We start from the raw sequence: 71140 nt of genomic DNA, 5'->3' as shown, positions 1-71140 counted from the left end.
AATTATCTTGTCTCTAGTAAGTGTTTTACGACACTGAATGAGATCAAGAGGAATGAGACAAGTTCCGTAATTGGAAGTCCTAATTATGCTATGATGTGTATTAAGTTAGATATGAGCTTTGCCTTTAGCATAGAAGCTTGATATCATTTAAACCATGGCCAAGGACATTGGATTGGTAAAGAATATACTATATACTTTGAAAAAGACGAAACGGTATGCTCTAGTTTATCAGACATCCATGTTATGTCCTTTAGGTTAACATCGACTCGATTTATAATTGATCGCTGATCGAGTCATCCTCTGACTATGTGTTCACTTTAGGAGATGAATACATGAGACATGAAGGAGTGTTGATCAAATCATAGACTCCATCATGAAAATTACAAGTGTGTTTCATCGGAAACTACTAAGGTAGTTGTTCATCTCAGTAACTTCCTAATAGCTTTGACCGTGATTCTGAGTATGTGAATGAGTATTATATTTTGTTATAATTACTCTAGTCATATGTCTAACTCGAGGGAAACACGATCTGATAAAGCTAAGCAATCACATAGAGATGAAGTATGAAATTAATTAAGGATTAAGTACGCAGCAAGACGTTATGGTTTCCAGATATCATAGAGAACAACCTGGCAGAAGTTTTCACAAAATGCCTATATGGAAACATGTTTTACACATGAGGTGAAAAGTACGGTAGTTCGATGTATCATGCCCGAGACCTGCTTAGAGTATAAGTGGGAGAGTTTTGGGAGTGGTATACTCGAAAGCATGATTTTGAGTATAAGTGGGGAGATTGTTAGGATTGGTATACTGAAAAGCATATTTCGAGCATGTTGCACGGAGAATTGCTTGTATACAATAAACTCTACAATCCACTTTTAACCCAAGGCGAGAAGAATTAATTTTATCGCATTGGTGTTTGCTTATGTATTTATAAGACGTTTCTCAAACATTTAAATGTATAAGAAGCAAATAAGTCTAATTCTTCTGCATAGTAGACTGGTCGTGAACGACGTTCACAGAAAGTGACGCAGTCGGTCCTTTGTAGAAGAGAAATAGAATTTCACAACCTAGATAGGCTTTGGCTACCTATCGTGAAAGGTTACAGTGTCAGTCCGCACGTTTCCATACCTTTGGAAATAAACGACACTGGTGTGGTATAGCACTGAAGGATCTAACAGTTGAGATAAGTCTTTCTTGCAATTACTAAAAGACAAGGTCTCGGTTATTGTTATTTCTTAATCATTGTTGACATAACATTGACCATACGATATTGATTATGCACTACTTTGATTTATCAAATGCTGCGGATTTTTCGCAATCCAAGAATCCTGGTATCTTGGGTAGTGGTGATCAATGTCTAGAGGTGCTAGTATTGTTATTGCAATGAATCGTGTGCTGGGTGAGTCCAGTTTGATAATATCCTCAAGAGGTGTTCGAAAAAGGTTTTATTATTCAGAAACCCGGCCGGTTGGAATTTATTCCAGAATAATAAATAAAGATTTTGAACTAGACAACTCTTGGAAAAGATATTAATTAATTAAAGTCAAATAGCAGGCTTAAATTAATTAATGGATATTTATATCTTAAACATGAGAAATAATAAATTAAAGAGGTAAAGCCGGGATTACTCGTAATTTGGGATTGGACGGGCAGTCAATATTATTATACTATAGTGGATGATAATAATATTCTATTGGACTTATATTAAATTGGGGCTCAATTTAATTAGTAAAAGTCCAACAGGTTTGGCCCAAGTCCAACCTCCATGGATCCCTAATCTAACCCATCATAACTCTATATAAAAGCAGATTAGAAAGGAGATTAAATAAGATTTTTATCATTAATTTTCGTGCTCCCATGTGGGAGTGGATGAAAAATCAGTTTTTGAGAAAACTGATATTCTGTCTTCTTTCTAATCAAGCCATTTTCGATTCTGACAAGCTTTGCCCACCCAAAGGTCATTATCTGAGTTCGAGATACAGATTAGAAGATTCTTGGTTGAGTACGAAGAACATCACGTGGAGAAGGTGCAAGCAATCGTCGATTCTTTGGAGAATCAGATCGGTAATTCTAAACCATAGGAATTCATGTTTTAGGTTTTAATTCATTTTACATGAATTATGTGCGTTCTTAAATGCAATTCCGTGTTAACATGTAGTTAATTAATCCCATAATATGTCAAATAGATCCGTAGATCTGATTTATTTGTGAATGCATGACTTCCGCTATGCAAGGGGCTCCGAACCCCAGCAGGTAGTGCTTGGTCAAAGCATGACAGGAAGAGCTATGTGATCTTTTATGCCTTGAAGACCCTCAACCAGGCCCAGAAGAATTACGACACTACAGAGAAAGAATTGTTGGTTGTTGTGTACTCATTCGAGAAGTTTCCGACCATATCTGTTATGGTCGATGGTGATTGTATTCACATAGCTATTAAATATCTGTTAGTCAAAAAGGAGTCTAAGCCGAGACTGATTCCCTGGGTCCTGTTGCTTCAAGAGTTCGATTGGGAGGTCAGAGACAAGAAAGGTACAGAGAAGGTGGTTGATCACCTAAGCAGGATACTTCAAGGAGAAAATGAAGAAGATATACCGGATGCATTCCCAGAGGAACATTAATATTATGTGATGGAATCACCTAGACCTATTAGTTGGGTGGCAGTGTTAGCATTAACCAGCCCAGGAGATTTGGATAAAGGGAAGTGTAAGCTGAATGAAGAACCTTGGTTTGCAGACCTGGCAAACTACTTGGTCACGGGAGAGTTGCCGAGTACTCCATAAATTTCCCGGGCCCAGAGGATGAAACTTAAGAGTGAAGCCAGGTAATATTTTTGGAACGACCCTTACCTCTAGAGGATGGGGTCCGATAAAGTGATTAGAAGATACATCCCCGAGTGGGAACAAAAGGATGTCTTGAATCATTGCCATGCATTGGCATGTGCTGGTCATTTTGGGCCAAGAAAGACAGCGCAGAAGTTTTTAGACAGCGGGTTTTGATGCCAACAGAGCGGGGGGAATTCTGCGAGGGATGAAATGCCGCTGTTTCCAATTATTCTTTGTGAGATTTCGATGTGTGGGGAATGTACTTCATGGGTCCCTTTCTATCGTCATATGGGAACCCCTACATATTGGTTGTGGTGGACTATGTTTCCGAATGGATAGAGGCCAAGGCAACAAGTTCTTGCGAATCGAAGGAAGTAGCGAGGTTTCTGAAGGCCAATATATTCAACCGGTATGGTGTGCCCTGAGAAATCATCTCAGACCAAGGGACTCATTTCTACAACAGGACGATAGAAGCTTTGATGAGGAAATATGGTGTTCACCATCGTTTATCCACTCCTTACCACCCCCAGGCAAATGGTCAGGCAAAAATCTCGAACAGAGAAATCAGAGCAATTTTGGAGAAGACAATGAATCCATCGAAGAAGGATTGGAGTAAAAGACTTGACGATGCTTTATGGGCATACCGAACTGTGTTCAAAACTCCCATTGGAATGTTGCCTTACAGGCTCGTATTAAGCAAAATGTGCCACCTCCCTGTCGAGGTTGAGCACAAAGCTTATTGGGCAATCAAAGAGATAAACATGAAGCCCCAGGCCTGTGAGGTGGAGAGAACGCTCAACTGCAAGAGCTGGAGGAATTAAGGCTTGAGTCGTATGATGCCGCTATGTGGTACAAGGAGAAAACAATATTGTGGCACGACAACAACCTTCGGGTCAAGGAACTGCTAGTTGGTCAGAAAGTGCTCCTATTCCAATCAAGGCTTAAACTGATGCCTCGGAAACTAAAATCCAAGTGGATTGGACCCTACACTGGCCTTCGAGTGAATGGAGCCGTGCAAATTCAGGGAGTCGCTCCTAACTCTATTCCTTTTCTTGTTAATGGTCATAGTGTCATGGTATTTAGGGATAGTTCAGAGATGTGCGTGGTGGAAGAAAATTTCGCTACGTATACTCTCTACTATTGCCTAACTGGTCAGGCTGCTGGGTAATCTTCGGGAATCTGCTGGATCTGGTAGATTGTTAAGAAATTTTTAACTGTAAAACTGACCCAACATAGCCCTGAGATTAGCTCCGCAAAATTTGTAACAAGGTTTCAATCATATCAAAATACAACCTGGGTCAAAATGGTATCAGAGCCATTTTGTTGGCGGTAATGGATGTTATAAGATTGATGAATTTGACTGTCTTAATATTCAAAACTGAGATGATGAGATTATCCTTAGGATTAAACTTAATCAAAGGAACGTTGGAATTCAGGTTTGGTAAGCTTGTAAGACGGTTGGTAAGCCTTATGTCTAGGTGTTCCACGCATAGTGTTCCCCTGCGACCAGTTTCTTAGATCTTAACCAACTCCTAAACTCAATCCTTATCCCTCTGTTTGAATATGGCCAGTAAGTTTAGAAATCTTTTAGGATCCAAAACCAAAAATAAAATGTACAAGAATATTGTGCTAAGTAATGAGACTTATGCGGAGATTGATTATTCAAATTGGAGTATTCCTAAAGAAAAGATTGAAAATTATTACAATATAGGTCTTATGGATTTTAAGACTGCTTTTTCAATTAGAACCCATGAAGAAACTAGAAGCATTCTTGATGAATCTGAGAGCTTTTCTCTGCTTAGTAGAGAATCAATAAAAAATATATAAACAAGGCCATAGGTATGCCCACTTCGGTCTTGCCCAAGTTGCTGTCAAACCCTTAGTTCATATAGGAGTTGATACACCTATCTTCATTGCTCTAAGAGACAAAAGACTCAAAAGGTATCAGCCTTCTATTTTAGCTACGGTTCAAACAAACATTTGTAATGGACCTATATACTTTAATAGTTCTCCAAATTTCTCTGTGGACTTAACTGATCCCATGATTCTAGAATCTCTTGTTCTAGACATTCAAATACAAGGAGATGAATTTCATAACTGCAAAAATTTTGTTATTATGTTTAGAGCCTACCTTAGGCTTATGTCTTCAAACTTAAATCCAAAATTCAGCAAGATTCCTTTTACTAAAGGAGAAACTATTCTCTTACAAGTTGATGCTGAACAATACACAGCTTACACCCCTAAACGTCTCAAATGGGATGAAATTACTATCCCAAGTCAATTCATCATAAAAGAACCGCAAATTCCTAGGAACATTGAAAAAACAGAACCATCCCAAATTATTGAGGAACCTGATGGTACTGTAATTATCAAATTTGACAAGATAAATTCTTTCTCAAATCTCAGAAATAATAGGAGTTTTAATTATGAAAGTAGTAGAGCCTCCTGCTCTGACATACCAAGTACCTCACAAAGGAATTGGACTTTCAAAACCCCTATACCACAATCAAACCCTGTTGTAGAAGAAAATGTAGGTGACCCATACTCACCAACTAGAAGTACTATGGTTATTACTCTCGATAAAGAATTTAAACCTGATTGGGATTATTTAAATGAAGAATTAAACAATCCTGTTTACAAAGAAAAGGAAAAATGGTTTAATAAATTAGATTCAGAAATTAAAAACAAAATCAAAGATGAAGGGATGAAAGAAATGGAAAGAATAAAATCAAATTTTCTTTTCTATGACTTATTTCAATATTTCTCTCTTCAGAAGGATGGTTTGATTGTTTCAAGAAACCAACCATTGAAGTTAATACTAGCCTTATCAAAAAATGGTATTCTTCAAAAAATAATGAAAATTTTTCAGCAGTTCACCCTCCTCTTCAATCTTTAATAATTCAAACCTATAAAGGAGAAATTATTGCTGATCCTTTTTAAACATACTAATAAAACTGATGAAAAAACCCCTGTGGAAAAAGGAGACTTACGTGGTCTTATTCAGCAAAATAATTATTCAAACCAAATCCTTTTTACTATTGCAAATCAGTTAGATACTATTTTTGCAAAAGATACTCCACCTATAAAACAAAGTATTTTGTATGATACTTCTAAACCCTTTTTCAAAAGTAATGAGTCTATAGAAAGTAAAAACTTTACCTTTAATACAAAAACTGATAAACTACTTTCAAAAATTGTTAAAAATTTAGGTGAATCAAGTAATTCAAAAACTAATGTTATTCATGAAAATCATACTTCCAGCACTGAACAATCGAGTGATTCTTCCTCTGAAAAAGAAGATAATTTCATTGAAAAAGTTGAAGAAGTCTTTAAGGAATCAGAGTCTTCCCCTTTAAAGATAAACAAAATTTTCAAAGGGAAAAGATTTAATAGTAATAAACCTTATTATAATAGACCTTCACCAGCAGATATGTTGTTTGAAGAAAGAGGACAATTTCATAAATCCAGTTATGATGGAACCTCAATTACAGAATGGAATATTGATGGAAACCGGAGTATGAAATTCTTAATACTCTTCAAGAAATGGGAATGGCAAAAATGGCATATAGATATGCTGGAATTTCTGAAAAAGAAGCTTGTGTCCTTCTTGTTAATGGCTTTACGGGCCAACTTAAAAATTGGTGGGATAATGCTTTGAGTCTAGAAAGCAAAGAAGAAATACTTAATCATATCATTAATATTGAGGATCAGGATGGAGAAATACAAGAAGCGAGCGATGCTTGTGATTTTCTTGTTGTCACCATTTCAATGTATTTTGTGGGAAACCCTAGAGAAGAATACAATAGTACTTCTATTGTTCTAACAAATCTTAGATGTCCTTCCTTATCTGATTACAGATGGTATAAGGATGTTTTCTTAACTCATGTTCTTAAAAGAAATGATTGTAATCAAGCTTTCTGGAAAGAAAGATTCATTGCAGGATTACCCAAACTTTTTGGTGAAAGAATAATTCAAAAACTCAAAGATGATATTAATTCTGAAAATATCCCCTTTGAAAATATAACTTTCGGGCAGTTATTTGCTTTTGTCAAAAAAGAAGGGCTAGCCATCTGTATGGAAATAAAAATACAAAATAAATATAGAAAAGACAAACAAAAAGTGAAAAATGAATTAGGATGTTTTTCTGAAATGTTTGGAATTGAAAAAATTGAAGCCCCTTCTTCAAAAATCAAAAGGAAGTCCAGAAAATTCAAAAAAGATTCACAAAGGCAGAATAATCATAAGCCTTACCGAAATAGAGATAATTTTAGAAAAACAAAACCCATAAGAAAATTTAAACCAAATAATGATAGGAATGAAATAAAATGTGGTTATTGCAAGAAAACAGCTCATACTGAAGATCAATGTTGGAAGAAAAAGAAACGAAACATTAGATCTATTTCTAAGCAAATTAATAACCTCTTAAGAGAAAAAAATAATTCATCTAATTCAGAAAGTGAGTCAGAGATTGAAGAAATTCAAAATACCTCGGAAAGTAGTAATTATCATAGTAGTGTTGAAAATGAAAAAGATATTTGTAAAACTTGTATCAATGTCATTTGTAAAGAAAAGAAAGAGGCTATTCTTGATCTAGTCCAACAAATTCCGGAAAGTGAAGTTAGAGATGAATATCTTAATAAGTTAAAAGATTTAATCCTTGATGAACCTTCTACTTCTAAAAAGGTTAATATCAAAGAACAATTCAGTCTTAATAGTCTTTGGGATAAATATCCCTATCAAGGTATATCAAAACAAATAACTACTAGAGATCTACAGAGTGAAATTAATAATCTTAAGAAACAAATTAATAAAGAATTTTTTGAATTAAAAGAAAAGAATTTTGAATTAGAAACAAGGCTTTCTGTCATGGAACATAATACAGAAGTTAATAATTGGGAAAATCCTGACCAAAATTCTGAACCAGGAAATAATTCGGTAGGGGTTATCCAAGAAATTAATTATCAAAAATGGCATAATAACATAACACTTGTTGTTAACAACTTCAAAACCAATATGATGGCTCTAGTTGACTCAGGAGCTGACCATAATATTATTAGAGAAGGTGTTGTGCCTACCAAATTGTAACACCCATACCTTAAGTTTGAAATTTATTTTATGTAACGAAATAATTGATAAAATTATTTCGAAATGCTATGCTTCTCGATAAATGTGATATGGGAAAAATTATGGTTTGTGTGTGTGATGTGAAAAGGAATGTGTTTTTTTTTTTATTGTGAACGATGGGAGGCACGTTTAAGGTCTCGTTGAAAGGTCGATTATGAAATTGCTATTCTTTAGCAAGACGAATGAATTAAGTCGAAAGGAATGTATGTTTTATGGATAACGACGCGCGTAATTTGAGGAACGATTGAATGAATTTTATATTTGGAACAACACCAAATATAAGTTATGTACGATTTCTCGTACTTTAATTCTTGGTTATGAAGAACGAGATAACAAAATTTAATAAAGGCCCGTGAATTTTATTTAACGAAGGAAAATGCGAAAAAATATAAGAATGTCTGAAATTACTTTGGACTTTCTAAAATAAATTTGAAGTCCAATTAAAATAAGATAATTTGAATTCTAATCACTCTTTAAATCCATCAAGTGGTAGTTTTTAACTTGGGCTTGTAATTTATTTATTGGTTTTAACCCAATTGAAATTTAATTTATGGAAGCCCAAGTTTGGTTTTAAACTAGCTAAGCCCAAAAAGAGCCCCCCCCCCCACGTCGACGGTTTTACATCCCTTCCCCCATGACCGATCGGTTTTACTCCTCGTTGATCCACCTCTCCACTTTCCCCATCAATATCTACACCCCAAAGCCACTCCCCCCACTTACTCTTGTAACCTTTCACTTAGTAAAAAAAAAAAAGAGAAGAGAGAAGGAGAAGCGGCGAGAGAGAGAGTGCCGAGAGGGAGGAGGAAGCTTTGAGCCACTACCTTGTGTATTTCCTACCATTTTCAACCATCTTGGAGGTATAATCCATTCCTTGTTTAAAGCATGTGTTGTTCTAGTTTTTCATGCATATTACATCCTTGTTTCGTAGCTTTTCTTCCATAACCAAACTAAATAGGAACCAACTTAGAATCTTCCAAACGATCGCCGTACGTAGCCGAAGCTTAGAAAGAACTTAACTTTATAGTAATAGCACGTGTTTCGGGAAGTTTCGGGGTGGTTTCGGGCGTGTTCGGAGTGACGTGGTGGCTGTCCGGCGGCTGGACCTCTCGGCAATGGCAGGTGGGTGGCTGTCCGGCGGCAGGGTCTGCCTCCGCTCCAGGCGCGACGACCGACGGCGACGGAGCAGCAGTCGGCGACAGCGTCCGGCCTATCTGGTGTATTTACAAGGACATGACAAGAAGGAGAGGAAGGTTGAAGATGTGGCAGTGGTACCTGAGTTTCCCGACGTATTTCCCGATGCGTTGCCAGGCCCTCCGCCTGACCGACAGTTGGAGTTTACTATCGATCTGGAACCAGGAGCTGTACCAGTATCGAAAGCACCATATAGGATGGCACCGAAGGAGTTGGAAGAACTCAAAATCCAGCTACAAGAACTACTGGACTTGGGTTTTATCCGACCGAGTGTATCGCCGTGGGGAGCACCTGTGCTGTTTGTGAAGAAGAAAGACGGGACACTAAGAATGTGCATAGACTATCGGGAATTGAACAAGTTGACTCTCAAGAACAAGTATCCTCTGCCGAGAATAGACGACCTGTTCGATCAACTCAGGGGAGCAGGAGTATTTTCGAAGATGGATTTAAGGTCGGGATATCATCAATTGAGGGTACGAAGGGAGGACATACCCAAGACGGCTTTCCGAACGAGGTATGGGCATTATGAGTTTGTAGTTATGCTGTTTGGACTGACAAATGCACCGGCGGTATTTATGGACTTAATGAATCAAGTATTCCATCCATACTTGGACAAGTTTGTCCTGGTATTCATAGATGATGTGCTAGTTTACTCGAAGGATGAAAAGGAACATGAGGAGCATCTAAGGATCACGCTGGAAACACTCAGAACAGAGAAGTTATACGCCATGTTCAGTAAGTGTGAATTCTGGCTAAGGGAAGTGAATTTTCTGGGCATATTGTGACGGCCGAAGGGATTCGAGTTGACCCCGCAAAGGTGGAGGCCATACAACAGTGGAAGGCACCAAAGACCCCAAACGAGATTCGAAGTTTCCTTGGACTGGCAGGATACTACCGAAGATTTATTGAAGGATTTTCTAAAATCGCAAGACCAATGACTCAACAATTGAAGAAGGGGACCAAGGTCAATTGGACACCGGAGTGCGAGGCTAGCTTCCAGTTGTTGAAAGAGAAATTGACCACCGCACCTATTCTAGCCGTGCCGGAATAGGGAGTAGACTATGTGGTTTACACTGATGCATCGAAGGTTGGACTGGGGTGTGTTTTGGTGCAGAATGGTAAGGTGATTGCCTACGCTTCGCGGCAGTTGAGACCACACGAGTGTAATTACCCTACTCATGACTTAGAACTAGCGGTTGTTGTGCACGCATTGAAGATTTGGAGGCACCATCTCTATGGAGTTCGGTGTGAGATTTTTACCGACCACAAGACTCTGAAATACTTCTTTGAGCAGAAAGATTTGAACATGAGGCAACGCAGATGGCTCGAGCTAGTCAAGGATTATGATTGTGGTATTAACTATCATCGGGGTAAAGCAAACGTGGTGGCGGATGCTTTGAGCCGGAAAGCTCAACCGCAGTTGGCTACTTTTCTCACTCAGGAAGCGGAGTTGATTCGCGATTTTAGCAAGATGCAATTGGAGGTAGTAAGAGCTCCGGAGACCGTGAAGGGAAAGATTGCCACCTTGGTAATTGCATCCGATCTGCGGACAAGGATAATAGAAGGGCAACGGAATGATGAAAATTTGGAGAATATTCGACTGAAGGTGAGGAAGGGCGAACAAGAGAAGTTTCGAGAGGAGGCTGATAATGCTCTCACCTGTGAGGGGAGACTATGTGTGCCAAGCGACGAAGGACTTTGAAATGAAATTCTGACCGAGGCACACGAGACTCCATACACCGCTCATCCTGGAAGTACGAAGATGTACCAGGACTTGAAGGGATCATTCTGGTGGGATGGAATGAATAGGGACATAGCTTTGTTTGTGGACAGATGTTTGGCATGTCAACAAGTAAAAGCTTTACATCAACGACCCTATGGGAAGTTGCAACCGTTGGAGATTCCGGAGTGGAAATGGGAACATATCACTATGGATTTTGTGACAGGTTTACCAAAGACCCGGCAAGGAAATACGGCCATTTGGGTAATCATAGACCGCGCATTTTATACCTATCCCTATAACTCATGGATCCGACAAGCTAGCTCGGATTTATGTGAAAGAAATCATTCGGCTACATGGAGTGCCAGTAACAATCACGTCAGACCGGGATACGAGGTTTACTTCAAGGTTTTGGATAAGTCTGCAATGGGAGCTTGGTACACGACTGAATTTTAGTACTGCCTTCCATCCACAAACCGATGGACAGTCCGAGAGAACGATTCAAACTCTTGAGGACATGCTGAGAGCCGTGGTGCTCGACAGAGGAGAAAATTGGGAAGTAGTACTACCATTGATCGAGTTCGCCTATAACAATAGTTTCCAGGCGACAATGAATATGGCCCCGTATGAAGCATTGTATGGGAGGAAATGTAGATCACCACTTTACTGGGATGAGGTTGGTGAAAGAAGAATACTCGGCACAGATTCGGTCGAAGAAATGATAGAGATCGTGCGACAAATTCGACAAAGGATAAAGGAAGCTCAAGATCGACAGAAGTCGTATGCTGATGTCCGGCGTACCGATTTACAGTTCAATACGGGAGATAAGGTGTTTTCGAAGGTATCTCCGTCGAAAAGGATAACGAGGTTCGGTGTAAAGGGGAAGTTGAAGCCACGATACATAGGGCCTTATGAAATCCTTGAGAAGGTGGGACCCGTAGCGTATAGGTTGGCACTACCACCAAGTTTTGGGACTGTGCACAATGTTTTCCATGTGTCACAATTACGGAAGTACGTGTTCGATCTCAAACACATGGTTCATCAAGAGGAAATGATTTTAAATCCTGACTTGAGTTACGAGGAGAAGCCCGAAGCTATTCTGGATAGGAAAGTGCAAGAGTTGAGGAAAAAATCGATCGCGTCCGTGAAAGTACTTTGGAAACACCATGGCCACGAGGAGGCTACTTGGGAACTCGAGGATAAAATGAAAGAGAAATACCTGGAACTTTTTGTTTGAAATGAGCAAATTTCGGGATGAAATTTCTGTTAAGGTGGGTAGAATGTAACACCCGTACCTTAAGTTTGAAATTTATTTTATGTAACGGAATAATTGATAAAATTATTTCGAAATGCTATGCTTCTCGATAAATGTGATATGGGAAAAATTATGGTTTGTGTGTGATGTGAAAAGGAATGTGTTTTTTTTTAATTGTGAACGATGGGAGGCACGTTTAAGGTCTCGTTGAAAGGTCGATGATGAAATTGTTATTCTTTAGCAAGACGAATGAATTAAGTGGAAAGGAATGTATGTTTTATGGATAACGACGCGCGTAATTTGAGGAACGGTTGAATGAATTTAATATTTGGAACAACACCAAATATAAGTTATGTACGATTTCTCGTACTTTAATTCTTGGTTATGAAGAACAAGATAACAAAATTTAATAAAGGCCCGTGAATTTTATTTAACGAAGGAAAATGCGAAAAAATATAAAAATGTCTGAAATTACTTTGGACTTTCCAAAATAAATTTGAAGTCCAATTAAAATAAGATAATTTGAATTCTAATCACTCTTTAAATCCATCAAGTGGTAGTTTTTAACTTGGGCTTGTAATTTATTTATTGGTTTTAACCCAATTGAAATTTAATTATGGAAGCCCAAGTTTGGTTTTAAACTATCTAAGCCCAAAAAGAGCCCCCTCCCACGTCGACGGTTTTCCATCCCCTCCCCCATGACCGATCGGTTTTACTCCTCGTTGATCCACCTCTCCACTTTCCCCATCAATATCTACACCCCAAAGCCACCCCCCCCACTTACTCTTGTAACCTTTCACTTAGCAAAAAAAAAGAAGAGAATAGAGAAGGAGAAGCGGCGAGAGAGAGAGTGCCGAGAGGGAGGAGGAAGCTTTGAGCCACTACCTTGTGTATTTCCTACCATTTTCAACCATCTTGGAGGTATAATCCATTCCTTGTTTAAAGCATGTGTTGTTCTAGTTTTTCATGCATATTACATCCTTGTTTTGTAGCTTTTCTTCCATAACCAAACTAAATAGGAACCAACTTAGAATCTTCCAAACGATCGCCATACGTAGCCGAAGCTTAGAAAGAACTTAACTTTAGAGTAATAGCACGTGTTTCGGGAAGTTTCGGGGTGGTTTCGGGCGTGTTCGGAGTGGCGTGGTGGCTGTCCAGCGGCTGGACCTCTCGGCGATGGCAGGTGGGTGGCTGTCCGGCGGCTGGGTCTGCCTCCGCTCCAGGCGCGACGACCGACGGCGACGGAGCAGCAGTCGGCGACAGCTGCTGTGCCATCCGGCGACGGCAGCGACCGACGACGCCAACAGCAGCTGCACGGCTGTAAGGGACGATGGCGACGGGCTGGAAGCGTCGACTCCTCGACGACGGGGCAGTAGCGGCGACGTCTCTCGCCGGGGGCGACGGCAGCGTGCCTTCGTCGTGGTGGCAGTCGGCGAGAGAGAAGGAGTCGGGGAGAGAGAAGAAAGGGAAGAGAGAGAGGGAAGAAAGAGAGGAAGATGATAGAGGGAATTGGGCCATGTACTTTTGTTGTTGGGCCTTGGATTAATTTTTTTTTTAGTTGTTGGGCTCTTCCTTTAATTGATGGGGGCTCACTATGTAATTTTGGAGGAATAAGGTGGCTAAGAAATTTAATCCCGGGTCGGTGATTGAGAGTTTAATCGGGGGAAAATATTTAATTAAATTCCGTAAGTTCTTTTGATGAGTGAATAATTTACCTAGGTATGAAATAATACTTTTTCAATGGTAAATAATTACGGAAATTAAAGTATGCGCGTAAATAATTTTTTAAAAAAAATTATTTTCGACGTTATGGAAAATACGAGGAGCCAACGGAGGAAAGAACGAGTGTAAGCGGCCGACCGGCGTCGCACGCGACGCCTTGGGCGGCCGCCGAATAACCAAAAGTGCGTGAAAATCGAGAAAGAGAATTAAAAGATTTTAATTAGAGTGCATGCATTCTAATTATCATCGTTACAGAGGTTTGATGTGAACTTTATGTGTTTTCCAAAAAGGTGGTTCGCACGCTCGCTGAAAGTCGGAACGAGGAATTTTTACGGAAAACTTAAGCATTTGAGGTGGGCTTTATTCTTTAACGTTTATTTTAAATCAATATGTTTACAGTGTTATAAGGATGTTTCTATAAGTATGTCATGCCGTGTTTATGTTTTGAAACTGCCTATCTGTTTGTCTACTAGAACAAAACTCTACTAGACTTGATGGTTAACGAATTCGGGTCTAACTAGGGTCTACGCCCTACTTAGACTAGTGCACTGATGGGGATCGTGAGCCGTCCCCTAGGTCGGCCGGTCCAGTGATCGAGATTGTGGCCACAGTCTCGTTTCACATGATGGTTCAGATATGGTATATGATGGAGGATGATGTTAGTCCGCGGGGACACTATTTCATGGAAATTGTTTTGCTTGTGCTTCTCGGTTCTTTTAAAGTGAAAACCAGGATCCACACGATGATGGCTTGACATATCTTAACAATGAATGTTTTCGGGCGTGAGTTCATTGGGTGCATCAAGTACTCAGCCCCTGCATATGTTTTCCCTATGTGCAGGTTGAGCGAGGTCGGGAGACGGAGGATGTTGAGTGATGATTCAAGAACTGGTCCGGTTGCTACTATGTCTTCATACATAGTAGTGACTAAACTCTCAAATTGCTTCCGCTATTCAAAGTCCTAAGAAACTCTGTTGTTTTCCTTATTGTCGAACTCTGTTATCTTTCATTTTGTAAACTTAGGGATTGAAACGTTGGTTAACCTAAATGGATTTTCGTCTTTGGTTGTTAAGTTGTATTGTCTTGAATTGTATTATTCCTCCTTCTTCCCCGCTTCTTAATTCCCCCACTAGTCACGATTTCCCGTGCTTCCTATCCTTAGGAAGTGCGGTCGTGACACAAATATTGTGATAAAACCAAAGAAAATCTTTTTACAGCCAATAATAACCCTTTAAGAATCTGATTCAAACTCTCCAAGGCACATATTTGTAATAACGGATATTGTTTCAAAAATATCTTCACAATTGTTGAAGATATTACTTATAACATGATTTTAGGAACACCTTTCCTAACTCAAATTTATCCCTTCTCTGTTAGTGATAATGGCATTATCACTAAGATTCAAGAAAAAGAAATTTTATTCAAATTTATTTCCCCTATTAAGAAGCAAGAAATTCTTAATCTTCAAAGAAATTCAATTTTTAGACAAATTAATAATATTACCCAAAAACAAAAACAAATGGGATTCCTGAAAGAAGAATTGCCTTTCCAAAGAATTGAAGATCAACTCAAAACTCCTAAATATATTTCTAAAATTAAAGAGGTAGAAAATAATTTTGTCAAAAAAGTCTGCAATGATGTTCCTAATGCCTTTTGGGGAAGAAAACATCATGTTATTGAATTACCCTATGAAGAGGATTTTTGTGAAAATAAAATCCCTACGAAATCAAGACCCATTCAAATGAACCAAGAACTTCTAGAAGTCTGTAAAAAAGAAATTAAAGACTTATTAGAAAAAAAACTAATAAGACCTTCAAATTCTCCCTGGAGCTGCTCAGCTTTTTATGTTATGAAACAAGCTGAACTTGAAAGAGGAACTCCTAGACTTGTCATTAATTATAAACCTCTCAATAAGGTTTTACAATTGATTAGGCATCATATTCCAAATAAGAGAGATCTTATTAATAGACTTTATGGTGCTAAAATATTTTCTAAGTTTGACCTCAAATCAGGCTTTTGGCAGATTCAAATAGCCGAAAAAGATAGGTACAAAACTGCCTTTACTGTCCCCTTTGGACTTTACGAATGGAATGTAATGCCCTTTGGACTCAAAAATGCTCCTTCAGAATTTCAAAAGATCATGAATGATATTCTAAATCCTTATAGTCAATTTAGCATTGTCTACATAGATGATGTTTTGATCTTTTCCCAAGATCTTGACCAGCATGAGAAGCATTTGTAAATTTTCTTGAAAACCATTGAGAAAAATGGATTAGTTATCTCTACTCCAAAAATGAAACTCTTCCAAACTAATATTAGGTTCTTAGGTCATGAGATTGACAAGGGAACTTTTAGACCCATCAGTAGGTCTATATCCTTCACAGACAAATTTTCTGATGAAATTAAAGAAAAAAATCAATTACAAAGATTTTTAGGATGCTTGAATTACATCTCAGATTTCTTTCCTAACCTTAGAGAAACCTGTAAGCCTCTCTATCAAAGACTTAGGAAAAATCCTTCAAACTGGACTGAAGATCATACTAATATTGTCAAAACAATAAAACAACAGGTCAAAACCCTACCTTGCCTAGGTATTCCAAATCCAAAAGCTTTCATGATTATTGAAACTGATGCCTCTAACATAGGCTATGGAGGTATATTAAAACAAAAATTGGATTCAAAGGAAAAATTAATAAGATACCATTCTGGTATTTGGAATAATGCACAAATGAATTATTCCGTTATTAAAAAGGAAATCTTATCCATTGTCTTATGCATTCAAAAGTTCCAAGATGACCTTTATAACAAAAAATTTTAAATTAGGATTGATTGCAAATCTGCAAAAGAAGTTCTTACCAAAGATGTGCAAAACATCGTTTCAAAACAGATATTTGCCAGATGGCAAGCTATCTTATCCGTCTTTGATTTTGAAATTGAGTTTATTAAAGGTGAAAACAATTCTCTACCAGATTTTCTAACTAGAGAATTTTTACAAGGTCGTAATGACGGACTCTAGGACCTCCAAGAAACAAAGTGTCAAAGACTATGAAGTCTTCCCTTCAAATGTGAAATCAAAAGCCCTGGTTTCATCCTCAGCTCCTATCACTCCTCAAAAATCCCAAAAACACAATCAAAGACACCTTTCCAATCAAATTTCCCATAATAGATTCTCTCCACTTCAAAATATCCCAGAAATTCCTTATAACACTGTTCTCACTTCAAATATTCCAAAATCCACTAATATTCAAATCCCAAACACCCCTGAAGAATGTAAGTATTTTCCCAAGGACTTGCATAAAGATTGCGGGACAACCCCCTTTTCGGATTTTCCAGCAAAACCCTCTCAAATCGATTTCATAAGAAACCGTTTTCCTGATCCTTCCCAACTCTGGGAATCTGATGATAAATCAAAAGATCAAAAGTATTATGAGTTTATTCTTATTGACTCTGACTCAGTGGAAATAACTCATAATTACAATAGATCTAAGGAGATTGAATTTTCAAAATGTATCATCAAAAGAGTCCATACTACATCCACTTTTGGAGGACTCAATGAATTCAAAACTTTTAACCACCCAGCTCAGGGGTACAATTATATCGATTATAAGAATGCTTGGTTCAGAGCTTTCTTATTCAGATATTATAACCACTCATGGTTTATTTCCTTCCACCACAGTTGTGAAAACAATTCCCAGTCTGGTTTCCAGATTGGTGGAGAAAATTGGGATCAACAATTCAAATCCTTCCTTCGGAAGTTTAAAAAGGTTTCCATGCCTTTGCAGAATACTCTACCATCAAAAACTTTCAAAAATTCATTATGTTCCATGCGGAATTCAAAGTCCCTTGGATCCTTGCTTGGGATTTCAATTTTGAAAAACTGTATTCAGATCCTACCCCTTACTCTTTGACTAGGGTCTACAAAGTCAAATGGTGGGCTAAGTTCCAAAATCATATCGGAGCTGAACCTGCAGTCAAACAATTCTTTACCACTGGTGAAAAAGTGGTTTTTCAAAGAGAAAAGAAAGAAAAGAACAAGGCAGAAAATTTAAAGAAAGCCAACAATTCAGAACCAATATCTGATAGCTTTTTCGACAATCTTCCAGAACATTTCAAAAAAGATTTCTTTGAGTTCATGGCTCAAAAATCTGTTTCTTCAAAATCAAGGTCTGAGGAATCTGTTTCTTCTGATCCTATTGGGGGTCAAGACACCTTCGACTTTTGATGTCAGGATTCTTTAGTTAAAAGGTGACGAAAGAATATGTCAAGAACCTTACTGAAGAAATCAAAAGAGTCACAGATGAAGCTGACTATTATCTTAATGAGGCAAAAGAAATTCTTAATATTCCGGGAGAGATAGATTATCATTATCTCAGCTGGGTCATTAATAGACTTCACAGTCGAAATCAAAGCCTCAAAAATTTGAAGAGAACTCTCAATATCATTCTCATAATTACTGCAGCTTGAAGATGAAGCCTCTTTGTATGTTAGAATATGCTAAAGAAGCTAGATGGTTACAAGAAGCAGTCAGCAGGGAAAAAGAAAGCCTCCAGATCATGTATGAACTCAGAGGTCAGAGAAGTCGTCACTCTGATTATTATTATGATGATGAGAAATATAGGCACTGCCAATATATCAAAAGATGTGAGAGAAAACTCAGAATTCTCAGCATCGTTCTTGCAGCATGATGTAGCTTTTCAAAAGAATTTTTCAAAGGTCAAGAATGACGGCCACTTTTCTGCTTCCAATAATGTAATAGTGAATAGTGAATACTGACTTTTTGTAATAGTATTTGTACTATGTAAATTACGTCACTGCTTACGTTTATGTAAATTACTGTACACCTTTTGCCAGGGTTGTTGGCTATAAATAAAGGGTTTCAGATTGAGATGAAGACACCGAGTTCTGATCTCAGACTCATTGCTCTTCTCTCTCATTCCCTCTGTAACCTTTCAAAGTTTTAATCCAAAGTGAGTTTTCAAATTAATTTCTTTCTTCAATTACTTTAATACTGCTCTCTTTCATTATGTTTATTCAAACTGTTTCTGTGCATAATCTTCATATGTTCTTTCTTCATATGTCCTTTAATAACGGAAGAATCCATCATAATAATTCACACATAAATACTATGATTCTAACCAATACGTTATTACACAACACGGCTTTGGCCAATACATGTTCTAACAACAAGGTTTCAATCATATCAAAATACAACCTAGGTCAAGATGGTATCAGAGCCATTTTGTTGGCGGTAATGGATGTTATAAGATTGATGAATTTGACTGTCTTAATATTCAAAACTGAGATGATGAGATTATCCTTAGGATTAAACTTAATCAAAGGAACGTTGGAATTCAGGTTTGGTAAGCTTGTACGACAGTTCAACTTCTTAAACAATGAATGATAAAGTATTTATGGTACTTAAACATAAGGCCAAGAAAATACTTAGTAATTGTTCAAACTGATTTTGTCAAACTCAAGTGACTATCGAGATTTTAACAGCTTACTTGTTAAATAGCTTGAAAGTCAGGTAAGTCTGGTTGATGCACAAAAAGTTAGAATCTTTTCGTCGTTCAAGGGATTCAGAATACTTATAGAGGTGCGACATAGAGAGACTAGCAAGTCTTAGTGGTTTATACCATAGAAGACGAGCAATGTGTTAAGATCAGTAGTGGGAGTTAAATCCTAGTTGACTACTCCAAGCATTCTTCTAAAGAATGGGATAGTCATATAAGAAGATATCGAAGTCTCTTGAAGACAAGTTCGATAAGTGAACAGTTTTACTCAATAACACCTTATCATTAATGGGATATACGTTAGAAACAACGAATTATACCTTAAAGAAACTACCATAACATCAGTACCTTCTACAACACACGAGTTGTGGACTGAGGCAAGTCTAGTCCAGCACATCTCAAGGTGTGGAGTTATTCCAACACACGTTTTGGAAAAGGTATCCAAGTAATTGGAGTTGTGTACTGAGGTATGTTTTAAGGTTGTCCCAAATGATAGAAAAGGTACATGTTCTATAATCTTCATGGCAAGATATGTGTTTGTTTACATGAATACTAGATTCTTTGATGAAGATTATGAGGAGAACTACAAGCCTAACAAACATGATAATTCTCAAGATAATGAGAATATCTATTTTCCATCTCAACCAAGAAGTCTTACCATTAGAAACTTATGCACTAAGAAAATCAACGTTTGTACCTAAGATTGTAAGAGTCGTGTCGTAGTGGGAGCGTTCTTTGCGAACATAATAAGTTCATGGGTCTAAAAGAGTCTTAAGACTCAGTCTTAGATCAACTTGAACATAATCCCTGTAACTACAAGGACACAATGACTTATTCAAATAATCATTCTTGATAAGATGATAGATTATGAATAACAATCTTAAATAGACCAGAATGTTTGCAAGACTTGCGATACTACCCATAGACTATTTCAGTCAGTGGGAGCTAGTGGACCTGCAAGTGTAAGCATGGATCTCAAAAGGCTAGAATAATGGCAAAGGGTTATACCCATAGAGAATTATATTCTCGTCTGCCATTTTTGCCTGAGTCGATCTGTATATTGTCTATTGTAGCCTACATAAATTAGGATGTATGTACTATGATTGTCAAGATAGTTTTCTTTAAGTAGATGTCTTGAGGAGATCATCTGCATGGAACATCTTAATGGTTATGTAATATAGGGCAAGAAAGTTGAAAGTGCACTATATTTGGTATTTTTGGTACTCTACGATGATGACATCTATAAAAGTTGATAAACAACTAAGAGGGTTATCTAGCGTAGGAAACTGGTCGTCTACCCAGTTTAAGGATGATGGATTTAAGATAATCTAGTTACATTCTAAGCATCTATGTCATCAGATTGCTAGAAAAAGAATGTTATGTTTCTTAAAGAATCCTACATCTACACAATACTTAGACACTTTAGCATTGAAAATTCCAAGAAAAGGTTTTACTTTTCTAGATGGAATTATCTTGTCTCTAGTAAGTGTTTTACGACACTGAATGAGATCAAGAGGAATGAGACAAGTTCCGTAATTGGAAGTCCTAATTATGCTATGATGTGTATTAAGTTAGATATGAGCTTTGCCTTTAGCATAGAAGCTTGATATCATATTAACCATGGCCAAGGACATTGGATTGGTAAAGAATATACTATAGTACTTGAAAAAAACTAAAAGGTATGCTCTAGTTTATCAGACATCCATGTTATGTCCTTTAGGTTACATCGACTCGATTTTATAATTGATCGGTGATCGAGTCATCCTCTGACTATGTGTTCACTTTAGGAGTTGAATACTGAGACATGAAGGAGTGTTGATCAAATCATAGACTCCATCATGAAAATTACAAGTGTGGTTTCATCGGAAACTACTAAAGTAGTTGTTCATCTCAGTAACTTCCTAATAGCTTTGACCGTGATTCTGAGTATGTGTATGAGTATTATATTTTGTTATAATTACTCTAGTCATATGTCTAACTCGAGGGAAACACGATCTGATAAAGCTAAGCAATCACATAGAGATGAAGTACGAAATTAATAAAAAATTAAGTGCGCAACAAGACGTTATGGTTTCCAAGATATCATCAGAGAACAACCTGGCAGAAGTTTTCACAAAATGCCTATATGGCAACATGTTTTACATAGGAGGTGAAAAGTACGGTAGTTCGATGTATCATGGCCTGAGACCTGCTTAGAGTTTAAGTGGGAGAGTTTTGGTAGTGGGTATACTCGAAATCATGATTTTGAGTATAAGTGGGAGATTGTTAGGATTGGTATACTGAAAAGCATATTTCGAGCATGTTGCACGGATAGAATTGCTTGTATACAATAAACTCTACAATCCACTTTTAACCCAAGGCGAGAAGTATTTATTTTATCGCATTGGTGTTTGCTTATGCATTTATAAGAAGTTTCTCAAACATTTAAATGTATAAGAAGCAAATAAGTCTAATTCTTCTGCATAGTAGACTTGTCGTGAACGACGTTCACAGAAAGTGACGCAGTCAGTCCTTTGTAGAAGAGAAATAGAATTTCACAACCTAGATAGGCTTTGGCTACCTATCGTGAAAGGTTGCAGTGTCAGTCCGCACGTTTCCATACCTTTGGACATAAACGACACTGGTGTGGTATAGCACTGAAGGATCTAACAGTTGAGATAAGTCTTTCTTGCTATTTACTAAAAGACGAGGTCTCGGTGATTGTTATTTCTTAATCATTGTTGACATAACATTGAGCATACGATATTGATTATGCACTACTTTGATTTATCAAATGCTGCGGATTTTTCGCAATCCAAGAATCCTGGTATCTTGGGTAGTGGTGATAAATGTCTAGAGGTACTAGTATTGTTATTGCAATGAATCGTGTGCTGGGTGAGTCCAGTTTGATAATATCCTCAAGAGGTGTTCGAAAAAGGTTTTATTATTCAGAAACCCGGCCGGTTGGAATTTATTCCAGAATAATAAATAAAGATTTTGAACTAGACAACTCTTGGAAAAAGATATTAATTAATTAAAGTCAAATAGCAGGCTTAAATTAATTAATGGATATTTATATCTTAAACACGAGAAATAATAAATTAAAGAGGTAAAGCCCGGATTACTCGTAATTTGCGATTGGACGGGCAGTCAATATTATTATACTATAGTGGATGATAATAATATTCTATTGGACTCGTATTAAATTGGGGCTCAATTTAATTAGTAAAAGTCCAACAGGTTTGGCCCAAGTCCAACCTCCATGGATCCCTAATCTGGCCCATCATAACTCTTTATAAAAGGAGATTAGAAAGGAGATTAAATAAGATTTTTATCATTAATTTTCGTGCTCCCATGTGGGAGTGGATGAAAAATCGGTTTTTGAGAAAACTGATATTATGTCTTCTTTCTAATCAAGCCATTTTCGATTCTGACAAGCTTTGCCCACCCAAAGGTCATTATCTGAGTTCGGGATACAGATTAGAAGATTCTTGGTTGAGTACGAAGAACATCACGTGGAGAAGGTGCAAGCAATCATCGATTCTTTGGAGAATCAGATCGGTAATTCTAAACCGTAGGAATTCATGTTTTAGGTTTTAATTCATTTTACATGAATTATGTGCGTTCTTGAATGCAATTCTGTGTTTAATATGTAGTTAATTAATCCCATAATCGGTCAAATAGATCCGTAGATCTGATATATTTGTGAATGCATGACTTCCGCTGTGCAAGGGGCTTCGAACCCCAGAAGGTAGTGCTTGGTCAAAGCATTGACAAGAAGAGCTATGTGATCTTTTATGCCTTGAAGACCCTCAACCAGGCCCAGAAGAATTACGACACTACAGAGAAAGAAATGTTGGTTGTTGTGTACTCATTCGAGAAGTTCCGACCGTATCTGTTATGGTCGATGGTGATTGTATTCACATAGCTATTAAATATCTGTTAGTCAAAAAGGAGTCTAAGCCGAGACTGATTCCCTGGGTCCTGTTGCTTCAAGAGTTCGATTGGGAGGTCAGAGACAAGAAAGGTACAGAGAAGGTGGTTGATCACCTAAGCAGGATACTGCAAGGAGAAAATGAAGAAGATATACCGGATGCATTCCCAGAGGAACATTAATATTATGTGATGGAATCACCTAGACCTATTAGTTGGGTGGCAGTGTTAGCGTTAACTGGCCCAGGAGATTTGGATAAAGGGAAGTGTAAGCTGAATGAAGAACCTTGGTTTGCAGAACTGGCAAACAACTTGGTCACGGGAGAGTTGCCGAGTACTCCATAAATTTCCCGGGCCCAGAGGATGAAACTTAAGAGTGAAACCAGGTAATATTTTTGGAACGACCCTTACCTCTGGAGGATGGGGTCCGATAAAGTGATTAGAAGATACATCCCCGAGTGGGAACAAAAGGATGTCTTGAATCATTGCCACGCATTGGCATGTGCTGGTCATTTTGGGCCAAGAAAGACAGCGCAGAAGTTTTTAGACAGCGGGTTTTGATGCCAACAGACCGGGGGGATTTCTGCGAGGGATGAAATGCCGCTGTTTCCAATTATTCTTTGTGAGATTTTCGATGTGTGGGGAATGTACTTCATGGGTCCCTTTCTATCGTCATATGGGAACCCCTACATACTGGTTGTGGTGGACTATGTTTCCGAATGGATAGAGGCCAAGGCTACAAGTTCTTGCGAATCGAAGGAAGTAGCGAGGTTTCTGAAGGCCAATATATTCAACCGGTATGGTGTGCCCTGAGAAATCATCCCAGACCAAGGGACTCATTTCTACAACAGGACGATATAAGCTTTGATGAGGAAATATGGTGTTCACCATCGTTTATCCACTCCTTACCACCCCCAGGCAAATGGTCAGGCAAAAATCTCGAACAGAGAAATCAGAGCAATTTTGGAGAAGACAATGAATCCATCGAACAAGGATTGGAGTAAAAGACTTGACGATGCTTTATGGGCATACCGAACTGTGTTCAAAACTCCCATTGGAATGTTGCCTTACAGGCTCGTATTAAGCAAAATGTGCCACCTCCCTGTCGAGGTTGAGCACAAAGCTTATTGGGCAATCAAAGAGATAAACATGAAGCCCCAGGCCTGTGAGGAGGAGAGAACGCTTCAACTGCAAGATCTGGAGGAATTAAGGCTTGAGTCGTATGATGCCGCTATGTGGTACAAGGAGAAAACAATATTGTGGCACGACAACAACCTTCGGGTCAAGGAACTGCTAGTTGGTCAGAATGTGCTTCTATTCCAATCAAGGCTTAAACTGATGCCTCGGAAACTAAAATCCAAGTGGATTGGACCCTACACTGGCCTTCGAGTGAATGGAGCCGTGCAAATTCAGGGAGTCGCTCCTAATTCTATTCCTTTTCTTGTTAATGGTCATAGGGTCATGGTATTTAGGGATAGTTCAGAGATGTGCGTGGTGGAAGAAAATTTCGCTACGTATACTCTCTACTATTGTCTAACTGGTCAGGCTGCTGGGTAATCTTCGGGAATCTGCTGGATCTGGTAGATTGTTAAGAAATTTTTAACTGTAAAACTGACCCAACATAGCCCTGAGATTAGCTCCGCAAAATTTGTAAGTACTGTAAATATGTATTATTTCATATATTTAAAAATCCAAACAAAGAAAAAAAATGAATTTTCCAAAAATATTTTTGAAACATTTTAGTTGACCTTTCTCGGTAAAAAAAATGAATTTTCCAAAAATGAAATTTGAAATATTTTTTTCAGATGTCTCACCTTTTAGTTGATCTTTCTAAGTTTGGGTATGAGAGAGTTAAACGAATTTCTGAAGAAGATATGAGGTGGAGAAATTTTCGGTTAAAAAGATGGGGGGGGAGAAGTTTTGAAAAAAAAATTCAAAAATTAAATTTCAAATTTTTGGATGAGATAGGAAAGCGTACTGTTTCTGACTCTTGCATCAGCAAGCAACCGCCTCTCTCATTTTCTTTTCCTTTAATTTTATTTCCTTGTTTCGTTTTCTTTTCCTTGTGATTTTATGTACTTGTTTCCTATTCTCTTCTTTCTATTAGTTTCTTAAATAACTTCCCCTATTCTTCATAACCTCCCTCCTCACATAATATCTCTCTCATAATTCACAAATGTTCATACCCTTACCTCACCTTTTCCATTCTTCTTTGTGACAGTTCCGATGAAACCGCCATCAACCACCACTAATTTCTGAACCAACACCATGGAAAACCAACCAGAACGACACAAAGCCCGACATAAGAACTCTCAATCGGTCAAATCTACGGCCGGCGAGTCATCACAACCGCCAAAGAATCTGCCAACCAAGAAGCCACCGTCCGCTCCTCAGACAGGGACGGTGGCAACTTCGTCGTCTAAAGCCACCACAAAGAAACCAGTTACAGGAGAGACGGCAACCACAATCTCCGCTGTCCCGCCTACACCCTCAACCACAGTTCCACCACCGGGCAACGAATCTGATCCGGAAGAAATAATGAGAGAGTTTCTAAAGAAATACGGAAAAAGCGAAAAGACTAGCTATTTATTCGCCCGTCTAGCAGAAGAACTCAGGAAGGAGGAGGCCGCTCCAAGTGTAGCCCCGATTAACATCCCTCCACGACCTACAACCCTAATAGAAACTCCAACATCCAAGGCCTTCTTACTCCAAACGGAAACCCCAAAATCTCCATCCGAAACCCTAATTTCAGATATTACACCGGTAATACCATCCACCCAACCCAAATTTCAATTTGTCAATTCTACAGTCGTACCCACTAGTACAAGGGAGAGGGATGAGCGTGAGAAAGAAAAGGGTGATGTTGAGGCGGAAGGGGACTAGGGAGTAAAAGGTGCAGGGAATGTGAATACGGGAGACGGAGAATCTAACAAGGGTAGTGGTGATAGGACTGATGAGGGTAGTGGTTATAGGATTGGTGATGGTATTGTTGGAGAACCGAGAGAAGAGGTTGAAGGAGAAATACCCAATGATGAGGATGTAGAGGGAGAAGTCCCTACTGGTAGTATTATTGAAACTACAAAAGGAAAGAGGGGTGTAGAAGAACAAATCCCGGAGGAATTGGAAGTCGAAGAAAGAGAAGAGTAGATCATTGATGAAGACAGTGATGAGAATGATGGGACCGAGAAGGTTGACATGGATGTAGACGGGTACGAACTGTCCGATAGGCCCGACGTTATTCAGGGGACCAAATTCATGGTTGTACCGGACGAGGGGCTAGAGTCGAAGGATACACCGGCCACTGCAAGGACAAATTGACGGAATAACCGTTGTGACAAGAAACTGGAGGAGACACGGGCGTCTACAATGGCCAGACGTTTGCACCAGATAGATTTGGAAAGCGGAGAGGAGGTAGGGGATGATATCCCCGAGACCCAGGAAATGCGAGAGGAAACAGGGGAGGGGATCCCCCAGGCCCATGAGAACCAGTCGAAACAGAGAAGTTCTCTCCTGAGGCCGAGGAGAAACACTATGCACAGGAGCGGAAACGAAAGGGTAAGCAAGAGGCTACACCCTTATAGAAGAAGCAAAGGCAAGCCTCCTCCACCCGAAGATTAGAGAAGCCTTCTCGAAACCAATTAGTGTCCCGTTTCCCGAACCAACATAAAAGAATGAAGATGAAGAAGATGTGGAAATAAACCAGGTGGTGGGGCCGGCGTACGAACCAATGGAAGTATTGCTGACAAAGAGGCTACTTGAGGCCATGGTCCACTTTGATGACTCAAAGCTGGCATAGACTTGCAGTGGGCGCACTTCAAAGGGGAAGCACGGAAAGGCCAGGAAGATGTACGACCCCCCATCCCTCCAGGAGATAGAATCGGAGGAATAATTTCTATTGTATATCCGTGCCATCGGTTTCGATTGGCTGCTGGATCACTGCACGGCAGAGGTGCCCATCGCACTGGCCAAGGAATTCTTCACCTCATATAAGTTTAAGTCCACCATGGACCCTGACGCCGATTCTATTAGCTTCCGCCTCTTCGGTTAAGACATGGAAATGAGCATCCGAGAGTGGTCCTTGCGAATGGGGCTGTTTACGCGGGAAGAAGATGATGAAGGCACATGGAATGAGAGGTAGATTGGGCCCCGAAGAAGACTCCAAGCTTTGATATGCAGATGGCATGGGACCTGATTACCACCAACCACGGAGGGAATTTTAAGACGAGTTTTTCGAAGGGATTCCACATTGCCAAGCCGATACTCTGATTCACGCATGTTTTTTTGGGGTACAATCTGCTAAGTCAGACTGGAGCCGCCCTCATAACTCCGGAGCTCTATTTTACATGGTGCATGCTAAAGGGAGTAAAGGTCCACCTGGGTTATTGGATGGCCTACCCATGCAACTTTATGACTAGCCACACAGTACGCCATCTCTACACATGACATCTCCTTGGTTCTTATCTACAAAGGAAGTTAGCATGAAGTTGGCAAAGTCAGTGCCTGGCCTGCAAGTCTGTGATGCCCCAGAGCCATTCAATGTAGCTTTCTTCTTCAACAAGGGACTCCTACATATGAAAAAGGTGAGATTGTGTTCTTTGATATGGGCAAGCCTGATGTGGTAACCGTGAAGAGGGAGTTGGAAGAGTCGAAAGCTCTATCTAATGCTGAGCGTGAGGAATGGAGGCGCAAGATGGGAGAGCTCTGAAATGATGTGAGCGTGCTGAGCAAAAAAATCGCAAGGCTCACGGGGAGCATGGAGGTGCAGAATGGACAGATGGCCGAAGCCATCAATGTTATAATGAAGATGATTGCCTCAATGGAGAGGAGATTCCCCCTGGCCCAGCAAATGATGCCTCCCCGACCTAGCAGCTAGTATAAGCAACTAGGCCAAGGGACCTCATCTCTCAAGAAAGCCCCTAGTACTCCAGCAAGTCCCCCGACCCAGAAGAGAAAGGAAGTAGTGACCAATCCCACCACCACGACTGTTAAGAAGACTGTACCAAAGCAAGCAGCGAAGGAGAAGGAGGAACTAGCCCCATCGATTCCTAAGAAAGCAAAGGCTGACCACCATAAGAAGGTAGCCCAGAAGTCTGGCTCCCATGGGGGACCAGACACAGAATTAAACCACCCCAGTAACAAGTAATTTTACTTTTAGTAATTTTCTTTTCAGTTTTTTGAGCATGTTTTTCTACTTTTCTTGCATATTTTAGGTGTCTATTTGTATTTGTGCTATGTGTTTTCTCCCACTTAGCCCAATTCTTGGTCTAAGTAGCCCAATTCTTGGTCTAAGTATGAGAAGTTTTTGCTGTTATAGCATGCTTTTGTTCCCGTAATCGTGTTTTGGTTATTTCTGTGATTGTTTCTTCTCCCACTTAGTCCATTGCTTGGCCTAACCGTGAGAAGTTTGTTTTCATGCATTTGTTTGTTGGTTGTTGTTCTATTACTTCTCCCACTTGGCTATTACTTCTCCCACTTAGCCTAAGTGTGAGAAGTTTGTATTTCTTTTCTTACTGAAGGATTTGTTGGTGTGTGAACTCTAACTGCCCTGTTCTCCACTTCACTGAAATGCTTGGGGACAAGCAGGATTGAAGTTGGAGGGGGAGGAGTTAGTGCAGTCACTCGAGCATGCATATAGGTTGTTAGTTTTGAGTCAGTAGAGTTTTAGTTTTTTAGGATTCTGTGTTTAAGTATAAACTAGCAAAATTAAAGCAAGATTCCCTTAGTTAGAGTGATCAAAGAGAGGATGCATGTCAATTTTGAGACCTCTTGCTTTAATAATCAAAATCAGTTTGGACGAAGAAAATGCCTTGTTTTGATCTAGTTGTGAAGCCTTCTTAAAGTGAGTTAAAAGCCTAGAGTAGAACACTTTCTACTATTAGAATAGGAAAGATAGGTTGCCACTTGATGCTTAGGGGAAAATGACATAAGGGGAGTGAGGACTAAAGGCAATAGGAGAACCTAATTGAGCTTAAAAAAATTTCGAATCTATTGAACCCGCCTCATTGTAAGGGCACCCATTAGTTAAACAAGTTGTCCCTTTCTATAAAATGGCCAGGAACTTCTGTAAAAATTGTCCCTTCCTTTGACACCTCAACCTTCATTTAATGTGTACAAGGGGGCAGAGTGGAGTCAACTCACCATTCGGGATAGGAAGTTAGGTTGAGAAACAGGGGAAAGTAAGTAGAAAGTTAGAAAATAAAACGGTCAGGAGCTTCTGTAACCTGACCCGGCTGAAATAATAGTTAGAAAATGGGCAGGGAAACAATTGTGCAACCTGACCCAAGAAACATACGAAAAAAGAAGAGAGAAAAGAATATATATGCTTAGAAAATGGGCAGGAAAGTGAATAGCCAGACCCAAGAAAAAAATCAAAAAGAAAGTTAGAAAGTGAATAGCCTGACCCAGTAGAAGGAAGTTAGGCAATAAGGCCGAAATGACCAGGGAACAACTCCAAATTTTGGGAAGACAGAATTGTAAATAAGGAGGTTATTTCCATCTTTTGTCCCTAAGTTCACATGTCCTTCGCTTATTTGCACTCATACTTTTTGAACTTAGACCCCTAGGATTCTCACCTACATACATTACAATCCCTTGGCCCCGATATAACCAAATGAAAGACCTTAAGGAACTTTTCATGTGTCAATAGAACCAAGGCATCAGGGGTATGGCAAAAGCATAAATGAGTGAATGGTCCTAACATTTTTGGTGAGGAATGAGTGACCGAGTGAATCCAACAATTAGAGAAAATAGGGGTTATCTTGACGAACTAACAAACTGACTAGGTAGACGAAGGGAGGGGGATGAATATGAGACTGTAGACGATTGGAGAGACCTTAAGCTTGTGGGGACAATTGCTAAAACTTGAACCAATTTATACATCTGTGCTTATCTCTATTCTTTTTGTTTCTGATTGATTTCTCTTGTGTGTTTGAGTCTGTTGTCTAAGTCTTTTCGTGTCTAGGTCTAGGAGTTTGTGTTTGTTCTTTTTCTTTAAGCCATTTAAATAATAAACACGCACGAAATTTGCCTTATTCCTTTATTTTGTCTTTCATACCTGAGGGCAAGTATGGTTTAAGTGTGAGCAGTTTGATAAGGCTAATTTTATGCATCAGTTATGGGGTTAAATTCTATGATTTCTGTGAACTAATACACGTTTTAAGTTTAGGTGCGTAGATAATCTGGCAGGTCAAGGAAACGGAAGGAAAAATCTACAGGCAGAGTAAACTGAAGGAAAAGAGGAGTGAAGACGTCAGTTTGCAACCTGACCTAGGAGATCGAGGAAGCAGCTGTGAGTGGAAAAGTATCTTTTTGAAGGGCTTTCTAGGAGGGCAAAATCGACAATTCAGCAGAGAAACTACCCTAGAAGTTCGAGCCTCAACTATAAATAGAGACAACATGAAGAGAGATGCATCACCAATCATCATTCACATTTTCGTTCTTAGCTCATCACTTCACACACATTTCTCTATGCACTTAAGCACTTATGGGGTAAAATTCTGGGAGTTCGTGGTAGCCTAGCTCAGTCTCTATGGTGTAACACCGTCCTTGTGAAGGGCGAAGATACAATTTACTGTTTTCTGTTGTTTTCCGTCATTTTAAGCTGAGACTTCACCGTTTTAGAAGCTCGGCGTTTATCGTTTCAGTGTTGAACCTTAAATAACGTAGCTATGGAAGTCTATGTTCTATGTTTAGCTAATTCTGATATTTGATTGTTGGTATTTACTGTTTTGGATGCTTTTCGCAATTGATGTTTGATTTTGAGTAGAGATCGGTTTGATCGAAGTTAATTTGTCGTTGAATCAGTTGAATCGAAGTTGAGGAGTATGGATTTGACGTATTGGAGTTGGTTTTTGGTTGATCTGAGTTGAATTGTTAAACGGAGTTTTGGATCTGAGTCGGGATGTTCTGAATTTTGCATGGTTATGGATGTTTATTGTTTTTTTTTTTTTTGCTCGGCCTAGTAGTTTAGATCTAGTCGTTTTGTGTTTGATCGTAACGTTTGAAGTTGATTTTTATTGCTTTATTTTCATATGTTGATGCTCTGTTTTCGTTTATGTTATCTTAACATTAGTTAATTAGAAGTCGTATCTGTCATCTTCATCTGTGTTGTTTACTTTTTGCAGCTTTTCTGTCGTACTAGTTAATTCGGGAAAATGGTCCCCACCGCATGTTTACGTTCTGCTTAGCACTTTTAGGAAACCCGTTTACTTGGTCAAGTAGTTTGGTATTAAATTTCTGTAGTTAAACCTTCATTTTTGCTATCCATGCATGCGTACATTCTCTTTCTGTTCCCTAGGTCTAGCAGATAGGATAGTCACCTTTAATTTCTCTCCCAAGTCTAGTAGTTAGTCAAGTCTTAACCCATCAGCTGCGTGGCAGAAGCCGACCCCTTCGAAGTCCTCTGAACAGTTGCTTACCCCGTCTGTCTCTGTAGGATCGATCCTTACTCCCGATACTAAGAACTGTGCTAGGGTATTTTTAGTTGGAATTTGTATAACCATAACTGTGAACTCAAATCCCTGGAATTCCCTTATCTATATACTTTTATCTCCGTGATCTATTTGCAATTAGTTGTTTATTGCTTTCAAATTCTTCTTTGTTTTCAAAATTCCCAAATCTTTCAGTTTTTCCAAATAGTAATTGAGTTTTAGTAGAGGATAAACAGTCTGTGTTTGTTTTCCCCGTGATCGATATCCGGTACTAACCTTTAGCTATACTAATCCTACTCTGTATACTTACAGGTATTTATAGTGCTAACAAAAAGTGCATCAAGCTCTTTGGCACCTGCTTGGTCTAAGTGTGAGAAGTTTGTTTCTCTGTTTTGACACTAACAACCATGTATTCCACTTCATCAAGTCACTTGAGGACAAGCTGCAATGAAGTGGGAGAGGGGAACAGTTGGTGTAGTTAGTGTCAAAGTTATGTGTTGATTAGCTAGGAATCTTCTGTTAGTTGTTTGAATTTATTTGTTTTTAGATAAGAACTGGTTTAAGAAAATAAAGGCAAGATTCCCTTAGTAAGAGTGATTGAAGAGAGGATGCATGTTGATTTGGTAGTTTGAATTGGAGTTTGATGGGGTGATATACCTGTGATAAATTGTTGAGTGGGATTTGTTGGAATTAATCATTGCTAAGCATCATTGTTGGGTGTACTTGAATTAGCTTCTTTTTGGGGATGGAATTTGAATACCCCCGTTTGACTTGATTGTTGATACGCATAGTTCGTGTTCATAGCATTGTGAGGCTATTTTATCAGCACGACTTGTGTATGTTTTTGAGGTTATATAGTGATCATGGTCTATTGTTTAAAATTCTTGCAAATTATTAGGGGATAAAGATAATGATGGGGATGATTTTTTAATTAAGGTAGATTAATTGGTCTTGCATGAGATAATTTTCACACCTTGATTTGGTTCAAGTTTGGGGGATTGCCAAATATTATATGTTATATCCTACTGTAATTTTCTTCATTCTATGCTCACATTGTGAATTTGTAGGTACAAAGGCATCCCAAAGGAATTCCCAAGATGGGGGATAACTCATGAGCTTCAAAGAACGTTAAGCTAAAGACGAAAAACAAGCGCTTGTTGGGAGGCAACCCAACATTTTACACTTTTATGTTTCTTTAAGTAGTTTTGGTGTTTAATTTTCATTTTTTTGTTATTGAAATTTTCGCAGGTTTTGGACTCTCCCCATCGACCGCTGTAGCGCGCGTAGCGGCCTGCTGGACACTCGCTAGAAACGTTCTGACTCGTCACCAGCAACCGCTAGAGGGCCCCCAGCGACCTCTGCCCAAATACAGTTTTCCAGCCGCAATTTTTTGAATTTTTCGAATTTTTGCCCTGTCCAGCCACTACGCGAAAAATTCAAGGTATGTTTTCTTTTTAGTAGTTTACTTATGTCCCTACCGACTCTACAAACTTACTTTACACTTTGTTGTAAATAAATTTGGGGCGATGAAGTGGTGGACCGTGAGTTTAGGTTTTTACTTTAGTTTTTAGGTTTTTAGTTTAAGTTTTTGTTTTAAAACATAGCATGAAGAACTTAGAAATGCGCATGTTTAGGGACACATTAGATCGAGTTTCCAATGATTTAAAGTACTTTTCATCTTTGATTAAGTATGGCTTGATGTTTTGATTTGATGGTTTGGTGAAAAGGTGCATAATTAGTGAATTGCTTGTTTGCCTTGAATCATGCTTACACCTTGTGAGATTTGAGCCTAAATTATTTCTTGTATGATTTATCTGCATGCATGTATATGTTTCTAAAACTTGCTCTTAATCTACCTAAGTTTACATAGTATTTAATTTGATGAAGGAGGATGTTAGGCCATCTTTTCTTAGATAGTTTTATTCCCAAATTTTCGACCCTCTCAAAAATTTTCCCTTTGCAGCCAACTTTTGAGCCTTTAAGCGTATTCTTTGAAAGCCAAATAAATGGGGATAATTCCTTGGGTTAGTATAGTTTTTATTAACTTTTGTTAAAGAATTGGAGAGATAAGGAGGAAAAATATAAAAAGTAGTGTGCTTAATTGTAAAAGTGTGCAAGTTGTGAAACAGAAAATTGCAAAAATGTGTGCTTGATCTAGAAACGGTGCTTATGAAAAAAAAAGGTTGTGAAGAAAAGATAGAAAAATCAAAGGTTTGGAAAGTAAGTTGAAGCAGAAAAATTAGTATTAAAAGTGTCTAGGAGTTTTGGAAGAGTGGATATTTTTGTTTTTAAAGTCACTTTTTAGCTAAATATTCATCACCTACCAAAGAGTCTACATTACAATAAAAAATAAAGACCTTTCAGACTTTTGATGCTTATTCACATCTAGTAGAGAAGGAATTAGACTTTGAGCAAGCCTATGGTAAATTTTACATGATGCATGATTTGAGTGCTTATACACATTGTCGTATACACTTTGAGAGTGAGAGATAAATACACTTCCCATCTTTGGAAGTTTACCACATGTGAGTGCATGAATTTAAGGTGTTCCACTAGTTAGTAATGAAAGTGCACTAATAAGCCTTGCTTGATTTGATTGTGTTAATTCATGCTTAATCTATCTTTTCCATAATTTGAGGAAATTATGACGTCTATTTATGTTTCTTTCTTATTTTGTTTGAGGACAAACAAATATTCAAGTTTGGGTGTATGATACGCTCGGATTTTGCACTATTTTAAGGCCACTTTGTGGTCCGTTTTGAGTGTCAAAATTGAATTACATGTCCATTATTTGATAATTTTATCTGTTTTGGTATTTTGACGTGTTTTGTGAGAAATGTGCAAAATAGAACTAAAAAAGAGCATAAAAACGTCAAAGTTCGGAAGCTAGAGCAGAAGGCAACCCAGCAGACCGCTGGAGCTGAAAATCACTCCAGAACATTCTGACTCTCTCCAGCACCCGCTGGACCCTCGCCAGCGCCCGCTGGGCATGTTCGCACACGACAACCTCTGTTCAAACTCAATTTTCTAGCGATTCTGAAGCCCGATCAGACCGCTGTACATACCATTTTCTTCGTCTTTGAAAGAGCTTCGAGTTGGTACCTTGATTATCTCAATAGAAGTTATGTGGAGAAAGTTATGGCAATTCTACCAAACTCACACAAAGCTGTCACGTGCAGAATTTAAGGCGGAAATTCAATGAAGGAAAGAAGACATTACCTTGTGAAGTCAAATCGTTTCCTTAACCTATGGGGCAAGAAAATTCCATATTTTCTATTGCTAGGAAACTTTTTACCAAGTTTAATCCTTTTCAAGCCTATATATACCTCATAACCTAATTCATAATATTCACCAATTCATAGCCCCCAAAAGGGTAGCCTTCATGACTCCTCCTCCAACCCTAATTCTTCATCTAGATCTTCTTTTTCCCGAATAATTCCAGAGCTTAAATTTGAGAGTACTTCATAGTGCAAGGGGTTGATGAAGGAATCAAGAGAAGCTCAAGGCTACAAGGATTTAACCTTTGGCTTTTATTTTCTTTATGACTTCCCTACAATCTATGTTTTTAGCTTATTCTATCATGTATAACTAAACTCATAGGATTCTAGGGATGTGTTACTAACGACTTTGGTTATACAATTCTATTTTGCTATTTAATATCCGTTTTGTTTTTACTTTGGTTCTTCCCTAATTTGTAGGATAATGTTTCACGTTTGAGTGACACATTCTATTATCAATTAATATAAATTGATACATAATCGTGAGAGGAGGTTGGCGAGTTAGGTCCACTTAGTAGACACTGCAATTAACTTAACTTAAAACGACACTGTTAATTGAGAGTGTGGACTTTTCAAGGGTCTTAATAACTTTTATGAGTTACGGATCTAGGATTGAGAACCCTAGTGTTAGTAATCTACGCTTATGTCATATGGTCAAAACTTAGGTGACTCGTACTACTGAAGTATTGTGCTAGGGTGTTGTAGTTGGAATTTGTATAACCATAACTGTGAACGCACATCCCTGGAATTCCCTTATCTCTCATTTATTTATCTTTGTGATTTATTTGCAATTAGTTGTTTATTTGCCTAATTTACTTGCTTAATTTATTTGTTTTAATTATTTAAACCCAAAACTCTTGGATCTCTAGATAGTATATGATGCCTAGTACATGTTAGCTAGTTGCAATTATATTCCCCGTGTTCGATATTCCGGTACTGGCCTTTAGCTATACTAGATCTACCATATATACTTGCAGGTATTTTTAGTGCTAATAAAAAGTGCATTAAGTACCTTGAAACTATAGTATGTTTTTACTTACTTGCAATAGGTTTTGAAATAATTCAACACATGCTTCATTCGAATTCATTGAGCTGGATTTTTACTTACTTCTATTAGTTTCAACTAAGTCTTGTGGCATTTATATTTAATAGGTATTTGGGTTGGACTATACTAGTTATGAGTTGGGCTGAAGTTTTGATTAAGTTTGGGCCTGCAAATTGAATAATAAACTTGGTCCGGATTAAATCTTGGAAAATTGATTTTTATCATGTAAATCAAGTTTAAATTAAGTTTAATCGTGTAATATTGGGTTCAGGTCATCGCGTGTCGTGTCAACCCATATTATATCGTATCGTTAACGGGTTTGGATCGTATTCAGATTTGATGGTAGCAGGTCGAGTTAGAGAAGATATCAACAGACGTACATAAGGTAAAGAAATTCCGCCCCTCCAGAAAACATTTCTCGATCCGTGACTAAATTTAAGGATCGAATTGGAGTATTGCAACAACTATTACAACTAGACAGAAATATATACTATCTATTTAATATGTGGTTCGACTCTTCTTTCGCGATCCGGGAAAGAACCAACAAAGAAAATCCGGAAATGAGCTTATCTATCACATTTATTTGAAGCATCAGAAGCTTCTATTATTATAGCAGTAAATTAACAAGAAATTAAACACCCAAACAAGCAGACATATAAGTTGATAATCATGGAATTTAAGCTCCACAATATTCCTTGAGAGGATCCGGTGAAGCCCTACCAACATCTGTGCTAGTAAAATCAACAAACTTATAGTAATCAAAAGGCTTGTAGAGCAAAGGGTGACCTTCATCCACCAACTCTTCTGGAGTCTTAATCACGCCCCCTTCTTTCGGAGCCGAAAACAATCCGATAGAGTATCGAGCTTCATCCCCGCTCACCACCACCCTGTAGCTTGCAACATGCAGTCACCCGTTTGTCCATGCCTATAAATGACGCGTATCGGTGAAGTAAAATACGAGATTCATTACAAATGAAAAGGCCGAAAAATTATAAAAAAATTATGATCTCCATTCATGAAAAAATAGTCTCAACAGTAGCTTACGTGCATTTTAATGAGAAATTAGTGAAATGAAGAAATTACATGTTTTGAGTACGTTATATTTTGTAAATGAGGATAGTAGTAACATACATGGAGAGAGTTCCCGACTATGACAACGAATGAACTGAGTGATGGTGGATCTACAGGGATCCAAGTTTTGCCATCTTTGGTAAGAATCTGCAAACCGTTAACATGATTGATCTGATGCAATGTGGACAAGATGTTCTTGTCTTTATGGGAAATTAATCTGAGCTTTGAGTGAGGCGTTCGAGGTGCCTCGTACTTCTAGAAACGATAGACGTAATCCGAGGAGTCGAAGTGTTCATCTATGTATTTTTCCAGTCCAAGACTCTCCACCACCATCCTCCTCACAATCTTGTCCAGTTCAGACAGTTTCTCACAGTATAGCTGTATATCTTTACATATACAATAGTACAAACAAGAAGGAAATAATTTGTCTTAATGCACAATTTTTTAAGTAATGTTAGATGAAAGCTTGAAATATAAGGCACCCCAATTGATGTTTGCAAATAAACACAAACAATATTCAACAAAAATTAATGTAAAAAAGAAACTATGTAGAACACTAGTATATAAATATCATAAGAGGCTCAAAGGAGACCGAGTAAGGCAAGTTACTCTAGTAGGAATCACCTAAATACAAGTGAAGTGTGGTCGCTTCATGAAACGCACTTATGAATCCAAAGTGGTGTCCAAGACCGCAATGGACACAAAACGTGAGAACGGATGAGGTTGAGGTGTTTAAGTGTTAACACCTTTGTTTCGGTGCACGCCGTGGAGGAATAGTTCAAAGCATCGAGCTACTAGTCCGCCTGTGTATCCGATGGTGCGAACTATGGATGGTTCAAGGCCAAAAAATACATATCCTTATGCTTATATACCTCATGAGGGTTGAGCTTGTGTCTTCATGCATATGCATTTGGCTATTCCCACTCATGTGGGGGATTGTTGGAATCTTGTATTTAAGATGTCCGGTCAACGAAGTTTGACGAATGTGACGAGACATTTAATTCTGCAAAATTAAATGGTATAGCGTCGATCTGTTAGGTTTAGTATACTGAAAAGCATGTTTCGAGCGAGTTCGCCATGATTCGGACAGTAGATTCCGACATATTTTTGACCAACCAAATGAACTCCTTTTGATTCGATTCTTTTTTCTGATTAAACTTCATGATGTCTTCTGTGTTGTGTTCGAATTTCAACTCATTTGGACAAACGATGAATTTACGGTGAATTTTTGAAGTGGACTGCGCAATTCTGCCAGAAAAGTGTTTTCTCGACCAGTAGGTTACGTTTTCAATTTGACCGACCTAAAAAGGTTATTTTGACATGAATTTTTAACTGGAAGTTATTTGATAAGTCTACTGCATTGTGGTAAAATTTTAGCCCCAACGAAAGTCGGGTGAATTTTTAATAATTTTTACAAAATAATATCGCAGTGCTGCCAGATTTCTATCCTTACAAAAAAAAAACAACTATGTTGTTATGTGAAATGATATACATGATTTATATAAGTGTCTAAGGACCATTCTATGATGAAGTGATGTGTTATCTGTTGATGTAAACTATGGTGTATTTGTCTTGTGTTGATGAACGATTGGGGTTGGGTAAATTAAAGAGACGATGGAAGGAACGTTAGGACATGCATGTTTTTGAGTCGATAATTGAGAACTGATTTATGATGCACATGTTATCTAAAGGTGATAACTCGTGCGTGAAATGTGATAACAAAGGGAAAGCAGTACTTAAAATCTCAGGTCGATAATGAAATTATTTCGATGGGAATCAAAGATAATATGACGTCTTTGAAAATGTTGTTTAAAGTGTGGGATGATGAAAGTACATGGATATGAAATTGTTTAATACGACTATGCCAAAAATGATGAATACTGTTGTGCACACCCGATAAGTAAAATCGGCGAATATGTGATTGGACTTCTATGAGTTTGGATAGATGAAATTCTAAATGATTGACATTACATGAATTGTGAAACGTGAAGTATGATTGTGAACTTGTATTGGTTGATGTTGAGATTTGCTATTACGTCCACGAAACTACAAATTTTTTTTTACTTGAAGAAAATACATGTTGCTTCCATGAACGACAAAAAAAAATTATGCTAAAAATTTCATGACTATGAAACTGTGAAATGCAAAGCATGATACGCGTGTAGTTGCGAGTTATGATTGTGATACAGATGAGCATGAACTGCATGATTTATGAAATGCGATTCCATGGATTATTGATTGACTGAGTGTTGCTATTCACATATATGTACGATGTTTGTTATGCTATGGAACACCAAATGATTTATACGAATAAATGTGTTGATTGTGCAATATATGGATGACTTTTATGTGGTGAAAATTCATGACCGATGAAGTACGAGGTATTGTATAGAACCACTATTAACGTGAAATGTGGAACTTTTGAACCTTGTTGCGAACGTAGGAGCAATATAAAGCTTGAGTTAGGTAATGATCAAATGTACGTTGAAGTATGAGACTTCAAGCTATGCTAGAGATTATAGAGTGCCTAAGAAGTAGGCCAGAGTGAATGTGCTAGAACTTAGTTGTAAGTTGACAACTGCAATATCACTTTCCTGAGTGATAAAACCAATGAAAGTATATATTTCAAACTTTGGTGTATCCTCACAATGGTGAAATCATACCTAAGATCTAATAAAACTATGCAGTCTTGTATACCATGCCAAAGTGGCGATGCGACACATATACGACGATGTTTACGACCACGTGTACAATGGCAACGCTTTTCAAAAACTACGTGGCATGGCAAGACGACTTTGAGAATGCGACCATCAAGAAAAAAAGGTTAGGAAATTCGACGATACGATGAATCTCAACTTGGAATCCACGATTTCATAGAACGATGTTACCATGTTCAGACTCGCGAAAAATGTGCGAGGGAGTGCGACCCTCGTAGCTAGAATGAGCGATTTTAAATCAACAGTACTTACTTGGATTCTCAGTTCTCTACGGGATGTTTTGAATAAACGTGAGCCTTGCTATTTAAACACCTTGGTTGACTCCTAATTTCCGAGTAATGCCCATTATTTTTTTTCCCTATATCGAGTCATGACTCACTTGTCTCGAAAGTTTGTGTTTGCCTTTGTAACGTTGGATAGCTTGATTGAGTAGTCTCCTTTGATTCATCATTCATAAGGACAATATTTTGACCTTATGAACTTCCGTCCTTGAACTTCATTCCTAAGGTTGTTTGCAGTTATGACCTTCAGTATGATCACACCTCCATACATGTTTTCTTCAAAGAATGGAATATTATTATTGGAACTACTGGTTTACCTCTTTATTTTGTAACCATGTAGGTGACAAGTTCTTTCTTGCAGAAGTGAAATTCTTTTTAGCTCGGTTTCACTACATATATTGTTTCATACTCAATGATTTTTTTTTCTTTCTGCAACACCAAGTTAAGGCTATCCCGTTCTCTTCTTCCTTAACGGGTTGATGGTGTTGAATTTCAGAAAAGTTCCATTCACTTTGAGTTGTCTTTAACAAACCCGCGAATCCATTGATGTGATTTCATCTTTTTCCAATAACATGATGTTGTTGAACCATCATTTGTACTACTTCATGACATTTGTCTATGTATCTAAATCCTGCCGCGACTGATTATTTTAGGCCTTGACATGTTTGAACGATACCATTCATTGCTGTCCGGAATTTTTGCAAATTGTGATCTAGCAGTCGGCTATGGAATTTGAGAATTTTTGCAGTTTCATCCTGTTTCCATGACCTATCTCATGTTCTTCCGAACTCTCATCAGAAGTAAATTCTCAAATCTCTATGGTTTTTATTTGATACCTCTAAACCATTTAATTCTCAGATTGGACGGGTTGAATCCAATGAAACTCAATCATTGCATTGTTGTTCTTGTTTCCTTGATTAATTTTGGAGCCTTCCCGACTAAAGACATCCTTAGCAATGTTGCAACAATTAGAAATCTATTCATATCCAAGTAAGACTGTTGGGTCAAATTTCGAATCCTTGATACTAGACGGTAGAAAATGCAGTAGTCGACTCGGATTTACACAAGGAAAAAGTTTCTATAGTCAGACATGCTCAAAAATGACACACCGACCCGAAGAGTCGACATAACCGACGAGATACATATATGAGTGAATGATCGATCGAACGATAAGCGAGTAAAAGAATATGAGAAGATGTATTTAAGGTCACCATCGCGCAAGGAAATTGCAGAGGAAGTACAAGCCCCTTCATAGAGTTTATTGCACAAAATAAATATCGTCAACAAGAGAGAACATATGAAAGGTGACGAGAAAGAGCCACGGGACGACGATACGATCGAGAAAAGAAATGTGTGATAATACCATGAATATTAGAAAATTGTGTGGGAGTTGGAAGAAAAAACAATGAGAGTTAATAGAAATCGTTATGGGAGAACTTAAGTTAGTCGCACACGATTTGCAAGTTATGGCGATGAGGGATATCGACGTAATTCTAGGAATGGTTTGATTAACCACGAATTTTGCGACGATTCGTTGCAAGGAGAGACAATTATATCTGCAAGCCCCGTGGAAGGTACCCACCATATCATTATCCTTTCCGTTAATGTTTAATGACAAACTAGAGGATGTTCATTCTCTTGAGTCATGTTTGAATGGAATTCATTACCTTCCTTAGTTATGCTTGATGTGGTTAGTTCGCGAAAACGCAAAATGTAAGGAATAATCGAACAAACTAAAACGACTTCGATGATAATTTATAGAAGAGAAAACAAGAGTTTATTTCGAACCAAAGGAGTTTGAATGTCTTTTACATACACAATAAGCTATCAACTAATTACACGAAGAAAGGAAACGAAATATAAGAATTTTAATGGCACTTCGGGCCTCTCCTTCAGGCCCGAAATCACGGCTCGTTTTTGAGCAATCCGTCGGGCCGAGGGCAGTGGGCCAAGCCCGGAAACAACGCGGCAGCCCAGGTTTTGCCCACCTACAAAGTGATTCAAACATCTTTAAATTAGCTAAGAAACAAGAATGGTTAATGAAGTTTTTATTTAAGAAAGGGGGCAAACTTCTTTTAGCATGGTAGACCAAGAACTTGCCTCTTTCCTGCATTCTCCCTCCCTCAAACAGCCGCTGCACCACTTTTGTACCATATGCAAAGTGCAAACAAAACATTAAATACCTAAAGACAAGAGGAATTAAAGGAACACCCTTTTGGAGAGATGAAACAACAATACCTTAGTGAAGAGAGAGTTAGAAAATGGCAAGGTCAGCCCTGCAGTACCTGTTCCTAACAGCCACCTGCTCTCCCTGCACATCCAAACAAGTAACCTTAATGAAGGGAGTACTTATGCTCCAAGAAAGAGACGAATGAAATAATTGAAAGGGTGGTGAGGATCACCAACAAGGGATTTTCAGCAAAATTAAAACAAAGAGGCTGGACAGCCCATTTAATTCTTCTACGTACATCTTTCTTGCCTATAAAACCCTCTCCATACCACCGTTAGACACCCCCCACACAATTTGAAATTTCAGCCACAATAGCAAGTTTGAGAGTGTGAGAGCTTGGAGTAGAGTTTCTGCAGAGTTCTTGCAGACAGCTCCCAACCCATAGGTAACATTTTCTTCTTTCTTCCCAGGGAGTGAACTTTGAGGATTTTGGAAACTAGAAATTCAAGCTACTGTCATTTTCAAGAGGTAACACACTCCTCACCCAAAGTCTCAAATCTGCTCCATGTCATCACATAGTTATAAACCCACAACCATGATTTCTTCACAGAGAACACCAGAACTCCATCTTAACAAAACTACTGTCAAGTTTTAATTTTGTGACGTGATAGATTTTAGAATAAGAACATGCTTTTATAGAATTTAAATACTCCCAACACCAAAATAGAGAGCCTCCATAGCTACTGCCCGTGAAGCCTAATTGAAATAAGATAGGATAAAAGACTTAGCTTAGAGGGAGGTCGTCCGGCGATGCGCGACGGGAGACAAAGAGCTCCGTCGTGATGTCGTCAGAGGAAACGGCGGCTGGTGGTGGCGCCGTGAGCCGTGAGCGACGGAGGCGGCAATGTTATGCCGTCAAGAGGAGCCGAGAATGAGGGAGAGAAAGAGAGCTAGGGTTCCTATCTAAATTGGGGATTTTGAAAATGAGAAGGAAGAAAGGGGAAAAGAGTTGACCGATTTTAGTTTTGGAATAAGGGTATCCACAATGGCGGCGAGCGGGCCGGCTAGCCCCGGGGGTCCGCTCGCCGAACCATTGTAACCGGCGAGCGCCATTTCGGCGAAAAAATCGGCGAGCCCACGCCGATTTCCAGGCGCTGGCCGATGCGCTCGCCGCCATTGCAGGCCCCGGATCGGCGAGCGATCGGCCAGCGGATTTTTGTTTTTTTTTTAATTTACTTTTTTTTAATTTAAATAAAAATTAAAATTAAAAATTAAAAATTAAAAATTAAAAAACGGTAATTTTAGGGAGTTGGCGCCCCTTGGACCCCGCTACTCGGGGGCGCTGCCCCCGAACCCCCGGTAGACGCACATGATCGTCGTTAGACAACTCTTCCTTCTGCTTCTTTGAGCTTTGACATTTTGAATTTAGAGAGATTGAGCGGAAGAAATTAAATTATGCAATTTTCATTTTTTAGGATTTTTAATTATGTTTTTAAAATTTTTCAAGAATTTTATGTTGTAATTTTTTTTAATTAATGTACTTTTTTTAATTTTAATAATATTATTGAATTTTTCCGTATCAGTGTCGTAAATTTAATTCCGTATTTTGTGTGATTGTTAATTATTTGTTTTTAATAATTACGAGTGATGTGGATAGGCTATTGCTAGGCTATGGCTGGACTATTTGTTTGTCCTGATGATGTGGCAGGAGGATTTTTATTGCTGATGATGTGGCAGGAGGAGTTTGTGACTAGGCTATGACTGAGCTATGGCTGGGCGAAAACCATTGTGGATGCCCTAAGGAATTGGGCCATTTCCATTTACACCTTGGGCCAAAAGGAATTAATTTGAGGAAGTATCAGTTGGGCCACCTTTTAAAGAAAATTGGAAGTATGTGTTAAGAATTTAAATTAAATCATGGCCTCCTCTAAGTTGCTCGAATATTTGATGTTAAGAAGTGGTACGCTAATTAATTCCGAGCAGATGAATAGACTTCGGAAAATTTCTATGCTTAAACAATTTTACATAGGAGGTAACGCTCAAAGACTTTTATGAATGAAGGAAGTAAAGAAAAAGAATAAAATGATCACGCACTTAGGATGCATTCACGTTTGAGTTCAATTGGCTCCTTAAGCCTAATTGAGTATTATTTGTATGTTACTAAAAGGACGTCTTCGCGCGTCATCTAAAATCAAGTCAAGGAGTTTGTGGGCTAAGAGATAGCCTTTGAGGTGGGCATTCTTTACAAAACATGATTTTAGTATGAAAATGTGAATCTTTTCTCAAGTATGTTTGTCATGCCATGTTTTGCTTTTATGATTACCTATCTGCTTGGTTGTGCCAATTAAGTTAAATCGAATTCGGGTCCCAGTAGCGCCGCAAACCCTACTCGGACTAGTGTACACATGAGGGGACCGTGAGCTAACATAGGAGTTGGCTGGTCCAGTGACCGTCGTGGAATGTGGCCACATTCCCGGTTCACATCAATATCAGATATGGTATTTAAGTTATGTGATTGCGCAATAGAATTTATGAAATGAAAGGAATTTAGTGACTCTGGCCTTTTTAATAAAAACCCCGTGATCACTCAACTGTTGCTGACAAACTAAATGGAAATTATTTTGGCACTGTGCCCACTGAGTATATCAAATACTCAGCCCTGCATGTTTCTTTTCTAACGTGCAGGTTGAGCGTGGACGAGGAGGCGAAGGGGTTGGGAAAAGACTATTAATAAGTAGTAGGTAGCCCAAAGTAGTATGTCTTCATACATATTATTTTGTCTTGGACTCTTCCGCTGCAAAGTAGAATTATGTTCGAGAGATTTATGAACTTAGTCGATACTCTGATTTCATTTTGACTATATACCCAATCGCCTTTGAAACCATTATTTTGAGTTGCTTTTTCACTTACGTTGCTCCATGACTTATTAATTTGTGTTTAGTCGTGAAATAACTACACTCACTAGTACTAGGGAGTTGTGGTCGTGACAACATATTAAAATTCCTCTAAAATCTCAACCATTCCTTAGAGCATGGAATACAGAGGAGCAAAAACAATTACGAAATGCAGAAAAATAATATTCCAATAGAAGAGGATTCACATATTTTGACATTAGTAAGAACATCATCGGTGCAAGAAAATTGCATCGTGGAGACGGTTATTATCCTGCTTTTTGCCATGTTTGAATCTAGCTCAGATTTCAGTATTGAAAGCCAATATATAAACGCCGAAATTTCTCTTTTCATTGAAAGGATTCATTGTAATTTATTTTCCAAAACATATCATTAGTGTAAATCACATTAAATTTGTTGAGTAGTTGTGGGTACGTTTTGTAATTGCAACCCACATTTAAATATATTTTTATCATTAATATATATCACATTAAATTTGTTGAGTGATCGTGGGTGATGTTTTGACACTACCACCCACATTCAAATACTCAATATATATACATCGGTTACATAATTTCTAGGTCATTGATTTAATTAGATACCACATTAGTATAAATCAATAAATTACATAATTTAAAGGTATTTTAACGGAGAAAAAAAAATGTAAGCACAAAACTTATAAATATTCAAATTCAGACCCAAAACTCTATAAATATTCAAAATTAAGGTCAAAACTCGCCTTTTATATATGTATAGATGAGACAGATGGAACAATTAATTTGAAAAACCTTCTCCTATATGTATAACTCTATTTTAACTTTTAAACTAGTATCACACCCATATATATGGATACATGGATTAAGATATTTTTTAACATTGATATATATGGGACAATAAATTAGTTAAATGAAATTAGAAACATTATAAACATGAAACAATTAATCATGAAACAATTTGATCACAAATTATAATGTTCCAATATTGATGCCACAATCAATGGAATCACAACACCACCATTTAAGCTGCAAAATTCTACATTGGACCATATGAGATGAAAATTACACGGGCACATGCAAGTTGAACCCAAGAATAATACTATACTTTTATTTAATTGGAAAATTAGTTGATCAGTTATCCAGCCTCTAATACAGCAAGCAAAGACACCACCGTTCAAATCATAGATTTTTCTTTTTATCAAAAATTAAATAAGAACAACTATTGAAATTTGATCAATATCTTATTTTAATGCAACTAAAATGTCAACCATCACATTACCTCCTTTTAGGAGTTGTCGATTGGCGGCGCACATGGGTGTTTTGAAGCTACATTCAATAACATTATTTCCTCAACTCAAGAGGAATAATGTTATTGAATGTAGCTTCAAAACACTCATATTCTTGAAGGGCTTCTCGAATTTGGGTTTTGGTTGATTCCCACCTTGGAGAATCATTTTCTCCTAGGTTGCTCAAATCAATCAAAGGGAGCTTCATGCTTACACAACTCAATTTTATGAATAAAAACCTAGGTAGCTCTCTTCTTGTAGGAAAACTCAAATCAGCTTGGTTCTGGTTATGGTATAGTTTCCATTTTATAGGGCTATTTATAGATCTTGGTTGTGGTTATGCTCTGTTCGGTTTGCAAGATTGTATCCGAGATTAAATTTGTAGTGTGTTTGGTTCATGAGATTCAACCCCACAACTCAATCATAGATGGATCATGAGATAATTAGTCATAGCTAACCCCTACGACTAAAATAATCTCACAACTCAGTCCTAGGTTATATTTTGTTATTATTTTATCTTGGAAACCAAACAGTTGGCGGTTTAATTATTCATTAAAAAGCTCATTTAGTAGGGATGGGTAAGCATGAATACTTGGTAACATAGTACGGACCAAACTAACCTAATCCAATCCAATACAGACTCAAATATTACCCACAACAACTAACTCTATACTACTACTACTACTACTAATACTACTATTTTAATTATTTGTACTTTAATTTTAATATTTTTTAAATTTTATTCACTCAAATTATTTATATATTATTCAAAATCTCTTTGCAATTGATTTTTTTTTTCAAATAATTATAGGAAGATAAATTTGAATAGACATATTTAATGTTCCATCTATTTCATATAAATAGTCCACTTCTATATTTGGTGACTTTATTGTTCCATCACTTTCTCTCTCAATGTTTCTCATATTTTACCAATTTTACATCAACCTATGTCGTACCAAAAGTGTCTATTCTTATGGGACGAAGGGAGTAATATTTAACGTGATTAAAAAATTATCTAATAAATATATACGAAATACAATTAAAATTAGAAAATTATAGGAATATAGATGATTTAATTCTCACATAAATTTTTTTTTTAATTTAGAGTACTACAATTTATTAAAAAAACATTCAAAAATACATTTAAAAAAACTGATAAAACAATAATTTAATTTATAGGTTACCCAACCTAGCTTGAGCTAGGTTGAGTCTAAACTTATAGAAAGAAAATGCAGCCCAATCTAGCCTACTTTAGTCATGGGCCTGAGTCTAGAAAGGCCTGGGCATGCGCCGCCAATTGATAACTCCTAAAAGGATGCAATGTGATGGTTGACATTTTATTTGCATTAAAATAAGATATTGATCAAATTTCAATAGTTGTTCTTAATTTTATTTTATTTTTGATGAAAAGAAAAATGCTCAAGCTAGGTAAACAAAGAGAAATAAGCCTCACAAACCACAAGAACAAAACTCACCCAAACCAACACCAAAAGTAAAGAAAAGTTAAAAAGTAAAAACATCTATACCAGGGATCTAGCCTCTAGGTATCAAAAACTAACACCAACCCAAAAATGTTTACATGTTGTTAATGGTTTAGGACTTTTGTTAATAATTTAGTGGGCAGAAAGTAACTATTGGATCTAGCCTTTAGCGGCGTAACAAATGGGGGTATATCTTCCTCCCCTTAAGAGGTAGAAAATGATGGACCTCATGTGTTCAACCCGGACCTGGTGACAACAGGAACGAATGCTGTTCTTATCTTCCAATTTCCCTCGGAGTCTCTCCAGTTCCCGGTATTGTTGCAGCGTCCACGATTCGGGCCCAGGTACAGCAACTACAAGAAATAAGAAACAACAAAGTAAATAAACTATTTACACTAGTGTCTCAAACACAAGCACATAAAACGTCATCCATCCCCGGCAACGACGCCATTTGAAAAGCCTGCCTTTTAAGCTAATCCTTTATAACCCTCTAAAACACAATCAAAATTAAACACGTATAGCATATACCGCTTGGTCAAGTCTAAGAACGGATGGCTCAAGCTAAGCACAGCTACTGATGGCTGTTTGTGCTCCAGATTGAAATTTGGGATGTCTTTCAAGACCTTAACCCGCACTACTATCGTCTTAGTAGAGGGAAGTACGGGTCGAATCGCACAGGAATGGTTGCGAATGGAATTGAGATTGAGACATTTTGGGGGGTTTTGGCTGCTGCCACGCTTTTGGGGGTTAAGATTTACCTAAGAAAATAAACGACTCAACTTATAAAACTAAACTTATCAAGTTAAATAAGAACATGATGGAAGTAAATAACCAACTGATCAACTAGACTGATAAAGCGAAAAGCAAAAAGCATGTTGGGACCACTGACACAAATGCGCGCACTCCAAAAAGCTGTGAAAACTAGAAAAGGTGACAGAAACATGCAGTTTAACTAACTACCATCTTCTTCTTCTCCAAGAAACTAAAAGCGAACATCAAACAACAGATTTGAACAGAGCATGAACATTAACATGAAATAAAACAGACTCAACACAGATCCGTATGAGATCCAACGTAAATAAGACAGATCTAGACAATCTAGTCTATTTTCATGCACCCAACTAGCTGAAAGCACAAAACTACCAACGTGAAAACAAAAAGAGAGCTGAAACTAGACTGGGGATTTGTGAAATAAATTACTAAGCGGATTTAAAATAATTCCTTTCCGTGAGGAATAAATATATTGGCCTCAATCTGCGAGTTGGATCGAAAAAATTGAATAAGTGATATAAAAACTCAGTCCATGATATATAAATTGTGGCTGCACAATTTAAATAAAATACAAAGGGACCGCGAATTAAACTAATTTAACTAAATCTTCTCCCTGTTGACTTGGTCACCGAGCTGCATTAATACAAATTTTTTAATTAAAGATTCTGCAGAGATTTTCCTCCTCCGTGATGAGACTTTTCTCCTCCGTGATCTGTAAATAAATACCAAACAAATTCAAATTAATAAAAAAAGAAAAGAAGAAGAATTAGAATTCCACCGCCTTAACCCACGTTAAAACCGTTTCCTCCCAACTTCGTAAATCTCTCCCATATCTTTTAATACCCTCCCTCTATATTATGCACTCCCCAATTAGTTTCTCTTCTAATCGTTCTCTGTAGCAAGAAACCAAGACCTATTCTTTCAACTTCTATTCAAGGTAATCTTGCAAACTCATTCAATCTTCTTTCTTTTGCAACTAGCGAGTACAAAATCGCAATTTATTTACTCGTGACACAATTGCTTGGCATCGCAGTTTGAGAGGAAAAGCAAAACTTGCCGTGAATCCAATTTCTTTTGCTGCTAGGCAATTTCTTCTCCCCAAAGGTACATCCATTCCCCTCTACAATAGCCTCAATTTTGTGCATCTCATAAGCTCCGTAACCAATCTAATAATCTGGTAATAAAAACAAAACCGAATAAAAGATTGAACATTTAACGAATCGGAATCAAGTAAGAACTTAGCTTCGGGGTAAATCGGGGCTGTTTCGGGAATAGAAACGGATATGCCAAACCATCGGACAACTCTGGTCGCGGCGCTGAAACGATGATGGAGCGGCTGCTCGTGGAGACGATGGTGCGAGAAGAGAGTGTCCGTCAATTGGGGTTTTATCTTTGTTTCATTCGTTTCTGCTTGAGTTTAAATTAGGGGAAGAAGAAAAGGGGGATTGAGAGAGAAAGGGAGAACGACGGATCTGGAAAGAAGAAGTGTTGATTTCATTACTGTAAAACATATTTTTATTATTAGTTGAAGACGTTTTTCCAAAGTTTGAATTTGAGACCGTATTTGTGTTTGTCAAAAAGGGGAAGAAGCATTGGAATTTTTATATATTTATATTACTTTAATAATTGATGATGGTTTTAAAATAGTGGTGGAAGAGTATACGTGTACACGTATAGTGTTGAATGGGAATATGTGTTTCTAAATTGTTTTATTCATCTAATACCATTAGTATTTTATACTAAAGTAGAAAGGGATAAGAGTATATGTGTACGTGTACGATGGAGTATTTTAGTTTGTTTTTCTTACTCCCTTTTGCCCCATTTAATTTAATTGGTTTATTTAATTGGTTTATGCCTGTCTTTTATGCGATTTGTTGGTGCTTGATCGCTCGGATTTAATCGAAGTACCTAAGTTTCTAATTAAGAAAGTTTATAATCTTGATCGAGAAAATAATTGGAGACATAGGATGCATGCATTTTATTTATTTGAAAAGTGTGTTGATTTATGTATTATCAAAATTCTAAAGGTGAATTCTCGCAAGTGAATCGTGATACCAAGGGGAAGAAAGTACTTGAGAATTAAGCAGTCGAGGTGGGCTTTCTTTTGCTAAACTCTTTTACACTTTCAAAAGTATGATTATGGTGGAATAAGGGTGGTTTAAATTGTTATGTCATGCCATGTTTATTTTGATGATGAGATTGTCGCCTGATGCCTAGTTTGTGAGTTTGCTCCATTAGGCTATAGGGCTATGTTGAGATTGTTGCCTGATGCCTAGTTTGTGAGTTCGCTCCATTAGGCTATAGGGCTATCTTAAACGAATTCAGGTCTGAGTAGGGCCGCAAACCCTATCAGGATAGTGTACACAGGTGGGATCGTGAGCCGTCCTTGCTAGTCGGCCGGTCTCGTGGGCGAATAGTGTGGCCACACTTTCGTCGCACTATGGACAGAGGATGTGATTGAATGATTGTTGAGAAAGTGGGGAGATTGTTTTGACTGACCAGTCTATGAAATTGTTTTGTGATACTCGATGCTATTTCTTTTCTAAATGTAAAACTCGAGTTCACTGTGGTATGGATGACATAACTTTCATCAAATGTTTTCGGCATAAGCCCACTGAGTATATTAAGTACTCAGCCCTGCATGTGTTTTCCCTATGTGCAGGTTGAGCGGCGATGAGCAATTGGTGGTGTTGAGCAATTTAAAATTGAAGCATGGTTTGGTTAGTTGTGTACTGCGAGTGTCGTTGTGTCTCCACACATGACGTCACTCTTTCTCTTGGACGCTTCCGCTGAGACATTGTTTTTACTCGTCTATCTTTTAGCTTTGAACCTAATTATTTGGATAATGTCAAACTCTTGGCCCCTTTTTATTAAATATTAATTATTGGTCAAACTCTTTACTGAAACCCTAGTTTCCTTCGTCTGTTTATTAAGTTCTTTTAATCACGATCGCCCGTATTTATTAACCCTAAAGGGCGGTCGTGACAGTTTGGTATCAGAGCCTCAGTTTCTTTCCGCTCTGGACCCAATAGTCTTTTGGAGTCAAAATCTATCCTTGTATTAATTGGCTAAAGTGTTAAACGTCGAAGGCTCAACACCACAACTCGTCACGCCCAACCACAAAAGAAGAGGTAAGAATATTTTGGCGACTTTTTAAATGAATTACTGAAAATCTTTGAAATTCGATGGAAAAATGGTTCCTTGTGAAAATGACAATTTTGAGGTCTATAGGAAATTTAAAGTAAATGCTATGGCTTTTGGAAAAAATTGTGGTCATACGAGACGTGAGACACTATGGGAGAATGTGATTGAAGGTGAATGTTATGGATATTGAAGTGTGAATATAATCACATGCTTGAGGCGGAGACTAGTTATTACATATTTGAACTGCGAATTTAACTTAAATGACATACATGTTGATTACTTGAGCGGAAATTCATTTTTATGCCTATGTGGTCGAAATTGCATGATTATGAAACTGTGAATACAAAGCATGATGAGTGCATAGTTGCAATTTTGTGATTGTGATACAGATGTCCATGAACTGTATGATTTATGAAATGTGATTCCATGGATGATGGATAGATTGAGTTACTATTTTAAATTTTAATATATGCTGGATGAAATGCCATGGAATGCTAAATGGTTTATATGGATAAACATGTTTGACTGCGCAATACGTTTTATGTGATAATTCACGATTGATGAAGTACGAGGTATCGTATAAAATCATTATGAAAGTGAAATGTGAAATTTTGAACTTTGTTGCAAATGTAGAATCCATATGAAGCTTGAATTAAGCAACGATCGAATATATGTTGAAGTATGAGACGATGAACTATGTCTGTAAAACATAGAGTGCCTAAGAAGTATGCTAGGCTGAACGTGCTCGAACATAGTTGTAAATTGATAACTACAATATCACTTTCCTGAGTGATGGGACAAACGAAAACATATATTTCGAACTAGACGGACTATTATAGCTGCCTATTGTTTTCCCTGGATGATAAGAACAAAAAGAAAGGAAGTTTCTAACGAGATCAAGACAAGAAGAAATGTTAGGTGATGTATCATTACAACGACAATAAATTGTGCCTGTAATCAAATAAAGTGAATGCAATCGTGTATAACATGTTAATGCGACGACGCGTTACAAATATGACAACACTTATGACATGTTAAGGCCGAGAGGGTTATTACCAAGTGAATGACCGCTAGGGCGTGCCAAAAACAATATGAAGATGTGACCTTCAAGGACAGTTAATTGCTGTAACGACACCAAGAATCTTGAGTTAGAATTTAGAGTTTTCGAGAACGCCTCTATTATCTTCGGGAAATGACGTAGTGCCACATTTGTAGCTAGAATGGATGAATTTAATTGACAGTACTTACTTGGATTATCAAAAATTTCTTTCTATGAAGCTCCTTGACAATGATATTCTTTTCGTGCATTTAAAACTTTTGATTGACCTGCAATTTGCAAGTGATGCATCACTGTTTCCTTTTAATGAAAGTAGTGACTCATTCTTGTTCCTCTTGAGTCATTTTTGGAGCCATTCTAATCAAGGGCAATTTCAATAGTACTCCTCATGTTGAAATCCGTTCTGGTCCAAGTAAGACTGTTAAATAGATTTCTAAATTCTTGATAAAAGACTCTCAAGAAGGACAATGGCTCGATCTCTGCAAACACATATGAGGAATAAGTTTCAAGAGACACATACAAATGATACACCAACAACTCAAGGAGTCGAATATTTTTGCATCTATGCTTAGTTGCAGCAAATGGCAGAATAATCAAACGTTGTGCCATACCTAGATATTAGGTCTTGAGAAACAAAAAGCTGAGAGAAGCCGTGTACATCAAATGATCACGTTTTGCGGCTCAGAATTTATGTAAGTGGTTGATCAATGGATATACGGATAACAACTGAGAGTCGGAATATTAAGGTCGTCGCATAAGATCATCGTTGTACGATAGTATTGGAATGAAAATACGAGCACCCTGATAGATTATGTTATACGAACGAAGGTCGTCGATGAGAGAAAATCATCCAACAAGTGGCCAACTAAAATGGTAAACAATCGAAAAGAGAAACGCGTGCAAGCACCATCACCACCACCTCCTCCGCCTCCAGTAGACCGAGAAATTGTGAAGATGTTCTTAAAACAAAAACCACCCGTCTTCGATGGAATGGGAGAGCCGGAAAAGGGCTGAGAGTTGGATACGCGAATTGGAGCGTATTTTCATGATTTTGATGTGCAACGATGCGGAATGAATGACTTGTGTGACTTACCAATTGACAAGGTCAGCTGACTTCTGGTGGGATACCAAGATGAAGACCACACCACGAGATCAAGTGGGTAGAATGACTTGGGAGAACTTTAAGGAGGCGATATATAACAAGTACGTACCAAAGAGCTACTGAAAGGCAAATGCAGCTGAGTTTTACAACTTAACCCAAGGGCTTATGTCGGTGACTGAATATGACCGCACTCTGCGATATGACTCGGTATGCACCTGAACAAGTTGACACCGACGAGAAGCTAACTGATAAGTTCCGTGAGGGTCTAAGGCATGAGATAAAGATGGCATTAGCTAGTCGTGGGAGACTTACATACGCGGAAGCGTTGGCCCTCGCACTAGATGTTGAGGCAACTATGCCCAAGGAGAGGGCGATGTGAAACACTACACTGGCACTGCCTCCACCACATTATTCTCGAGAGAAGAGAAAGTGGGATGGGAATAGGACCCACTATGAAAACAAGAGGTACCAGCCCACCCAAAACCGACCACAGTATGGGGGCAGACAAAATTTCTCTAACTAGAGGGGTGACTTCCGACCTAGACCACCACAATGCAATGTGTGCTCCAAGTACCATTCCAGAGAGTGTAAAATGCAGAACACTACTAAGTGCTTTGATTGTGGAGGAAATGGCCACTTCCCTAAAGAGTGTCTGAGCAAGAATGTGGGGATGGGGTCAAGGCAGAACAATCAAGGATTCCGTCAGCAGCCGAGGGCACCACTAGCGGAACCAAGGGTGAATCGTGATCAACCTTCGCGACAACAACAACTTCACCACCCAAGACTTCCCTCCTTAGAGCATATGCGTTGATTTCTAAACAACCCAAGACTGAACAAGGGAGTCACGAAAACGGAAACTTGGCATGTATGGGCAAACTCCTCGATACATCTATTGTTGTATTGTTTGATACGGGCGCATCGCATCCTTTCATATCAGAACTATGTGTGCCTGCTAATAAATCTGAGCATAAGATGATGGTGACCTCACCAGTGGGAGGGGTAATAGAGATTTCTCGAACATGCTCGAATGTAGAAATTTTTATGGGAGAACTTAAGCTAGTCACGCACAACCTACAAGTCATGGCAATGTGGAATATCGATATAATCTTGGAAATGGATTGGTTAACTGCCAATTTTGCTACTATTCGTTGCAAGGAGAGACAAATATCATTACAAGTCCCTGGAAAGGAACCAATCGTGTATCATGGAATCACGATGAACAGAAAAACGTCTATCATCTCCGTATTCCAAGCCACTACGATGTTGAGGAAAGGGCGTCCTGTCTATCTGGTCTATCTACAAGGAGATGGAAAAGAAGAAAGGAAAGTGGAGGCTGTTGCCGTGGTACGAGAATTTCCAGACATTTTTTTTTCCTGAAGCTTTGCATGGCCCACCGCCAGATCGACAATTGGAGTTCATAATCGACCTAGAGCCAGGGTCGACACCGGTGTTCAAGGCCCCATATCGAATTGCGCCTAAAGAGTTGGAGGAACTCAAGATACAACTTCACGAACTCATGGACTTGGGTTTCATTAGACTCAGTGTTTCACCGTGGGGCGCGACTGTGCTTTTTGTGAAGAAGAAAGATGGGTCGATGAGAATGTGTATTGACTATAGAGAGTTGAACAAAATGACCTCAAGAACTAATATCCACTGCCGAGGATAGGTGACCTATTCGATCAACTTCGAGGAGTCGGTGTGTTCTCAAAGATGGACTTAAGGTCCGGATACCATCAATTGAGAGTCCGAAGAGAGGACATACCGAAGACTGCTTTTCGCACAAGATATGGTCACTATGAGTTTGTGGTAATGCCGTTTGGATTGACGAATGCACCTGCAGTATTCATGGATTTAATGAATCGAGTATTTCATCCATATTTGGATAAATTCGTTTTGGTCTTCATAGATGATGTACTCGTCTACTCGAAGGATGAGAAGGAACACGAGGAACACCTGTGAATCACTTTGGAGCCGTTGAGGAGTGAGAAACTATATGCCAAATTCAGCAAGTGTGAGTTTTGGCTTAAGGAAGTGAACTTCCTTGGTCACTTTGTGTCGGCAGAAGGAATTCGAGTGGACCCCGCCAAGGTTAAGGCGGTACAGCAATGGAAAGCACCTTCAACACCAAACGAGATTCGGAGTTTCCTAGGCTTGGCAGGATACTACCGAGGGTTTATAGATGTATTCTCCAAGATAGCGAGACCCATGAACCAACAACTCAAGAAGAGGGCAAAAGTCAATTGGACCCCGGAGTGTGAGGCAAGTTTCTAATTGTTGAAGGAGAAGCTAACTAGTGCACCGATTCTAGCCGAGCCAGGGCCTGGAGTGAACTACGTGGTATACACTAAAGCTTCGAAGGTGGGACTTGGATGTGTGTTGATGCAAAACAGCAAAGTGATTGCTTACGCGTCACGACAATTGAGGCCACACGAGTTGAACTATCCAACCCACGACTTGGAGTTAGCAGCGGTAGTACACGCCTTAAAGATTTGGAGACATCATCTCTACGGAGTTCGATGTGAGATCTTTACGGACCACAAAAGCCTAAAGTATTTCTTCGAGCAGAAAGATTTGAACATTCGGCAACGAAGATGACTCGAGTTGGTGAAAGACTACGATTGTGGCATCAACTACCACCCCGGCAAAGCAAATGTAGTGGCAGATGCTTTGAACCGGAAGGACCATTCCCAACTGGCTACTTTTCTCACCAAAGAGAAAAGCCTGATTCGCGAGTTCAGCAAGATGCGTTTGGAAGTGGTGAGGGCACTTGGAACAGTGGAAGCCCGAATCGCCACCTTAGTTGTTGAACCTGATCTAAGGTAGAGAGTTATTGAAGCACAACGGATGTATGCGAAATTAGTGGAGATTCGTTTAGAGGTGCGAACTGGCGAATCTGGGAATTTTAGCGAAGAAGGTGACAATGCCCTTACTTTCGAAGGAAGACTATGCATACCGAATAACGAGGAACTCAAAAACGAAGTTATGAGTGAAGCACATGAGACTCCTTACACCGCCAACCTAGGAATACGAAAATGTATCAAGATCTGAAGAAGTCCTTTTGATGGAATGGTATGAAGAGGGATATAACGTCATTTGTTGAGAGATGTTTAGTCTGCCAGCAAGTGAAGATTCTACATCAACGACCGTATGGGAAGTTACAACCACTAGAGATTCCTGAGGGGAAATGGGAGCACATCGCCATGGATTTCGTGACGGGATTGTCGAGGACTCTGAGAGGAAACACCACTAATTGGGTAATTATAGATCGACTTACCAAGAGTGCGCACTTAAAATTCACCTCAAGATTTTGGATAAGTCTACAGAAAGAGCTTGGAACTAAATTGAACTTCAGCACAACGTTTCACCCGCAAACCGATGAGCAGTCCGAAAGAACGAGCCAAACTCTCGAGGATATGTTGAGAGTCGTGGTACTCAACCGAGGAGGAAGCTGGGAGGTAGCACTACCATTGATTGAGTTCACCTACAACAACAGTTTTTATACAACGATAAACATGGCGCCGTATGAGGCATTACGGGAAAAAGTGTAGATCGCCACTCTACTGGGACAAAGTTGGCGAGAGAAGAATACTTGGACCCGAAGCAGTTGAAGAGATGGTGGGAATCGTTCGGCAAATTCGTGAAAGGATAAAAGAAGTTCAAGACAGACAGAAACCATACGCGAATGTCCGACGAACTACCCTACAACTCCAAGCTGGCGATAAAGTTTTCCTGAAGGTATCCTCATCAAAAGGGACAACACGTTTTGGCGTCAAGGGAAAATTGAAGCCGTGATTTATTGGGCCTTACGAAATTCTTGAAGGAGTGGGCCCTGTTGCATACCGATTGACGCTATCACCAAACCTTGGGAATTTGCACACCGTTTTCCATGTGTCACAGTTACGGAAATACGTGTTCGACCCGAAACGCGTGATCCAATACGAAGAAGTCGCCTTGAATCCAGACTTGAGCTACGAGGTGAGACCCCAATCTATTTTGGACCGAAAGATCCAGAATGTGAGAAATAAACATGTTGCTTGTGTCGAAGTACTTTGGAAAAATCATGGGCATGGAGAAGCCACGTGAGAGAATGAGGACAAGATGATGGAATTGTACCCAGAACTCTTTACTTGAGGGTAACAAATTTCGGGACGAAATTTCTGTTAAGGTTGGTAGGATGTAACGCCCCGTTTTTCTAAACCTAATTTTTGAACCCTAAAGTACTTGCATTTAATGCTATTAATATTGCGAAGTCCGTGAATTAATTGTTGAGTGGAATTGTGGCTAGACTGGGGATTTGCGAAATAAATTACTGAGCGGATTTAAAATAATTCCTTTCCGTGAGGAATAAATATATTGGCCTCAATCTGCGAGTTGGATCAAAAATATTGAATAAGTGATATAAAAACTCAGTCCATGATAAATAAATTGTGGATGCACAATTTAAATAAAATACAAAGGGACCACGAATTAAACTAATTTAACTAAATCTTCTCCCTGTTGACTTGGTCACCGAGCTGCATTAATCCAAATTTTTTAATTAAAGATTCTGCAGAGATTTTCCTCCTCCGTGATGAGACTTTTCTCCTCCGTGATCTGTAAATAAATACCAAACAAATTCAAATTAATAAAAAAAGAAAAGAAGAAGAATTAGAATTCCACCGCCTTAACCCACGTTAAAACCGTTTCCTCCCCACTTCCTAAATCTCTCCCATATCTTTTAATACCCTCCCTCTATATTATGCACTCCCCAATTAGTTTCTCTTCTAATCGTTCTCTGCAGCAAGAAACCAAGACCTATTCTTTCAACTTCTATTCAAGGTAATCTTCAAACTCATTCAATCTTCTTGCTTTTGCAACTGGCGAGTTCAAAATCGCAATTTATTTACTCGTGACACAATTGCTTGGCATCACAGTTTGAGAGGAAAAGCAAAACTTGCCGTGAATCCAATTTCTTTTGCTACTAGGCAATTTCTTCTCCCCAAAGGTACATCAATTCCCCTCTACAATAGCCTCAATTTTGTGCATCTCATAAGCTCCGTAACCAATCTAATAATCTGGTAATAAAAACAAAACCGAATAAAAGATTGAACATTTAACGAATCAGAATCAAGTAAGAACTTAGCTTCGGGGTAAATCGGGGCTGTTTCGGGAATGGAAACGGATATGCCAAACCATCGGACAACTCTGGTCGCGGCGCTGGAAACGATGATGGAGCGGCTGCTCGTGGAGGCGATGGCGCGAGAAGAGAGTGTCCGTCAATTGGGGTTTTATCTTTGTTTCATTCGTTTCTGCTTGAGTTTAAATTTGGGGAAGAAGAAAAGGGGGATTGAGAGAGAAAGGGAGAACGACGGATCTGAAAAGAAGAAGTGTTGATTTCATTACTGTAAAACATTTTTTTATTATTAGTTGAAGACGTTTTTCCAAAGTTTGAATTTGAGACCGTATTTGTGTTTGTCAAAAAGGGGAAGAAGCATTGGAATTTATATATATATATATATATTACTTTAATAATTGATGATGGTTTTAAAATAGTGGTGGAAGAGTATACGTGTACACGTATAGTGTAGAATGGGAATATGTGTTTCTAAATTGTTTTATCATCTAATACCATTAGTATTTTATACTAAAGTAGAAAGGGATAAGAGTATATGTGTACGTGTACGATGGAGTATTTTAGTTCGTTTTTCTTACTCCCTTTTGCCCCATTTAATTTAATTGGTTTATTTAATTGGTTTATGCCTGTCTTTTATGCGATTTGTTGGTGCTTGATCGCTCGGAGTTAATCGAAGTACCTAAGTTTCTAATTAAGAAAGTTTATAATCTTGATCGAGAAAATAATTGGAGACATAGGATGCATGCATTTTATTTATTTGAAAAGTGTGTTGATTTATGTATTATCAAAATTCTAAAGGTGAATTCTCGCAAGTGAATCGTGATACCAAGGGGGAGAAAGTACTTGAGAATTAAGCAGTTGAGGTGGGCTTTCTATTGCTAAACTCTTTTACACTTTCAAAAGTATGATTATGGTGGAATAAAGGTGGTTTAAATTGTTATGTCATGCCATGTTTATTTTGATGATAAGATTGTCGCCTGATGCCTAGTTTGTGAGTTTGCTCCATTAGGCTATAGGGCTATGTTGAGATTGTTGCTTGATGCCTAGTTTGTGAGTTCGCTCCATTAGGCTATAGGGCTATGTTAAACGAATTCGGGTCTGAGTTGGGCCGCAAGGCCGCAAACCCTATCAGGCTAGTGTACACAGGTGGGATCGTGAGCCGTCCTTGCTAGTCGGTCGGTCTCGTGGGTGAATAGTGTGGCCACACTTTCGTCATGCTAAATATAGCAATATCGTCGTCATTCTTTCATAAAAAGTACGGGCGTTACATTCTACCCACCTTAACAGAAATTTCGTCCTGAAATTTGCTTATATCATAATATTATCAATCGTACTTCATTCATTATCACATCTAACATCAATTGCATAAACATTTCACATTTCAAAACATTTTACCTTCTCTTTTGTTGAGCGCGGCGAGACGGAATGTTGAGCCCTCGATGAATACTCTTTTAGTCTAGCGAAACGAGTCTAGACTAGATTGAATAAAAGACTCTCGGTCCAGAGCGGAAGGAAAAATTGCTCTGATACCATTCTGTCACGACCGCACTTCCTAAGGATAGAAAGTACGGTGGATCGCGACTAATGGGGGAATTAAGAAGCGGGGAAGAAAGGGAAATAACAATCAAGGGGTAGCAGTCAAGGAAGTACGACATATCGATCAAAATACGAAATTTCATTTATCAACAAGGTTTCAAATCTTTAAGGTACATAACGTGAATGACATAGTTTGACAATTCAAAGGAAAACAAAGAAATTCTTAAAACTTGGCATAGCGGAAGCATTTGAGAGTTAGCTGCTACTATGTATGGAGACACAATAGTAAACGGAATGTTTATTGAATATGATCTCGGTCCAATGCTCAACATCCTCCGCCTCCCGTCCTCGCTCAACCTGCACATAGGGAAAACATATGCAGGGGCTGAGTATTTGATGCACTCAGTGAACTCATGCCCAAAATACATTTATCGATTATGTCAAGCCATCATTGAGTGAAACTCGGGTTTTACTTTAAAAGGCCGAGAAACACTAAATCATTCCTTAAATAAAATTATGCCTGCAGGCAATCATCATCCCACATCATGTACCATATCTGAACCATCATGTGAAAAGAGAATGTGGCCACAAACTCGATCACTGGACCGGCCGACCTAGAGGACGGCTCACGATCCCCATCAATGCACTAGCCTGAGTAGGGGACGGCTCACGATCCCCATCAGTGCACTAGCCTGAGTAGGGACTCACTCCCTAGTCAGACCCGAATTCGTTAACCATCAAAGTCTAGTAGGACATTATCCTAGTAGACAATCAGATAGACAATTCAAAACATAAAATACGGCATGACATAACATTTAAACCACCCTTATCTCTCCATATACATATCATTGCAAATCAAAGAGTTTAAGTAATAGAGCCCACCTCAATAGCTTAGAAATTTCCTTTTATAACCTCTCGATCTGACTTTAACGAGCGTGCGGACCACCTTTTCGGAAAACAATTAAAGTACACGTCAATTCTCGGTAACGAAGACATTTAGAATGCATGCACTCTAATTAGAATCTTTTATTTCATTTTCTTGGTTTTCGTGCATTTTCGATTATTCGGCGGCCGCCCAAGGTGTCGCCGGTCGGCCGCTTACGCCCATTCTTTCCTCCGTTGGCTCCTCATATTTTCCATGACGTCAAAAATAATTTCTAAAAATTATTTAAGCGTATACTTTAATTATCGCAATTACTTATCGTTGAAAACATATTATTTCATGCTTAGGATAAAATTATTCATTCTTCAAAAATTATTCCGGAAATTAATTAAAAGCCAAGACTTAATTATTTTCCCCCAATTTATCTTTAATTACCGGCCCAAAAGATTAAGCTACTTAGCCACTTTATTCTTCCATAGCCGAACAATACCCAACAAAAGTATGAGGCCCAATTTCCATAAGCAACAAAAGGCCCAACTAAAAAAAACACATGGCCCATTCTTTTGTCCCTCTCTCTATCTTCTCTCTCTCTTTCTTCTTTCTCTCTCCCCGTCTCTCTTTCTGCCGACCGAAGCAGCGAGCAGCCGTCGTCGCCCTCTCTCCTGCTCGACGCCGTCGCAGCTGGAGTCGCCGGGAGTTGCTGTGCTGTCGGAAAGTTGCTGTCCGTCGGGAAGCTGCTGTCCGTCGGGAAGCTGCTGCGGTCGTCGACGCGGCTGTCCGTCGGGTAGCTGCTGTCGTCGGGAAGGGTCGCACGACGCCGCTGCCGCGGGGAAAGCTCCTGCCGTCGCCCAACGGGAGCCGTCGCCCGCACCGGAACGTCGAGCGCGGCTGTCCGCCGCTGCCCGTCGCCGGCGGCGGCTTCTCCTCCTCCGAAACCACTCCGAAACGTCCCGCAATACACGTTATAGTTATAAAGTTAAGTTCTTTCATAGTTTCGGTTACGTACGGCGATCGTTTGGTTGATTCTTAGTGGATTGCTATTTGGTTTGGTTATGGAACAAGAAGGTATAAAAACATATATGCAAAGCTAAAATAAACTCATGCTTTGATAGGAATGGATTATACCTCCAAAATGGTTGAAAATGGAAGAAGAAACACAAAAGATGGTGGCCAAATCTCCCTCCTTTCCTCTCGGCCCTCTCACTTTCTTTTTCCTTGATTTCTTTGTTGTGTAATGTGAAGTGTTTAGGGAATGGATTAAAGAGGTAGTGGTTGTCTCTTGAGTTGTGGAAGTAATGGGGGAAGATAGAGGGGTGGAAAAATGGAGAGTCTGCTCCATGAAGGAGGAAACCGTCGGCCACCTTTGAGGAAGAAGAAGAAGAAAAGCTTTTGGGCTTGGAAATAATTCACTTCTATGTTGTTGGCTCAAATTAATTTATTTTGATTTGGGCTCAATTTAATTGGAAGCCCAAGTTAGAAAAACCCAAAAAAATATACTATTATTTGGTGAATTTAATATAACTATGATCCAAGCTATTTTGTTATCTCGTTCTTCATAACAAAAAAAAATTAAAGTACGGGAAAATCGTACAACTTATATTTGGTGTTGTTCCAAATATAATTCCTTCAACCATTCCTCGATTTATGCACGTCGTCTTCCATAAGAAAATATTCATCTCCACGTATTTCATTCGTCATGCTAAATATAGCAATATCGTCGTCATTCTTTCATAAAAAGTACGGGCGCTACAAGCGACCACTACCATCTCTACTCCAAGTTCCTGGAGATGGTTGTGCCTCTAATCAAGGAAGAGAGGATCACATACGTCGAAGACATAGCCGAAGGCATTGAAAGCGCGCCTGGGGCTCTCTCTGGCTTATACTCCGGTCGCAACGTAGGGAAGCTGTTGGTGGTGGTTGCTCGTGAGTAATTCTGTTTTTACCATCGGAAACAAGGAAGGACTTAAATAAGGCTATAATCATGAATTATAAATATATGATCATGAATTTGATGTACTGTTATTAATTTAAACAGGTAGCACCTCTAATCCTCCATTTCTTATTTATCTCTTCTCTTCACTATTCATGGCTCTCATTATTTCATTTTCTATTTAATATATTTATTATAAAACTTAGTCAAAATACGAGATTTCTGAATTTTAACTTCCATAGACGTCTCTGGTAGGGTTGTCAATCGGGTCGGCCCAGCGGGTTTCAGGCCAACCTTGCCCCTGAGTTATGGGTCACTCAGGTGCGGGTTAATCAAGTACTGGTTTTTTTCAGGTTATAGAAGTTCAACCCTAACCCTAAAAACTCGGGTTTCGGGCTAGCCCAACGGGTTAATCGGTTTGCTACCGATAAATTTAATCAATCAAATAATGTTGAAAATTAGTTATATTTATAAAATGTAAAACATTTAATAAAATTGAATTTGAGATATATGCTTAAATTCAAACATAAACACGATTAAATACTATTGAGATTTATGCAAAATAAAACATAAACATCAAGAAATTTCAAAGCATATTTTAGAATTTTAAATGTTTTTCTTAGTGAATTTGAAGTTTCCAATTTATTTTATCTATTATTATATTAATAAAATTTAGTATATAATTTATATATTTAATATAAAATTGAAAGTTATTTTTTTAGTTATCTATATTATAAAATAATCAATGAAGTGTTGAATTAGGAGTCAAACAAATCGGGCCAACCCTAATTTTACCCCCGGTGAAGCGCAATTATATTGACTCTTTTGCCCCCCGGTGAGGTCCGTGTTTTCCCTTTTCCTTCACCAAAAAGGCACCGTTGGGAATATTCCGTTTGATTTATGAGGCTTTCAGAATAAAATCTGATTCCTTTATCAAACCCTTCACGTAGTCTTTCGATACAATCTGCGTGTTTCCCTCCATTTTTCATTATGTGTTTTGTTTTGTTTATATTCTAAATTGAAGTGATCTTGACATATAATATCATGAAATTTTCCAAGTATTAGTTTTTCCCAAGAACATTAAAAATAGTCTAAATTATCACAAACTTTACATTTTATTGTTATTTCACAACTCGGCACAAATATGATATTTTCAGAAAAAATCTTATTATACGTGGGCAACCGTGAAGTGTTTATAATATTTTAGATAAACATTGAAAAGCTACAATGAAAATCACAATGATTTAGTAAGTGCCAAGTAAGATAAAAAATGCTTGGAAGTTGGTTGGATATGGTGATTGACCTGCCATGGGAAATAGTAGTACTAACAAACAAATTAAGTGTAAAGTTTGTTATATTTTAAACCATTTTTTAAGTTATTGGGAAATACTAAATCTTGGCCTAATTTCGATGATTTTTGAGACCGACATCCCTTTATAAAACAATATGTGTTGGAAAAAAATTGCTTCCTATTATGTGTTGAAAATTTGGAAGTGCAATAAATTGAAAGGAATAATTTTCTTTAACCAAGCGTGAAATACGTTTATTTTTAGATGTGTGGGGATGGTCCGAGGAGTACTATAAAATTGACCATGCTTGTGAAAAATAAATGTTGGATTTATAGCAGCAGACCTTGAATAACAAAATGACTGCGTAGGAGTAATACTAATATAATACTAGTACAATAAATATCAATAATTGATCAACCATTGCCGGCGGATTCAGAATATAAATTGGATAGGAAATTTGTGTTCTCAACTTATCTTAGAGTACTTTAATGAGAGATAAAATTTTGATTCATAATTATAATGTTAGTTTAAAAATACATAATACATCATTAAGGGACGTCGTTGAAGTCTTTTTGACACATGTTCCTCGATAAGAATGCAACATATAACGTTTAGAAGACTGTGATATTTTAGTTTAATTTAAGCCCATATAATGGTGGTTGAAAGATGATAAAACTATACTATTATACAAAATTTCAACATGGAAATATTAATTTTAAAATATTATAATTCAAGAATAATAAATTATTGTGTATCTAACAACATCTCCTGCTGTGACTGAATGCAAAGTATGAGATCGAAATGTGAACTATTCAGTGGCATTACTTTCACTCAAATTCAAAAGTTCTATCCCTTTGACTAGTGTATTCAAGCGTCGATTTCTCTTGACTAGGTCATCGAGAATTTTTTTTAATGAATTAAATAATTTTAAGCAAAGAAAATTTCAATGTTGCCTTTGATTTATTCTTCAAAGTAGAAAAAAGAAGTTTCATCTCTTAGTTTCTAGTTTCTAACATGTATAAAAATGGTAATTCTTTATTGAAGCTAACATAAATTATTTTAGATATAAATTAATACACAAATCAATCGTCACCGTCCATTAAATCAAGATCGATAGGACCAAATTGATCAATCACGAGCCACAAGAACAACTTGCTTTCCCACTTTGCGACCAGAAAAGTGTCCAACCAAAGCAGCTGGCACAGCCTCAATTCCTTCAACAATGAAGTAGTCGAAGACGACGAATCCTTGCATTCGGATTTTCTTTACGATCACATACATCAAGTTGTGTGTCATGTCTGGCTCCTCCTTGTCATACTGCGAGATCGTCCCACAGACGGTGATGCGACCGTGGGGTCTAATGTTCAGGAGCACCGAATCGAGCATTTTGCCTCCTACATTTTCGAAATATATGTCGATCCATTCGGGGAAGTACCTAAATAGTTGTGATTAATTTCATACACTTATTAGAGATAACAAAGTACGGGTCGGGGTTGTGCTCGTTAGACCGAAAGGGAAATTTTGATCATAAATATATGTTTTTTGTTTATTTATGTGACTAGCTAGGGCCATATGGGCTATATGTATATATATCTTTGGATTGGACCGGCCCGACCCGACCCAATATCTTGTTGGCCCATAATCTATATGGTCAGATCAGTTAATTATATATGTAAAAGAAATTAATTAATTTTGTCACTTTATATGTATACCTCTTTATGGCTTCATTCAGGTACGATTCTTCATTGTAGTTGAATGCATCAACAAACCCCAATATGTTCTTCAAAAGGTCAACCTTGAACAAAGTAATATATATAATTAAATTAACTCTAAAAAATATAAAGTAATTACAACCCCAAAAAGAAAATTGCTGCTTCAGTATTAAGATAATTGCTGAGGTTATTTTTATTAATATTTTTTATTAAAGATAATGCTTATTTAATATTTAAACCTTGAATTAGAGTTGACTTTTGACTGTAGGTTATTTATGTTAATTATTACTATTATATTCCATATACATTTAATCACCAACAAATTATGCAAATTCAAATTGAAAAAAGAAGTTGGTGAATGGATTTTTATAAATTAATTTAAAAGAATAGTTAAAAGACATTATGTTGTGATCCTGCGCTTCCAACGACATAACACCTAAATAGCTTAGCAAATTGGCCAACAAGCTAACCTACAACTCCTGATGCAGCCGATATAAAGACGAGTTCACCCTTTTTTAAAGAGCAAATCTCGTAAAATCCAACATATGCAGTGATACCGGCCATACCTTCACAAAATGATCGTCAAAATATGCAGTGATAGACGCAGAAAATTTCATTTAAAGATTATTACTTAAGTCTAATACTTTTGTTAGCGATGCGTGTATGATGTGGTTATGTGTTATTATTGTTAACATTTTAAAACACGTATTGATTTATTCTGATTTTGCTTCCGATTAAGATTTTGAGTTTAAAATGGTTTGATATAATTTTATAACCATAATTCAACCAATGAATTATTTAACTATAAAATTTAACATTATTTTGGTTTATGTCACATTTAATAGTTAAAATGCAAAATCAAATCGAATCAATAGTTTGGTTGCAAAATCAGAACAAATTAATAGTTTGATCGTTTACATGTGAATTTAATAGTTTGGTTGCAAAATAGAACAAATTAATAGTTTGATAATTTACATATGAATTGTAAAGTCTGTATGCAAAAACTATATTTTGATGAAAGTTTATAAATTTATAGGCAAATTATCCTACAATAATATGCACTGATACGATACATACGGCGGCTAATTTGACAAACAAATTTACCAAGAATTCCAGTGTAATAGGAGAGAGGCACATCTATAGAAGGGATTTATAATAAATGTGATGTATATTAAATTCAACCCTACTTATATTTTTCTTTTGTTTCTTGAACTTTGTTTATAGTTTGGCGTTTTTATATATTAAATTAAGTGAAAGATATGCATTAAAATCCCACTAGTCACGAATAAATATATTATTTTCATACGGTTAATTTTTACCGTGAATTATCCAAGTTTATACATTCAAAATATTATTCTCGATTCTCACATAAAATGTGATTTCACATTAATCCATGAACACAGATAAAGTGATGTAATTATGTTATGACTATGAAAAAAAAATACACTAGAACATTTAGTGTCTTAATACCTTCATAAATAACTTTATAGCGCCTAGATTAACATTTTATTAAGCCATAACGTGTAGTTTTCTTCATATCCTCCAATAAATATAGTATAAATTCTCAATTGATCCTTGATTAACACTCTCCTTTTCATTAGCCGTTGCATATCTGCTATTCTTTCTACATTGTTGGGTCGAAGACTTGAAGCACACGACAGAAGCTTGATTCTGGCCGTATTCATGGGCTGGCAGTGGGGTCGATCGGCCCCCCTCGACCCCAATCGCCGTTCATTCCTAGATCTGGTTATATGCCTTGGCCATATTAAAATACTAATTTTGTTAATATTTAATGGTTAATTAATCTCCTTTTGACTTGATGAATGAGTTAATATGGATTGACTTGATTAACATGTTAAATATGAATTGAAATATATAGGTTAGGACCAGAAGCGAAGACACTTAATTGATTATTATTGTATAGGACAAAATATGTTTTTTTTAATATGCGAGCCTAATTTTGGACTTTAAAATACAAGTACTCTACTAATTATTAATGTATAGGATAAAAATATGTTTTTAATATACGAGCCTAATATTAGACTTGAAAATAAAAGTACTCTACCTAATTGACAAAATCTATTAATGTATAGGACAAAATATGTTTTTTTAATATACGAGCCTAATTTTGGAACTTTAAAATACAAGTACTCTACTAATTATTAATGTATAGGATGAAAATGTTTTTTTAATATAGGAGCCTAATTTAGACTTTAAAATACAAGTACTCTATCTAATTGACAAAATTTATTAATGTATAGGACAAAATATGTTTTAAATATACAAGCCTAATTTTAGACTTTAAAATACAAGTACTCTACCTAAGTGGACAAAATCTTTAAACTGTGGTTCAAAATATCTTTTTAAATAAATATGCAGACAAAATTTAAACTTTAAGTCAAACTAAATAAATAATAAGTCTAATATTGTGTCGCATTTTTACGAAAAATATTGAAAGTATTGAAACAACTTTACAAATGTTGTGCGTGAATGAGTCAAATGTAGTGAACTTAATAACCTAATGATCTATAAATACAATAAATTTTGCCAGCCATAACCTAAAGTCATAAAAGAAAATACAAACTGAGACTCGTTCAGTTTCCCTTATATGGCCTGGTGGGCCCACGTAATTGGATCTTTTTTCAAGTGTTCAGTGTTGGAGAATTGCGGCTGGTTAGGGGCTTTAGGTGTTAATATTTGTTTTTTAATTAAATGGTTGCTGAAGAAAATACCCCCGCCTATTATTGAGAAGAAGGAATATTTTATTAGTCCACGAACTTTGTTAATGTATCATTTTAGATCCGTGAACTTTAAAATATCATTTGAAGTCTGTCAACTATGAGTTAATATCAATTAAAATATTTTTTTACTATTTTCAAGTTTTTTGGATGAAAATACCCTCAATACCGGGTACATATTTTTAATAAACTTATCACATACCCATATTTTTTTATACATATTTTAAACTACTCCCTCCGTCCCTGAAATTTTGTCACATTTCATTTTCTGCACTCCGTTTTGAACAAATGAAGACTTCCTCCGTCCGCAAAATGTTGTCCATGTTTGATTCGGCACGTGTTTTGAGAAATGTAAAGAAAAGTGAGTGAAAGAAGTTAGTGGAATGTAGGTCCCATATTTAATATTGAATTTATAATAGAATGTGAGTGTAATGAGTTAGTGGAATATGAGAACCATTTACCAAAAAAGTAAAATAATAGCAAAGTGGACAACATAACGTACGGACCAAAATGGAAAAACTGGAAAACGTTTCACGGACAGAGGGAGTAATAAATAATTAATGAAGAAAGGGTAAAGTAAGATAGAGAATAATGTAGATAAGACTCTCTTCTATGTTATTCTCTCTCTTACTTTATCATATGTCCACTTTAGGCTATTTATTATCATTTACAAAAAACCATATGAGTATGTGATAGGTTAAATTAAAAAATATGATTGAGCGTATTTTCATCCAAAAAAACTTGAAAATAGTAAAAAAGTGATATTAACTCACAGTTGACGGACCTCAAATTGTATTTTTAAAGTTCACGGATCTAAATAATATAAAAAAAAAAGATGTCCCTTCCATAGAAAATTAGAGCTCCCTATGATTCTCCTACAGAGGCGCCGCTACTACACAACAACCCAAACATCTACTCAATTAGCCAAGAGCTTTTCTAGGGATTTTCAGATATAAAACAATGAAGCTGAACACCAGAATTCCACCAGAATTAACGGCAAAATGGGTGAGGAAATTAGCAACAAGCAAGTGATACTCACAACTATGTCAAAACATCTGTGAAAGAATCCGATATGTCGCTGAGAACTTCCAAAATTCTGCTCAAAATTCCCAGCGGTTGCGACGGCGCCGTTTTGGTGAAGAATCTCTACTTATCCATCGATCCTTTTATTCTTGCCCTCATGAAGAATCAGGAGCTCGATTTACCTTCTTTCACGCTGGATTCTGTAAGTTTAGTTTTTTTAAGTGAAATTTTTCTTGTTGAAATTAATTTTTCTTCTGGTTGGAATAGAATTTGTTATACATGTCTTGATTTAAATTGGGGGCCCTTAATTTTTTATTTTATTAAAAAATAGACTTATAATACATATTGTGCAGATGATCTCATTGGAATATAACATAGTATTTTTTTCGTTTGATGAATAGTTTGAGATTTTGGGGAGAAAATATAAACTGTATCTTTCAATTGATAAAATGTTTGTATGTCTTTTGATGTTTCCGCAGAGGTCTTGTTTGCTCTCCCCAAAAAGGGGAAACTGTGTTTGTCTCTGCTGCCATCCGGAGCTGTTGGTCAGCTCTTTGGTCAGTTTGCAAAGATCGCAGGGAGTGCGGGGAGCAAAGAAAAGGTCAGAATCTAATGGCTTATCAAAAACTTATTAGATTGTTGGCTAGATTGGTTGTCGATTTATTGCTATTTTTCTTCTGTGGCAAGTTTATGTTTCACATTTGATGAACAAGTCGGCTTTGCATTGATGAAGGTCGATCTCTTGAAGAACAAATTCGGGTTTGACGAAGCATATCAACTACAAAGAAGAGCAAGACTATAATGCAGCGTTGAAGAGGTTCTATCATTGCTATAAAATGTGTATACTTATTTAACTTTGAAGAATAGTTAGTAATTTAACACATAATACACATATTTATGATCTTATATAAACAAAAGAATCCTTTTGTATTCATG

At 37.8% G+C, this 71140-nt stretch overlaps 3 protein-coding genes and 2 long non-coding RNA genes across 5 annotated transcripts; 3 read left to right on the top strand and 2 right to left on the bottom strand.

Annotated features, from left to right (window-relative positions):
- Positions 1-24128: 24128 nt before the first annotated feature.
- LOC121790570 lies at positions 24129-24818 on the top strand. Its single transcript, XM_042188760.1, has one exon. It carries the CDS (start codon positions 24129-24131, stop codon positions 24816-24818), a length of 690 nt encoding a protein of 229 aa, XP_042044694.1.
- A 711-nt stretch (positions 24819-25529) lies between these two features.
- Positions 25530-26144, top strand: LOC121790569 (mucin-7-like). Its single transcript, XM_042188759.1, has one exon. The coding sequence runs from the start codon at positions 25530-25532 to the stop codon at positions 26142-26144; it is 615 nt and encodes a 204-aa protein (XP_042044693.1).
- A 15692-nt stretch (positions 26145-41836) lies between these two features.
- Positions 41837-43250, bottom strand: LOC121790567. The gene is made up of 3 exons (XR_006048295.1): positions 42321-43250; positions 42153-42224; positions 41837-42070 (listed from the first exon to the last, which is right to left on the bottom strand). It is a non-coding gene; the product is annotated as an uncharacterized LOC121790567 (long non-coding RNA).
- Positions 43251-49544: 6294 nt separating this feature from the next.
- Positions 49545-50761, top strand: LOC121790571. Its single transcript, XR_006048296.1, has 3 exons — positions 49545-49614; positions 49711-49781; positions 50705-50761. It is a non-coding gene; the product is annotated as an uncharacterized LOC121790571 (long non-coding RNA).
- A 15098-nt stretch (positions 50762-65859) lies between these two features.
- LOC121790568 (2-alkenal reductase (NADP(+)-dependent)-like) lies at positions 65860-67007 on the bottom strand. The gene is made up of 3 exons (XM_042188758.1): positions 66918-67007; positions 66444-66526; positions 65860-66166 (listed from the first exon to the last, which is right to left on the bottom strand). Exons 1-3 carry the CDS (start codon positions 67005-67007, stop codon positions 65860-65862), a joined length of 480 nt encoding a protein of 159 aa, XP_042044692.1.
- Between the last annotated feature and the right edge of the window lie 4133 nt (positions 67008-71140).

Source organism: Salvia splendens, unplaced genomic scaffold, assembly GCF_004379255.2.
Source record: "Salvia splendens isolate huo1 unplaced genomic scaffold, SspV2 ctg550, whole genome shotgun sequence".
Classification (NCBI taxonomy): Eukaryota; Viridiplantae; Streptophyta; class Magnoliopsida; order Lamiales; family Lamiaceae; genus Salvia; species Salvia splendens.
Note: the sequence above shows the minus strand (reverse complement) of the source record. Positions and strands in the feature narration are given on the sequence as shown.

What these genes read in the sequence shown, in the direction of transcription:
- LOC121790570 (XM_042188760.1), top strand. Translation starts at nt 24,129, where the DNA reads ATGAGGAAATATGGTGTTCACCATCGTTTATCCACTCCTTACCACCCC.
- LOC121790569 (XM_042188759.1), top strand. Translation starts at nt 25,530, where the DNA reads ATGGAAAACCAACCAGAACGACACAAAGCCCGACATAAGAACTCTCAA.
- LOC121790568 (XM_042188758.1), bottom strand. Translation starts at nt 67,007, where the DNA reads ATGGCCGGTATCACTGCATATGTTGGATTTTACGAGATTTGCTCTTTA. An exon ending in TATCGGCTGCATCAGGAGTT is followed by an intron (nt 66,527 to 66,917) that starts GTAGGTTAGCTT and finishes ACTTTGTTCAAG; the next exon opens with GTTGACCTTTTGAAGAACAT. An exon ending in CTGAATGAAGCCATAAAGAG is followed by an intron (nt 66,167 to 66,443) that starts GTATACATATAA and finishes ACAACTATTTAG; the next exon opens with GTACTTCCCCGAATGGATCG.